Raw genomic sequence first — 71,909 nt, forward strand, 5'->3', positions numbered from 1 at the left:
ACTCAGTCCTCTTGAGTTTTCATGGAAGCTTCATGACGTCAGCATTCCTTCCCCCAGTGTGTAGGGCAGGACCCTCTCTGAAAAGTCTTAAGACCCACAGTTGGAAAGGTGGGAGAAGATGGAATCCTGCCTTGGGGCAGGTGAAAGGAGGGCAGGAGGGAGATTCTGTTTCTTGAGGCCTGCCCCTGCGGCCTAACACACCCCACATTTTAATAAAAGACTGTGACAAGGGCTATGGTAGTTCTGAACCAAAGTAAACCATCACACACGGGAACTGGCAAATGTTACAAATCAGGTCCTCTCTCCCTCTCTCCCTGTATGGACAGTGTACCAGCTTGCCACTTGGTAACAGTATTATAACAATGCTGTCTCCTGATTTAGGTAAGTGTACTGTGTGGAGTAATGGTCTTATTCTTAGGAAGACATGGTAAAGTGTTTAAGGGTAAGGGGATCTGATGTCTACAACTTAATCCCAAATAGTTCAAGATAGATAGGTCAATAGACTGAAAGAGAAATTGATCAACAGACAAAGTTAATATGGCAAAATTGTGACAACTGGTGTATCTGAATAAATAGGTCTTTGTAGTATTCTTGCCATTTTTCCTGTAAGTTTGAAGTTTTTTCAAAATAAAATTTGTTTAAAAAACCCTCCAACAGCTAACGTTACCTGGGTTATTAAGTCTAATAAACATGACTGACTTGCCCAAAGTCATATAGAACATTAATGTTTGGTCCAAAGCTATCATGACACCTTGAAGTAGCCTTTTCTGAAAATGTTTAAATTTCTTTAAAATTTCTTGTGATCAAATTAATGTGTGAATATTTTTTATATCTAAAAAATAATGTTACACATAAACTTTGAAATTAAAAACTAACTTGGTATTTTGTTTGGGCCTGATAATTCCTGGCTGTAGAGGCTGTTCTGGACAGTGTAGGGTGTTCAGTAGTATCTCCGGGCTCTGCCAACTAGATGCCTGTAGCAGAGTGTCCCTCCCCCTACCCACAATCAAAATGTCTCCAGACCTTGTCAGATGTCCCCGGGGGACGGCAAAATCGCCCCAATAAAGAACCACAGTTCTAGAGTCAGTGTGATATAACAAAGTCAAAAGGAAAAAGAAGGCTGGTCACAGTGGCTAAGGTGGGAAGGTCGCTTGAGCCCAGGAGTTCAAGGCTGCAGTGAGCCGTGTTTGCACTACTGTGCTCCAGCCTGGGTGACAGAGCAAGACTCCTTTTCAAAAAAAAAAAAAAAAAAAAAAAGGAAAAAGAGGTAAAGCGGTTGGCAATATGTGCAATATACATACATATGAAAAAAAATTTAAAGAGACCAAGGGTTTTTCCAATGGGTATATCCCAAACTTTGTGTTGTGTGTGTGTGTTTAATCCTTTTGTGCTCTTAGAGTTATCAATTAAATCAGTCCAATATTCTATTTCACACATATTTTAGAGAATGAATTTATAACCATTTTTGGAATTAAAATAGTACTGCCATCTAATGGTGTTAATCAATTAATTCCAGCCCTGATATACTGGCCAGATTCTGAGCCTGAATGTCAGATATTGAAGTAATGGGAGTTAAAACAGTGAGTCAAAACAGTGAGTTAACCACAAATTAAAGTAGTTCTTCAAGAAGGAGCAGTACAGAGCTTCCGACACATGGAGAACGTGCATTTCCGAGGTTTGAATGCACCATATATGGCTATGGTACCAGGCCTATGGCTTTTGAACCAATGAATTTTTTGTATACATGCACTTAGCAACACAATAATTACATTTATAAAGGGGGCTAGGCATCGTAAAGCTAAATAAATAACAAAATCCTCAGAGAATTAGTAGAAGAAAAACACTTCCATATTGTTCTCAGCATTTATTTTAAAACATCTAATTTGAAGGTATCAATTAACATAGCCAATTAACTATAATATTAGCTATCCATTTTCCTTCTAAAGCAGCCTCATTGTCTGGGATATCAGCTGAGGTTCTTTGTCTCATGGCCACAGAAATCAAGAATGCAGACACACAAAGGGTGAAGTTAGAGAAGTTTAACAGGCAAAAGGAAAAGGACAGCTCTCCCTCACAGAGAGAGGTCCCAAACGGGTTGCTGTGCTGCAGTAAAATGTAAGGGTTTTTATAAATGAGCTAGTAGGGAGTGGGTATCTTATCTACATAGGGCATGAAAACCTGGTTAGGACCAGGTGTGTCATCTGTATAGAGTGGAATCTCTGGCAGCCCCCACGCCATTCTTTTATCATGCAGGCAGGCTCTTAGCTTGGGCTACTCCACACTGCCTATCTCCTTCCACCTTGCATGTGCTAACAAGAAGGGGGGGGTTCCATGCCTTGTCCCGGGTACCTCCTTGCAGCTGCAGGCATTCCCCCCACCCCACCATACAAGCTTCTAGCTAACCTTAGTGTGTCCCTGTCCAAAAAAGGGGAAAGGAATGTGCTCATTAAAGCCGTTGTTTTTTTTTTGTTGTTGTTGAGACGGAGTCTCGCTCTGTCGCCCAGGCTGGAGTGCAGTGGTGCAATCTTGGCTCACTGCAAGCTCCGCCTCCCGGGTTCACGCCATTCTCCTGCCTCAGCCTCTCCGAGTAGCTGGGACTACAGGCGCCCGCCACCACGCCCGGCTAATTTTTTGTATTTTTAGTAGAGACGGGGTTTCTCCGTGGTCTCGATCTCCTGATCTTGTGATCCGCCCGCCTCGGCCTCCCAAAGTGCTGGGATTACAAGCGTGAGCCACCGCGCCCGGCCAAAGCCACTGTTTTTACTGGGACCCATTTATGTAAGTTTGGTGATTACCCAAGAAACTCTCCCTCTGTGCCGGAGATGCTTATCTACATTATACAGTCCAATCTTCCAGGCTGCTCTTTGTTAAAAGAGAAGTGATTTATTTGAACTGTCTGTGGTTAGAATGGAAGTAATTTCTGAGCTGTTTTTTGTCAGAAGGAAAGCTTTTGCCAGGGACTTTTTCACCCTATCTACCTACCTAAATTATTTCTATCTCCTGTATTGCCTCTATCCATCTTAGTTCTCTGGCTGAGGTCCTGTAAATTAGACTGGCCAAAGACAGGTTTGTAGCATGACAAGCTGGACAAAACCCCTCAGACACTGAGTTGTAGAAGGAAGGGCTTTATTCAGCTGGGAGCATCAGCAGACTCACGTCTCCAAAAACCGAGCTCCCCAAGTGAGCAATTCCTGTCCCTCTTAAGGGCTTACAACTCTAAGGGGGTCCACATGAGAGTGTCATGATCAATTGATCAAGCAGTGGGTATGTGACTGGGGGCTGCATGCACTGGTAATTAGAATGGAACAGAACGGGACAGGGATTTTCACAGTGTTTTTCTTTTTCTATAAAATGTCTGTAATCTATAGGTAACATAACCGATTAGGTCAGGAGTCGATCATTAACTACCATGTCCTGCCTTTAGGCAAAGAAGGGGAAGGCAGAGTTTTTCTTTTATTTGTTTCTTCTCAATCGTCTTCAGCTCAGAATAATCCTTATGCCAAAGAGGCATATGTTAGGGTGGCATATTCTGGTGTAACATCTTTGTCTCAGCAGACAGTGAAAAATAATTTTAAAAGCCACCTTCTCTGCCCGTTGTCCTGCTGCACACTGCCCCCTGGTGGCCATCATTTTGACTGTCCTTGGTAAGGTAGCTTTTCTTTTTTTTTGCTTTGAGACGGAGTTTCGCTCTTATGGCCCAGGCTGGAGTGCAATGGCGCATCTCGGCTCACTGCAACCTCCACCTCCCCAGTTCAAGCGATTCTCCTGCCTCAGCCTCCCGAGTAGCTGGGATTACAGGCGCCTGCCACCACACCCAGCTAATTTTTGTATTTTTAGCAGACGGGGTTTCACCATGTTGGCCAGGGTGGTCTTGAACTCCCGACCTCAAGTGATCCACCCACCTAGTCCTCCCAAAGTGCTGGGATTGCAGGTGTGAGCCACCATGCCCGGCCCAGAATGACCTTTGCTATCTCTTGCCTTCTGCATCTCTTCATTCAATCATTTTCTCCTAGTTTATTCAATTCTAGTCAATTAAATTAAATTCTATAAATATTGAGAGAAAGCAAAATATCATGAAAAGCGCATGAGTTGAAAACCAAATAGACTTGGGTGGTTCATCTCAGCTGCTAACTGTGCGTCTGTGGGCATACTACCTAGCTTATTGGAACACTGTCTCATCTGTTAAATGGAGTTGTTTAAAAACAACTCAACATGCTCAGATCATGGAGAAAATGAAATTAGGTTGTATATTCAAAACAACTAATAATAGTTAATATTTTTATTATGTTAAGATTGAGATTTTGAATACAATCTACTATCTAGCTATACATATTCACATCTACAGAGATTTTTATCCTAATTTACAAACAGAAAACTGAGGCAGAGAGACATTAGCTAACTTGCTATGGTTAACATAACTAGTAAGTGGATGTGAACCCATGTAATGTGGCTCTGAAGTCCATGCTTTTAACCACTACACACAACCTGGTAAATCCTTGTTGAAATAAGAAAGCAATTTCAGTAAGTTGTACTGTACCAAAAGAAATGTGGAATTCATCTCTTTTCCCAATATGCTACTGTCTTTTGAACATTTAAAAAAACTAATAGGCCATTGAGAACCTTATTTATTCACCACCACTTCCATAAACTATCTTGATCTTTATGGGAACAGGATAGACGACTTTAATGAGAAAGCATTAATATTACTGAGTGCAGACTGAAAGACTATCTCGATGATTAAAGACACATTTTCATTTTTTTTTTTTTTTTTTTTGAGATGGAGTCTCATTCTTGTTGCCCAGGCTGCGGTGCAGTGGCGTGATCTTGGCTCACTGCAACCTCCGTCTCCCAGGTTTCAAGTGATTCTCCTGCCTCAGCCTCCTGAGTAGTTGGGATTATAGGCACGCGCCACCACACCCAGCTATTTTTTTGTGTTTTTAGTAAAGACAGGGTTTCACCATGATGGTCAGGCTGGTCTGGAACTCCTGACCTCGTGATCCATCCGCCTCAGCTTCCCAAAGTGCTGGGATTACAGGCATGAGCCACCATGCCCGGCCTTCAATTTTTAACATTTAAGAAAAAGTGACATTCCAAGAATATGCAAGTGGAAAGCCAGAAAGCATTTCCCCTATCCTATCCTGAGTTTATTCTCATAAGAATCTAGTTATTTAAAAACTAAGTTACTGGAACATATTTGTGGTTAATTTTAGGTGTCAACTTGACTGGGCCATAGAGTGCCCAGATACTTGCTGAAACATTATCCTGGGTGTGTGTGTGAGGGTGTTTTGGGATGAGACTAACATTTAAATGGACAGCCTGAGTAAAGCAAATTGACCTCCCTAACATAGGAGTGAGTCTCATCCAATCAGTTGGAGGCCTGAATAAAACAAAAAAACTGATCCTCCCTGAGTAAGAAAGAATCTCTCCTGCCTTCTGGTCTTTTGACTGGGACATCAGTTTGTTTCTTGCCTTCAGACTCAGATTGAAACATTGACTCTTCCTGGATTTCAAGTCTGTTGGCCTTTGGACAGGAACTATGCCATCAGTTCTCCTGGGTCTCCAGCTTGCTGGCTCATCCTGTAGACCTGCCAGCCTCAGTGATCTTGTGAGTCAATTCCTTATATGAATCTCCTTATATGTATACCCATACACATACATATATCGTATTGGTTCTGTTTCTTTGGTAAACCCTAATACAATATTTATATTTCTTTGGTTTTTTTTTAGACAGAGTCTCACTCTATCTCCCAGGTGGGAGTGCAGTGGCGAGATCATGGCTCACTGCAGCCTCAACCTCCCAGGCTCAAGTGATCCTCCCACCTCAGCCTCCTGAGTAGCTGGGACTACAGGCCACGCCATCACGCTTGGCTAATTTTTGTATTTTTTGTAGAGAGGGTTTTTGCCATATTACCCAGGCTGGTTTCGAACTCCTGAGTTCAAGCAGTCTGCCCACCTCAGCCTCCCAAAGTGTTGGGATTACAGGTGTAAGCCACCACCCCTGGCCAATATTTGTTTTCTCAAATGCATCCTCTTTTTTCCATGTTCACTTATGCAATTTTAGTTGATGTCCTTCTTAATTCTTTCCTGGACTATTGGAATAATTTCCTTGTTCCAGTGTCAGTACATCCAATTCACCCGTCCCCTCCGTGCTTCCGGAGTGCTCTTTCTAAATACAAATAGGCTAATGACATACTGCTTTTAAACTTGTTTAGCATGCTATTTCACACCTTCAGGATGAAAGTCAAATTCATTAGATTGGTGGATAAAGTCCTTCCCAATCCAGTTATTTCTTCATCTCCAGCCACACCACACTACCTGCCACTTCTTGCACAGAGCAATCTGCCTTAGCCTCTTGGTCTTGCACTCTTTTATGTTCAGTTACTTCTGCTTGGAATGCCTCTTTCTTATTCAATCAGGAAACTCTCATAACAGGTGTGTGTGTCTGACATTAAGTGTCACCTCCTTAGCACATACCTTGGATTTACCTCCCTGAACTCCAGGGGGTGAAGGAGTTGGGTGTCTTTTTCTATTCATTGCCTTCAATTGAGCATACTCTCAGGGTGTGTTAATTCCTTGGCACTTTAGGTCTTCCCAAAATGCAGGCAGAGCAGGCTCTGGTGGACAAAGAAAGCTGATAATGCAAATAACTTCAGGTGCTGGCAGTTGGAAGTTGGCTCAATGTGCAGAACATTCTGTTCAGGGGCATATGGGCTTGGCCTAACAGATCTGTTATAGCTCTAATATTATGCTGTTGTTGGTTTTTCAATCAACATACAAAGTTGGAAAGATATAGAGCTGACCCTGAAAAACAGGGGTCTGAACCAGTGTGGGTCTACTTATATGCCAATTTTTTTCAATATATACAGTTGGCCCTCCATTATCAGTGGGTTCCACAACTGAAACCAAGAGTAGGTGGAAAATACAGTATTCTTGGGATGCCAATGGTCATATCCACAGGTTCCACAGGGCCAACTGTGGGACTTGAGTATGTGTGGATTTTGGTGTACACGAGAGGTCCTGGAACCAGTCTCCCATGGATACCAAGGGATGTCTGTAATTTTATTTACAAAAAGAATGCAAATTCTTGACAGATTAAAAATGAGAATGAAACTAACAAAATTAGGAGGGGGAGGAGAAAAGACAAGAGAAAGTAAGAATGTACCAATTCCTCACCTCTCCTAGTAGGGAGCCAATACACAGTGTGTAAAATTTATAAATAATGATTTAGGTAAACAACCTAAAGTCATGAAAGCTTCTAGCAAAACTAAAAGTAATACAATTTTTTAAATTAGGAGTTAAGAATAAGTTTTTGTCCCTTTGAAGGATTTTCAGCTGGTGAATCAAGATGTATATGTACAGTATTTAAGGTTATAATGAAAAGAACCAGAAGAACTAAAACCAGAAATTTTTAATTGCATTTGGGTCTAGGATATGGTAACAGATAAGGTAGGTGGGTAGGTAGGAAGAGTAGGGGGGAGACCCTTACTTTTCTTTTAATATGTTCTCCCCTTTTGTTTGGATTTTTAACCATTATTATGCATTATTTCCATAACAAACAAATGGAAATAAAGTGTAGCTTAACTACAAAAAGTAACTTTTAGAACACCCTTAACAAATATTTTGCAGGAGTCAAATGAGGTAGGATCTATACAGTATGCATGAACATCAAAAAATGATCAGGACTTCTTAAGTCAAGTTAGTAAACTAAAAGATAATAGGCATAGGATCCAAATTACGGAGGGGGAGGAAGTATGTGTGTGTATAGTTGACCCTTAAGCAACATGAGGTTAGGGGCACAGAACCTCACAGTCGAAATTCCACCCCCAAAACTGTACTAACAGCCTACTGTTGATCGCAAGTCTTACCAACAACATAAACAATTAACACTTTTTTTTTTTTTTTGAGATGGAGTCTTGCTCTGTCACCCAGGCAGGAGTGCAGTGGTGCAATCTCGGCTCACTGCACCGTCTCCTGGGTTCAAGAGATTTTCCTGCCTCAGCCTCCCAAGTAGCTGCGATTACAGGAACGCACCATCACGTCTGGCTAATTTTTATATTTTTAATAGAGACGAGGTTTCGCCATGTTGGCCAGGCTGGTCTCAAGTGATCCGCCTGCCTCAGTCTCCCAAAGTGCTGGGATTACAGATGTGAGCCACCGCACCCGGCAATTTTGTATGTTACATGTGTAATATACTGTATTCTTGTAATAAAGCTAAAGAAAACGTTTTTAAGGAAATCATGAGAAGAAAATATATTTACTATCCATTAAGTGTAAGTGAATCATCATAAATGTCTCCGTCCTCATAATTTTCACCTTGAATAGGCTGAGAAGGAGGGGTTGGCCTTGCTGTCTCAGGGGTGGCAGAAGTGGAAGAGGAGGCAGGAGAGGGAGGCACAATAAGTGTAACCTGATGGAGATACATCATAATTTGTCTGCCTTTTTTGCTTTTCCATTTCTCTAAACATGTTTCCATTTAGCACCAATCCTTCTTCCACCATTTGCTTTAGATTCAGTGCCTGTTTCATAGAAAAGTCCACGTTATAAGAGAAGTCAAAAGCCATACTGAATAAGTGGAACCCTTCTGCCAGATTGTCTAATGTCAATTTGTTTTCTGGCACTGCTTCGTCTTCTTCCTCATCGTCTGCCACTGGGTTCAGAAGGAGTCATTTCCATCAAGTGGTCTTCTGTTAATTCCTCTGGTGTGGTGTCTCTTAACTCTTGAATTTCTCCAAGATTCATATCTTGAAACCTTTTTTGCCATATCCGCAATCTCTTTCATGATTTCCTGGATTGGCTCTGACATAAATCCTGTGAAGTGATGCACAACATCTGGAGTTTCCTCCAGCAGGAATTTGTTTGGGCTTGATGCCTTTTCATGCTTTTTTCTGAAAAAACAATGGCATCATCAATGGTGTAATCCTTTCAGACGTTCATGATATTCTCTCAGTTGGGGTTCTCTTCCACAGAGTACTGTGTGTAATGATCTTTAAAGTCCTTATGACTCCCTTATCTAGGGGTTGAATTAGAGGTGTTGTGTTTAGGGGCATGTAGACCATTTCAATGTGTTTGTATTGAACTCATGCGGTTCTGGGTGGCCAGGGGCATTGTCCAATATCAAAAGAACATTAAAGGCAATCCCTTACTGGTAAGGTACTTCCCGACATTAGAAACAAAGTATTTATATAACTGATCCAGAAAAAGAGTTGCTGCTCAGCCATCTTGCTGTACAACCAAAAGAGTGGCAGGCGGTGTTTCTTTTCCCTTCAGGGCTCAATTTTATGGATAAAGGCAGTCCTGATCATAAATCTGGCTGCATTTGCACAAAACAGTAGTTAGCCCATCCCTTCCTGCCTTGGATCCTGATGTTCACTTTTCTTCCTAATAAATGTCCTCTGTGGCACTATTTTCCCCCAGAATAGAGCGCTTTTGTTTGCCTTAAAAACCTGTTCAGGCAGATATCTTTTCTCCTCAGTGATTTTCTCTATTTTTTTATTTTTATTATTTATTTATTTATTTTTGAGAGAGTCTCATTCTGTCTCCCAGGCTGGAGTGCAGTGGTGCAATCTCACTGTAACCTCTGCCTCCCAGGTTCAAGCGATTTTCATGCCTTAGCCTCCTCAGTAGCTGAGATTACAGACGTGCACCACCACATCCGGCTAAATTTTGTATTTTTAGAAGAGATAGGGTTTTGCCATGTTGGCCAGGCTGGTCTCGAACTCCTGGCTTCAAGCAATCCACCCACCTCAGCCTTCCAAAGTGCTGGGATTACAGGCGTGAGCCACCAAGCCTGGCCTTTTGTCCTCACTAATTTTCTTAATGGTGTCTGGGAACTCGTCGGCTGCATCTGGGTCAGCAGAAGCTGCTTCTCCTGTTATCTTGACATTTTTTGAAAGCGAAACCTCTTTTTAAAATTATCATACCATCCTTCATCTTCCTTTTGCTTTGTCAGATAATGACTTAACTTTTTCTTGAATATTCAATTATATAGGTTTGCCTTTCTCATAGCAATCCTGCACCCACAAAAAGCTGCATTTGCAATATGAGATAAAAAGGTATTTCCCAAAAAGTGCAAGGTTTTCAGAAGCTTGTTGGTGTAGCTGCAGTGATGGCTTCATAAACTTCCTTTTGTTTTTATACCACAGTCCTTATACTGGATTCATTTATCTTAAAACAGCAGGTGACCTTAGCTGCAGACCTCAATCTACAATACATAGCAAGCAATTCAACTTTTTCTGTAATGTCATTAACTTTTCTCTGATTCTTGAGAGCATTTCCAGCACCACTAGTGACACTTCGTAAGGGTCCCATGGTGTTATTCAAGGTTTACAGTACTGCACTAAACACAAGGAGAAATATGTGAGAACCTCAAGAGCTGACCTTTTACTGTGATATGCAATGTACTGGAGAGATAACTGCTCACTCAGAGATGATTATGTTACTTGGAATTTTTAGCCAATACCAGCAACACTGACGCTCACTGCACTAGCAACAGGAGGTGGCTACAAAATCATTACAGTAGTATACTATGTACTACAGTGAATTTGATGCAGTTATTACTTAATATTGTATCTTTACAACTGTTCACACTTCTCTTGAACCTAATGGGTGCAATGTCTGTTTGTATGTGTAAGTTTTGATAAATTTTAACTTTTTATAACAGGCTTGTATATATTTTATGATAGTAAATAATAAAATAGCCTAGTATCTACATATATTTTATGCATTCATGACATATCTAGCTTTTTCTTTTCTTTTTTTTTCCATATTTCTTGGCTAAGCGATTCATCTGTGAGGTTTCTCACAAAATTGTTGCCATCACCAAAAATATTCCATTTACTGAAAAAAATCCACATATAAGTGTACCCAAGCAGTTCAAACTAATGTTCAAGAGTCAACTGTATAAAAGGTATTAATATGTCTGGAAAGAGATATGTTTCCAATTTAACAGACACTATCAGTGAGGAGAAGAGTTGGGCTAGGCAGGAAACTTCAAATTTTCCTTTTTTACTTTATATATTCTATTTGTATCTCAAATTATAACCTGTGGACCACGTTTATTCGAAGAAAATGCAGATTCCTGAAACTTCCTGCAGACCCCATGAGTGACAATCTCAGGGGGATGGAGTTCCAGAATATGCTTTTTTTTCACAGATGTTTCCTTGTCATTCCTGTGTATATTTGAGTTTCAGTTGCACTGCTAATCAGTTGTTTGGGGTTCTCTCTCCCTCACCAACATGTTCTTGCAAAACTAACCAAACACATACAAAGTGCAAACAGTAAAATAGTGCACTGCACCTTCATGACCCTTACCTCTTCCAGCCTCTTCCTACCTCTTCCACATGTGATATGTGTGTACATACCCACAGACAGAAACACTGAGACATGTTTGGAAGCCAGTGTGGATGCCCTGTGATCTGTGTGTACACGTGACACGTGCATACACATGCACATACAGGAACACAGAGAAGTGTTTGGAAGCCAGTGTGGACACCCTGTGATCTGTGTGTACACATTTGACACCTCCGTACACACTCACAGACAGAAACACAGATGTGTTTGGAAGCCAGCGTGGATGCCCTGTGATCTGTGCATACACATGTGACACATGCATGCACACCCACATACAGGAGCACAGAGACACATTTGGAAGCCAATGTACACCCTGTGATCTGTGCGTACACGTGACACATGCGTACATACCCACTGACAAGAACACAGAGACGTGTTTGGAAGCCAGTGTGGACGCCCTGTAATCTGTGTGTACACACGTGACACATGCGTGCACACCCACCGACAAGAACAGAGACCCATTTGGAAGCCAGTGTGGGTGCCCTGTGATCTGTGTGTACACGTGACACGTGCGTACACACCCACATACAGGAACACAGCCACATTTGGAAGCCAGTGTGGACGCCCTGTGATCTGTGTGTACACATGTGACATGTGCGTGCACACCCACAGACAGGAACACAGAGACGCATCTGGAAGCCAGTGTGGACATCCTGTGGTCTGTGCGTACACATGTGACAGGTACGTGCACACCCACATACAGGAACACACAGAGGCGTTTGGAAGCCAGTATGGGCAGACAGGCCCTATCCCAAAGCGGCCGGCAGGCGTCTCCTAAGAATGGTTCTTGGACACACCCCTGAAAGGAAAACACAACTCGGCACCGCAATTGACTCGGCCAAAGGAAAAAAGCTGAAACTCAGTCCTGCCCAAAGGAGCCTTTCCTTTGGCGCCTGAGCCGAGGGCTTCAGAGAGGGGATCCGCATCGCAGCGCAGCCGCCCGTCTTCCCGTGGCTTCCCTAAGGCCGTGGCTCCCGCTGCTCCTTTCCGCCGGCCACGCAGGTCGCACGGCCTTCCCCTCCCGCCCACCCTGAGGCGCTGAAGCCCTCGACGCCGTCCTCGCCCGTTTCTGATTCCCGTTTCCTTCCTCCGGGCGCGTCCTTCACCGTGGCCAAATCAGCCTCCCAATTGCTGGAGCCCGGCCTCGGACACTTCTCGGCTTACGCCGCCATACGGTGGCGCACCCCGAAACCCCGGGACCGACAGCTCGGCTGGCCTTGCGCACCCACACTCTCCGAGGCAGGGCTCGGTCCGGGGAGCTAGTTTTGCCAAGGCGAGGGGCGCGGGGCAGCCCAGGCGGCCGGATGGATACCAGGAGGGCTCGTCAGCTCCGGCAGGACGGGGCTTCCAGGGCCCGGGAGGGGTCCAGGACTCTCCGCCGGCGCCTGGCTGTCGGCGGAGGGCCGCGGGGCAGGAGGGAGTGGAGACTGCGGCCCCAGCTCCGGCAGCGCGGAGCCGACCCAACGTCTCCTCGGCCCTCGGCATTTCCTGGGGCGTCCCGCCCCTGCACCCCGGCCTGGCACCTTTCCGGTTAGCCTCGGGGGCCCTGGCCGAGCAGGGTCCGTTTGCCTGGCTGGGGGGGCCTCAGAACGTTATTTCTGGGTGACAACCTGCAGGGCCTTCCGCCCCTCGCGACCTCTCGGGAGTCCCTTCCCCGACGCCCCCCCCGGGCTGCAGAGGCTGCAGGTTCGGTCTCGGGGCCTCCTTACCGCAGTCCGCCCGGCTTTAGGCCAGTGGGCTTTAATTACATCGATAATATGACTCCGGCGATCTTGTGCGGCGATGGGATGCGGCCGTGGGCGGTGGAGTCCAGGCGGAGTCGGCTCTCCACGCGCGAAGGCGTCTCCTCCTCACCGCTCGCCGGCTTCAAAGCTCGCGCCTCAGGCGACGGCAGCCAAGGAGTTCCCGCCTGACGGCCCCGCCGATGCCCCCGCCCCCCACGCCTCGACGCCCCGCCCCCTGCGTGCCTACCGGCGCCCCGCAGCCCCGCCCCCAGCGCCGACCCTAAGTTTCGGCGCTCAGTGGTCCGGCGCTCCCCAAGGCTGGGTGCCCAGCGTCAACCCCGAGGTCTCCATGCCCCGCCTCCCGACGCCAGGGGGCGGGGCCAGCGCGCTGGGCGCCGGGGCGGGGCTTTAGCTGCGTCGGCCGCGTAGCCCGCGCGCCGAGCGGACCCTGCTGCGGCCGTTGGCCGTTAGCGCGGCTTCGGCGGTTGTCTTGGAGAAGCAAGATGGCGGCGACGGCGGCCGCAGTGGTGGCCGAGGAGGACACGGAGCTGCGGGACCTGTTGGTACAGACGCTGGAGAACAGCGGGGTCCTGAACCGCATCAAGGTGAGGCCGGAGGCTGGGGCCGGGCCTGGCGGATCCGCAGGGCCTGCGTGGACAGCGGGCGTCACAACGGTCGCGGCGAGGAGGCCGCCTCCCTGGCGAGGGGCCGGGGCCGGCGGGCACTGGGGGCGCGCCCCGGCATGGCCTCCGTCCTGCCCGCCCCACAGAGGGGGTCGGCTTGTTCGCTTGTGTGGTCCCGGAGGGCACCGCGGACTGGGGGCGCCTGGCCCATCCTCTGCCGCATTCCGTGGGGGCGGGACCGCCGGGCCTGGGGGCCACACGGGCGGCCCGCAGCTCGGTCCTGGAGCGCGGCCCCAGAGTCTCTTCCTCAGGCTCTGGCATGACCCGCGGCGGGAAAGCAGCGCGTCCAGCCGAAGCCTGGGGGTCGGAGAGCTTGTGTGACTGAGAACGTTTCGGAAGGCGTTTCTGGCCTTTGCAGCTGCCCGCCCAGCTCGTTGGCTTGCTCTTGTTTGTTGCTGGCTAAATATGAGCTTGTTGTGAAAATTGTCTTGAAATGATAATTTCTTGTTTCTTAATTTTTTTCTAAGGCTGAACTCCGAGCAGCTGTGTTTTTAGCACTAGAGGAGCAAGAAAAAGTAGAGGTATGAAGTTTCCAGATTTTAACATGGCTGTATTCGTTAATACTTAATTTCTCATTCATTAAAAACCGTCTTAAAAATAGTTTATAGTAACGTATAGCTAGGGATAATTTTGAACTGTTAAGGATTATATTACTATTGAGAGAGAGCCAAAATTATTCTTTTTTCGTGTAGCTTTTGAATTTGGGGGTAATCTTAAAGTTAAGATACCACAGTAACTCTGATCCCAATGCTTAATCTGAAACAAAAGGTCATAGGAGTTTCTTGAAGAAATGGTTCCATTGTCAATGTGTTAAGTGCAGGTTCACTGAGATCCTTTAGTAAGCTAGTATGTTATTAATCCCAATGAAACGGGGTATATAGTATGCAACTTTTCCCAAAATTATCTGACCACTCAATTATTTTGACAATGAAAAAGACAATGATTATTTTAAAAGTGCAACCACTTCTCTATATTTAAGTGGGTAATTTAACTTTTTCCGAGTCCCACCAACCATCCTGAGTAAATATTCTGGAATTTGTCAACAAGAATAGAACCATCATCAAAGTCTTAAACTCTTGCTGTATGACAAATCAGTTTCCTGTCCTCTCACTTCTTTAGACCTGTGTACCTAATCTCTAATTTCATCAAAATCTTCAGTTCTTTGCCCTTTCCATGTCTATGCAGGCGTCAATCTTCTCTTGGCGGCATTTTGCTCTGGACCCTATGCGTCTGGACCCCGAATTACCTTGCCTTACAATCATACGTGGTCTGGAAGAAATCTCAGTGGTCATTTAACCCAGCAAACTAACTCTCTTCCCACTTTGCACATATGTGCTCCTGGAGAAGAGTCAGTCAATCATGTGGATTGCTGATGTTGCAAATTGGCAGGTACCAACCTGGTTAGGTCCTGAGCAGGCCCAGCAGCTCTCTTCTTCACCCTAGCTGTGCAGTAGCCTTCTATGTCACCCCTGCTTCCTTCTCTCTGAACACCTGGTCTTGTTGCTTCCTCCACAGGGAAGGTAGAAGCCGTTAGATCCTAACTTTATGTTCTCATCTCCTGTCGCTCAATCTATTGCTCACCTGTGAAAATGCTTACCTGTGTCTATATTTATCTGTACCTCTTTCCTTACTGCTTTAGAAGAAGAGGCTCTGTCATGTCCAAGAATAATCAATCTGTCTTGTGTATACTTTCAAGTCTTTAATTATTTACTGTATCTTTGACCTGTTCCTTTTCTGGTGGCTTTTCTTTTGAGCTTGAAAACATGTTTAAATAACTATTAGGAGTAAACTGTTTTCCTTTACTCACATTCTGCTTTTAATACCACTGTGGTTTTTTTCCTTCACAACCTGGTTTTGACCACTTCTTAGTTTCTTCAGCGTGATCTCTTTCCTGTACACCTGACTGAGACTTATCCACGGTTGTCATTCTGTACTCTCTCAGAGACAGACCTTATTCATCCAGTAACTCCAGCCCTGTAACTTTCATGCATATTTCTCTCCTGAGCTTCAGACCTGTATGTTAAACTGCCCACTATATTATGCCCTTAATGGGACCATCATTTATCTGGCAAGAAATCTAAGCGTTTCTTAGGCTTTGCTCTTCTTTCCACCTGCTCAGTCATCACCTGGCTCTGTGTCTGTCAGGTGTGTATCTGAAGTGTCCCCAAGGGAGTGCTCTGCTGCCTCCTTTGTGCTTGTTTTTTCTTTTCCAGATTGCTTTATCCCTTTCCTACTTGCCAGTCTCCTTTTCCGTGGTGTCCCTCACCATCTCCCTGAAGTCCTTTTTCCACGTTGCTCCTAGATTGGCTGTTTATAGTACACATCTGATCTTGTCCCTCCATTCTCTTTAAATATTTCAGTTGGCCGGGCGCGCTGGCTCACGCTTGTAATCCCAGCACTTTGGGAGGCCGAGGCGGGCGGATCACGAGGTCAGGAGATCGAGACCACGGTGAAACCCCGTCTGTACTAAAAATACAAAAAAATTAGCCGGGCGTGGTGGCGGGCGCCTGTAGTCCCAGCTACTTGGAGAGGCTGAGGCAGGAGAATGGGGTGAACCGGGGAGGCGGAGCTTGCAGTGAGCCGAGATCGCGCCACTGCACTCCAGCCTGGGCGACAGAGCGAGACTCCGTCTCAAAAAAAAAAAAAAAAAGTATTTCAGTTGACTCAATATCTTAGAATTCCCTGAACCAGCCTACCAGCTACCTTGAGGATCTCTCCTCTCCTTTTTATTTTAACAACTATACTGAGGTAAAATTGACCTACAGTAAAGCTAAAGTATTTAATATGTACAATTTGATTTTTTAATAGTTAATTTATGCAGCTGTGAAATGATCACCACAATCAAGGTACTGCACATATAATTCAAACTTTTGACCTTCAAAAGTTTTCCTTGTGCCCCTTTTGTAACCCTCTCCCCCACCCCAAACCTTTTTAAGAATTATATAAATGGAATCGAATAGTGGGTACTCTTTTTTTTGGTCTGTTTCTTCAACATAATGCATTTGAAATTCATTCATATTGTAGTATGTATTAATAAATCATTTCATTAGTACATTTTATAGATATGACAGTTTAGCCATTACCTGTTGACAGACATTTAGGCTGTTTCCAGTTTTTGAGTATTACAAATAAGGTTTCTGTGAACAGTCATGTACAAGTCTTTGCTTGGATCTGTGATTTCTCTTGAGAAAATATGTAGGGGTGAAGTGATTAGGTCACATGCTAGGAATATTTGTGACTTTTAAGAAACACTACCAAATTGCTGTCCAAACTCGTTATGCCATTTTGCATTCCCATCAGCAGTGTATGAGGCTGCCAGTGTAGCAGCAATTAATGTGGTCTTAAGGAAGTTTACCATGTGCTACCTACTGTAGCCTGTTCTCAGCAAGAGTCACAGGCTTGATGGTCTAGAAGTATTTTTTCCATACTTATTCAAATAAATGTATAATTACAAAAATAAGTTGGCCTATGGGCCACATAAGATTATCTCACATTTCATGGGTAAACTGGGAATTACAAGTGTATAATTAAATTCCTGTTCATAGTAAGTATGCTATAAATGGTAGATATCTGAGATGACAAAACTTTTATCAAACTTCATATATTTGAAATAATAAACAGTTGTTGACATTTAATTGTATTTCACACAGGTATTTGAAAATATCTAGCTTCAAAAGCAGTTTATAAAACATTTAAAAATGAAAAATAAATACAAATCTTCATATATGGTTTTGTTATATTAACTTTGAGAAATTACTGAATAGCACAAAGTAAGTCCTGTAGTAATGAACAGTTGTAGAATGGATTTTGTAAAACCATAATTTTATCGATGAAAACGTTAAACTTTATATTTTGTAGTTATTTTTAGGGTAAACACATGACACTTAAATTTTTTTTTTTTTTAACAGAACAAAACTCCTTTAGTCAATGAGAGCCTGAAAAAGTTTTTAAATACCAAAGACGGTAAGATGTTCAGCTTGTTCTTGTTTATCTGTCTCTGAATTTTTGAATCTTGATACCATTTGGGAGAAATCAGGAATTTCAGGGAATTTTTTTATGTCTTCAATTGTTATAGGTCCTCATTTTACAATAATATTTTATTGTACAACAATTGTGTTGCCATTACATATTTTTGGACTTGGGATGTTGTTGCTTAAAGCCAGTTTTACTACAGAAAGCCAATATTAACCATTAAAAAGCGAAACACTGAAATCTATGAGATGATTGTCTTACAGTTAGTTACAGACTGATGATCCCAGTGAAAAAATTAGGAGATTGAGATTTTCATTACTTAATCATATTATTCAAAGAAGAAATTTGTAACTTAAAAAATTTAGAAACCTTTCTTCCATTAATCTAGTGTATCTATTTCATAATGTTAATTTAAAAAATTCAGTTTTTAAAGATTTGCTTACTTACCTTTTTCTTGATCTTTATAGGTCGTTTAGTGGCTAGTCTTGTTGCAGAATTTCTTCAGTTTTTTAACCTTGACTTTACTTTGGCCGTTTTTCAACCTGAAACTAGCACAGTAAGAATAATGATTTTTACGTCTATCTTTTGAAACCTTCTTTGATACAAATGAGTTAATATTAAGCTGAAAGTTAATAGAATTTGACAACTGATAGTTTTTTACATTTAGATTATTTTTGGTAGTTGATTATCTCTTTCTCTTAAAAGCCATATGAGCTTTCAGATAGCTGGCACCAGTGTGGCTGCTTTGTGTTACTTGAAAGCTTGCTAATAAAAGTATTACTGTAGAGTTAATTTTGATACGATGTTAGATTGCACCTGTTAATGGAAACTTTGAAGGTAGAGTCTGTGTAAAAGAAATAGGCATAATTTTTTAAAATAGACATTTCATTGATTAGTAAGACAGTCTCTTTGAGTTTAAAGATGTCTTTAAACTGAAAATATTTTCTTTACTCCTTGAGAATAACTTCTGCTATTTTTTTGTGCACTTGTATTTTAACTTCTTTTCTAGCTGCAAGGTCTTGAAGGTCGAGAGAATTTAGCTCGAGATTTAGGTATAATTGAAGCAGAAGGTACTGTGGGTGGACCCTTATTATTAGAAGTGATCAGGCGCTGTCAACAGAAAGAAAAAGGGCCGACCACTGGGGAAGTAAGTAGAATTCTGTGTTATCTCTTTCTATTTTAATTATTGGCTACTTAGTTTAGCCATGCAGATTAGTGCATATATAGTAAATTAAGGTTTTCATACTAGAAGATATTTCTTAAAAACAAAATGAGATGCATTCAGATTGTATCAGTGCAAATTTTAATGAAAATTAGGAATGTGCTGACTCTGATTCTGTGGCATATCTGTTCTGGTTTTTGATCCTCAGGAGTGTTGGGTCATGAGCTAAACTGTCTGGAACAAATCCCAACTCCTCATTGCCTTGCTTGATCCTCCATTCATTCCATACTGTGTATGAAGTGGGGTCTACCAGGCCCTACCTTGGTGTTCTGAGGCTTCTCTGCATAAGCCAACAGAAGCGCTCAACTTGCTATTATTTTTATTAAAACATCTTAGTTAAATATAAAAGGGCTGATTTATAGAATAGTTAATAAATTTTTGGACTTAAAGGCCTCTTTAGGCTTAAAACTAAGCTGTTGATTTTGCTTTAAATTGTTTAGAAACAGTTCAAACTTATACTTTTTTGATTAGTAGTACTTTTCATACTCAACCTTTTTTCTAGAAATTGTGCTAATGAGATTAATTATATAATTTTATTTTCATACATTAATTTTACATAAAGATACTCTGTTTTATAGATATAGGTAACATCTGTAACTGTTCCAGATATTTGATTAAATGTGAGCTTTTAGTCAGAAATTTATAGGTAAGAATGTGGACGGCTGTATATGTTTCCTACTTATTTTCTTTGGTGAGTCTCAGAGGATATTTTCTATTAGAATTTTTGAAAATTGATAAAGCTTGCCCGAGTACTAATTATGTATAAGGCATGGTAAGTAGACTTTGTGGGTACTATAAAATATAAGAAACTTCTATGTCTCTGAATAGCACAAAGCTATTTAAGATAAAATGTACTCAAATAAGGAAATTAACATTTAAATAACAGTTTAAGGTTATGGAGGAATTGTCATTTAACACATTATTTCCAAACATGAGTAGTTTAGAGGAGGAAGCGATTGTCACATGCCAAAATTTTATTGAAGTCAATTTTAAATTGAGACTAGGATGTTAGTTGTGGGGCGAGGATTGGGAAGGATGTTCCGAGAAGTTGGAACAGTGCCAGCCAAGTGTGGGTGCAGGAGTGCGAAGCCAGATCCTGGGCTGGCTGAGAGTGAGGTGGCTCGCCCAGAGCACAGGTTGTCACTTCAGCTTGTGCATATAATTTCATTCCTTCATTTATCAATATTCAGCAAGCTTTTATTGTGTGCTTATTTGATAGATACTGTGCTGGGTAGTAGGCAATCAAAAACAAACTAAAGAACCCAGTCTCCTGGGGCCAGCAGTCTGTAGGTCGTGATGACCTCTCTTTATTGGCTCTCCTCTCTCAGCTTCTGTGGCCTTGAAGAACTCTCTTCTCTTTCTAACTGCCCTTTCATTTTCTTTTCTGTTTAGTAGTTGTGCTTTGGCTCACCTCATTGCAGTGGTGTTTATGCATATTTTTCTGTCTATATTGATCTTTCTTCCTTAACATACCACTAGCATGGACTCTGGAACCAGGTTACTTGGGTGAAACCCCAGCTCTGCTACATTTTAGCTCTGTGAGCCTGCAGTCACTCAGCCTCCATGTGCCCAGGTTCCTTATCTGCAACATGGAGATCACAGAAGTATCACACCTACAGGTCTGGAGGGGGTCTAAGGAAGCAAGATGTGTGAAGCTTTGAGCACAGTGCTTGGCACGGAGTACTCTGTGTGTTATTGTAGTAGGCATCAGTGGATTCAATTAACTGCAAATTGAAAATATTCGGATAGGCTGAGCGTGGTAGCTCATGCCTGTAATTCCAGCACTTTGGGAGGCCGAGGCGGGTGAATCTTGAAGTCAAGAGATGGAGACCATCCTGGCCAACATGGTGAAACCCCATCTCTACTAAAAATAGAAAAATTAGCTAGGTGTGGTGGTGTGCGCCTGTAGTCCCAGCTACTTGGGAGGCTGAGGCAGAATCGCTTGAACCCAGGAGGTGGAGGTTGCAGTGAGGCGAGGTTGTGCCACTGCACTGCAGCCTGGTGACAGAGCGAGACTCCATCTCAAAAAAAAGAGAATAAAAAGAAAATATTCGGATAAAATACAACAAAAGAATGCAAATATAGTGTAAAACTATATAGCATTTACATTGTATTAGATATAAGTTATATGCAAATATGTCATTTCACATAAGGGACTCGAGCATCCTTGGATTTTGGTGTCCACAGGGGAGTCCTACAACCAATCCCCTGTGGATACTGAGGGACGACTGTATTAGTATTACTGTTTCTTGTTATTGTATGGATGACTCTTTAAGTTCACTGTAGTCTGCCTAAGCCCAGCTCAGTCCTTTATCCTAGCTGCAGACTAGAATTTCTAGCTCTTCACAAAACATACCTCCCTGGATAACCCAATAGTACATTCGAATCCTGTGTGGAAAAACTTACTTTCTTCTCTTTACCTCTAAAAAGTAAAAACATAAAGACAAAAGCAAATCCCACCTTACTCCCCACAAATAACCCTCTTCCAGTTCTTCTTGCTCACTTCTCTGTTTTGATTGATTCTATTCCTGTGACTCCTTGGTTTCATCCCAAGGAGCCACCTCTTCACATGTGCTCTAGATTCAGTTCTTCTGTCAGGAAGGATTCACTCTCCACCTTGCACCCAGTAGCTTTGGTAACAGGCTGTGGAAGAAAGTAATTGCTGGAGGGCTTTCTGTTCTCTGCTAGATAGGATGTATACCTCAAAATGAGACCCAGTAGCATTCCTGTGTAGTGGGTGTGATGCGAAAATGGACACAGAATCACTGTTCTTCAGTACTTCATTCTGACTCGTGGATTTGAGGCCTCTCCTGAAGTTTGCCCTGACTTTTTCATAGCTGTGATTCTGTCAAATAGACCCAGGATAGGAATTCTGTATCCTCAAAAGGTAGTTGTTTCCCCCCCCCCCCCCAAGTTGCTGAACCAGTAAGTTGGGCATTTCATCTCCATTTTTTGCTAGTTTTCCCTTCCTAATATCTGGGTATTTAATTTTAACAGTTTGTGTGTATATATATAAAGAAATAGATAAAATATTTAAAATAGAGACTCAGAGATGGATGTTTTGGCCCTTCATTATTTGTGTTTTCTATTACTTTGGAAGAAAACCTGTTGTTTGTAATGAAATAAAAAATTAGAGCTTTTATTAGCTTTTGACTTTGACTGTAGAAAACTAGCTATAGGTTAAGCTCACTGAACTAAATTACTGATGCTTTTTACCAAAACTGCATTTTAACCACCTCAAGTATTAGGTTGCTGTACCCCACCCGCTTTAACCTGACTTCTGTTTGATTTTATTGGATGCTTCCCAGCCGTAGATAATTAAAGCCCTTTCTTGTTTTCTGAGCCCCCCAATGGGTCATTGTCATCTCCTTCAGCACCTCTACCGTGTAGGTCCTTATATTTGTCCAGGATCATTTCTTCCTAAAGGTTCTCATGCTTTCGGTCTGTCATTCACTGTTGAAGAATTATTTTTAAACTTCAGCCCTTCCTCTGCTCCTTTCTTCTGTACGATTGTAGTGACCGCACTGCCGACTCAGGAGTCCCAGATTCTTCAACCCGTATGAAATGTTCTGTGTGATGTGGCCTTTACCTGTCTTTCTAGCCTTATGCCTTTTTTTTTTTTTTTTTTTTTTTTTTTTTTTTTTTTTTTTTTTTTTTTTTTAATGTGGAGCCTTGTACTTCAGCCAGATTGAACTTTGGACTTACTACTTGAAAGTGGCTTGTGTTTTTTCGCCTTATTTTTTTATTCTATTCTCCACTTGGAATTATACTCTTTCCCCTTCCCCAGCTGTGGAATTTTGTCAGTCAGGTTTTCTCCTCAGCTGCAACTCTTGTTCTTCCTCTCTCCTTACTGGAAACTGCATGTAACTTAGTGCCTCCTTCTGTCAAGTTGTAGTAGTGATCTGCACTGGTTACACTTGGAAATTTATTGAGGACAAGGGCTTTATCTTCATATCTCTTACACAGTCTAAGGCATTATGATTTTTTTTTTTTTTTTTTTGAGATGGAGTCTCGCTCTGTTGCCCGGGCTGGAGTGCAGTGGCGCAATCTTGGCTCACTGCTGCAAGCTCCGCCCCCCAGGTTCACGACATTCTCCTGCCTCAGCCTCCTGAGTAGCTGGGACTACAGGTGGCCACCACCACACCTGGCTAATTTTTTTTTTTTTTTTTTTTTTTGTATTTTTAGTAGAGACGGGGTTTCACCGTGTTAGCCAGGATGGTCTCAATCTCTGACCTCGTGATCCGCCCGCCTTGGCCTCCCAAATTGCTGGGATTACAGGCGTGAGCCACTGCACCCAGCTGGCATAGTGATTTTTAACATACTGTTCACAGTCAATGGAAGCCTTTGAAAATTCGAAGAGGAATACCCATTTAGAAGATTCGTGGAGGTTAGATTGGTAAAATATGGAGAAGTTAGCAGACTAGAAGGAAGTGAAACACATAAGAAGGCAAATCTAGACAAGAATGGTAGCAGTAAGAATAGAAATAAGTGGACATACAGGCTAGGCATGGTGGCTCACACCTGTAATTCCAGCACTTTGGGAGGCCGAGGCAGGCAGATCACTTGAGGCCAGGAGTTTGAGACCAGCCTGGCCAACTTAGTGAAACCCCGTCTCTATTAAAAATGTAAAAATTAATGTTAGGCGCAGTGGCTCATGACTGTAATCCCAGTGCTTTGGGAGGCCAAGACGGGTGGATCACCTGAGGTCAGGAGTTCGAGACCAGCCTGGCCAACATGGTGGAACTCCATTTGTACTAAAATACAAAAAATTGGCCAGGTGCGGTGGCTCACACCTGTAATCCCACTTTGGGAGGCTGAGGCGGGCGGATGGATCATTTGAGACCAGCCTGGCCAACATAGTGAAACCCTGTCTCTACTAAAAATAAAAAAATTAGCTGGGCATGGTGGTGTGCATCTATAGTCCCAGCTACTCGGGAGGGCGAGGCAGGAGAATTGCTTGAACCTGGGAGGCGGAGGTTGTGGTGAGCCGAGATCACACCACTGCACTCCAGCCTGGTTGACAGAGTGAGACCCTGTTTCAAAAAAAAGAAAGGTAAATAAAAGAGAGAAAGAAATGAATAGATAAAGATGACCTTTTGAGAATCAACAAGACTTGGTAAACTAATATTTTGGCATGGGGCAAGGTCATAGAAGGCAATAAGAGAAAAGAAAAGCTCTCCAAGGCCAGTTTAAGGATTTTAGCCTAGAAGATAATATCACCACCAGAAATAGTGGGACTGAAGAGGGAGAACTGAAGTTATGAAGAGCAGCACATTTTCGTATTTAAAAAGTTACAGTCAGTCATAAAAGGATTTTTGTAACAAAACAGCCAGTATTTACTATGTACAGTGTCATAGAGCTTGTGCTGGTAGTGGATGAATTGTAGGAAGTGATTTTCATTTAAGAAACATTTTAAAAACCTCCTTTGCATTAACCACAGTGCTCAGAACCCTGTGGTGACAGGGCACTGGGCAGCAGACACAGATGACTCCTGTGGAAGTTGGGCTAGAGCAGATGCTTTCCATTTTGGAAAAAAAAATGTGTGGAAGTAGAAAACTGGAAGAGTGAACTACTATTTGAAGGGGTAAAGTATTTTTAATGAAAGTTGTTATTTGGTATTTTTTCTTGAGATAAAATGAAGTAGGGAAACAAGTTCAAGGAGGGCAAAAAGTAGATCTTAGAGAATTACAGGATATTATTTGTCTGAAGAGTAGGGAGAAGGGAAGTGAGGAAGTAAATGCTGGAATGGTAGACCTGGGACAGATTTCAGTGGAGACAGTATCCTGTTCAAATATTTTGCAGGTAATTAGAATCTAGGGATGTGTAGAAGGTTTTTGAGGGGGTAGAATTAGAGGGAAATCTTAAAAGGATGGTTACTTTAATAAGGAAGAAATAAAATAACCAACATTATATAGTGTTTTTAAATGCTAAAATTCGACTGGAGTGTAATTGGTATATTTGTGTTTTATTTTTAAATGTGTTTTAATTTTAAACTAAAATATTTTAGGGTGCACTAGATCTATCTGATGTACATTCTCCACCAAAGTCACCAGAGGGAAAAACAAGTGCACAGACAACACCAAGTAAGGTGAGTTAGCTGCGGAACACAGAGGTCACGTCTGGACTTAACTCCAGAGGACTCTGCTTTTCTCTCTGTAGTCTTTCTTGTTAGAAATTGTATTGTTTTATATAAACACATGGGCTCTTTAGTTTCTTGAAGGTGCTTTTTTTCCATTAAGTATACATTAAAAAAAAAATTTTGCTTTGTTGGTAGTTGTTTGACATTTGTGTCATAGAAAGGAATGTGCTGGTAAGTAACACAATCATAGAATATTTGGATTTATTTGGTACTTTGGACATTTTCTCCTATTAAGGAGATTTACTTACTTTTCATTTATAAATTCCTAGCTTGAGAATATTAAGCTAGGAATATGTATTACAGGATATAATAGTGAATGAATATTTTAGACTTCTAGATGAGTGATGAGATTCAGAATTGTAAATCATGATAGTTTTTAATATACATGGGCTGTTTTGATAGAATTTCTAAGAAAATGTATGTACTTTGGTTACATTTGTGTGTGTATGCATGCGTGCATCTGTTTGTGTGTTTATGAGTTGTTAAAGGTAAGACTTGATTTCAGAGATTAAGCATAATGGGAAAAAAAATGAGCCGTACGCTTTGAGTTTAAGATCCAGGATATGGATAGAAAGATGATTGTTAGGAAATTTGTTTTCTCAAGAGTATAGCATGAATTGGTAGTCCAAGGCGGTCTTATCAAAGGATAGGTTTGGGTCTGTCTTAGTCTGTTCAGGCTGCCAAGTACCATAGATTGGGCAACTTACAAACAACACATTTTTCCTCACAGTTCTGGTGGCTGGAAGTCCAAGATCATGGCATCACTGTGGTTAGGTCTGGTGAGGTCCCTCTTCTAGGTTGCAAAGAGCTGCCTTCTCATTGGGTCCTCACGTGGTGGAAAGAGGATGAGAGAGCTCTCTGGGGTCAGGGCCCTAATCCTGGTCACAAAGGCTTCACCCTCATGATCTGCTCACCCCCAAAGGCTCCACCTTCTGATACCATCACATTGAGGGTTAGGATTTCAGCATAGGAGCTGGGGGTTTGTGGACTGCACAAACCTGCAGTCCATGACAGGTCAGGTTTGTATTCTTTGACTGTCCCTTTGATTTTCATCCCATAGGAATAGAGTGATGCTGTGGAGTCCATTCCAAAAGATGAGGTCCCGTGTGGGTTTGTGGTGGTGGATCGACTCTCAGATACAGTTGCATCTTTTTAAATAGATGAACTTCCAGAATGTAGTGATTATACTACAAGATGCCTTTCTTTTTTAAATGTCTAGGCACAGAACATTGCTAAACGATTGCTCTTATTTTTTGCTTGTTCTTTGATGTTGTTGCTCCTTTTTATTGTTTAAGTTTGGAAAACTAAAGGAATTTTATACTTTATTTCTAACCAAGGAAACAACTATTATATTGTTTATAGTTGCTCCTTCTGAGCTTTCTAGTTGGTGTAGGGAAGGCCTTTTTTTAAAATATTTTTTTTCCTAAATACTCACAGGAGGCTATAACCCCAGTGATAGAATAAGGTCATGAGTAAATTTTAAAAATTTCTTTAAATTAATTGCAAATAAAACAGCCTATGTAAGTAAGCTTTACTTTTCATGAAAATACCTGGCTTTAGAAAAATTAAAATTAATGAATATTCCAAAATACCTATCAGTACCTATAGCGTTTGACTATTTGGAAGCTCTTTTTAGCAAATTATTACTGTTTTTAAAGCAAATTAGCAATCCTGACCTTCTATATATAATGTATGTCTTCAGGGTAAAATATTAAAGTCTATTTTACGTACTCTTATTCTCTGTACATACATTTTAAGATCTAAGAATTGTAATGAGAATCTCAGTGTTTTAAGTCAGTCAGGAAATGATGCTGTTTTTCCAGAGAAGGGGGGACTGTCCTGAGGCTGCCTTAGAGAGCAGTGTTTGTCCTAACAGCTGTCTCTGCCGCCGTCCCGTTATTCTAGTTTAGTCCCCATTTCTCATTTGGCCTCATAAACCCACTTCAGAAATACCCTAGTAGTCCTTGTGTAGGGTTGCATCTGTTCTAAGATAAACCCTTATTTTGGCACTTAAAATGCAATTTCTCTAGTACTAAAGGACCTGGATTTGGGATCTAGTACTTTCCCTACCTTCTTCTTGCTAGCTACCTCCTGCTGGCACCCAGTCAGCCTTGAGGGCCCACGGAGAATGCTAGAAACTCTCCAAGAGTAGCGTCCACCCAGCCTTTAGGAACCAGCTTTGTGTGCTCCTGAGAAAGGTCAGATGAGGTCAGGACAAGTCTTCAGAGAAGTTGCCTAGGAACTCAAGTGAGGCTTATTTAGAATGCTGCTAAAATGTAGCATGAAGGAGGTGATTCTCCACCCAGTAGAAGCTGAGCAGGTGAAGGCTGAGGTATCTGTGTTTGACCTAGTAACTACTGGAAACAGTAAACATGAGGTAGATCACTTTAGGAATAGAGTTAAGAAAGGACCAAAAAAAGCAGGCCTCACAGAGCGTATTAACTAGATGTTCCACTTCTGAGACATTTTTCAGTAGGCATCTTTGTTTGGTAATGAGTTAGTTTATTTTTAAAGATTTCTATTTTGTGGTAAAATCTCATTTTATTCTCATGCTCAGATACCAAGGTATAAAGGACAAGGTAAGAAGAAGACAAGCGGGCAGAAGGCTGGTGACAAGGTAACATGCATGAGGGCAGAGGAGAAAAGCAGCCTGTGGGCATCAGGTCTCGACTCTGGGGCTTCCTGGAGCGCTGGGCTTCTGTCAGGTTGGGTTCTCAGTTTTCTTATGAAATGTCATTTGAGGCTGGGCTAGGTGGCTCGCGCCTGTAATCCCAGCACTTTGGGAGGCCAAGGCGGGTGGATCACTTGAGGTCAGGAGTTCGAGACCATCCTGGCCAATGTAGTGAAACCCCACCTCTACTAAAATAAACAAAAATTAGCCGGCCATGGTGGCGCATGCCTATAATCCCAGCTACTTGGGAGGCTAAGGCAGGAGAATCACTTTAACCCAGGAAGCGGAGGTTGCAGTGAGCTGAAATTGTGCCATTGCACTCCAGCATGGGTGACAGAGTGAGACTCTGTCTAAAAAAAACAAAAAAGTAATGATGGCATGAAATAAAAAGTAAATTTCACTTGTCAGTTTTTATCCAGGTGAAAATCTTACTGTTGAATCTTAAAACCATGCTGTCAGTTTTACTTTGAAAATTCCTGTTTTGTTGGCAATTAGAGTTGAAAATACGTATTTTTCTTTTGAATGGATGATTATATACTTATTATTAACATTGTAATTTTTATTTGAGGAAAATAGAACATCAAACTTTTTTGAATACTTACCTATTGATAAATTAAAAATTAAACGTATTTCCTCCAAGACATTTTTGTGTTCTGTCATTTTTCAGACAATTGCACATTTGTGACCCTTTATTCAGGGCCCCTGGTCACAGTAGACTGCTGGGGGCCAATGCTGCATCTGCTCACAGTAGACTGCTGGGGGCCAATGCTGCATACTACCAAGGCCTTGGCTGCTTTTTCATCCTCCCCTAAAGATCACAAAAATTGACTAATCCAGTAGATTAGCTGCTTATAAAATTTGAATATTAGAAGTTTTAGAAACATTATCAGTACAGTTTTTACATCTACTTAGGATAAGACAAAATATTTAATTTTCAGTTCTGTGAGATTCATTAGTCCTATGTTGAACTTTGGTTATGTATAGATTTTTTCACTAGGTTGAAAATCTTCAAACTTAAAACTTTTTAAAAATTCCACCGTTGTGTTAGATGGCTTTAGTTCTAGTAGTTTCAAAGGTAAATTCCTATTACTGTATTCTCTTTCTGTTCACACTGTTCTTTATGCGTTATTAAACAAGAAGATGCTTTAAAATAATGATTTAGTAAGTTTTTTAACATTTACATAGTGAAAGTTATTGTGTGATAATGATTTGGGCAACACATTTAACACAGTTCTCACTTGAGTTTATAGTTTAATTGGAGAGATGAGACATACCTTAAGATATAAAACTTCTTAATAGATTTTAAAAATCAGTTTTGTGGACTTTCCTAAAATTTAAAAGCATATTTTATAGTATTAAGCTTTTAAAATCTTATTGCTGTTGTGGGTTTCAAACAACTTAAACATTTTCAAGAAGTTTATTCATAGAGCCAAGGCATCCTAAGAGATGTGGTTTTCACTTTGTGTGATGTGATATAACTGTGATGGGCCCAGACTTTAGCTTTCACTGCACTTTGGGCAGAGTGTAGTGTGTGTCCTGACTTGAGAGAGGATTGAAAAACCTAGGTGGGCCCATATCCCAGGATTTAGTCCGTAATTTGGGTCTCTTCTATTTCGTTGTTGTGTTCCTGAGGCCAGGATGCTTCCTCAGTCACTTGGAAACCTTTTTCCCTGTACATTTCTGATTTTGTTTCTGAACTGCCTTGTGAGAAGTCTGTATTGTACCCCATGTGGCCTATTGCCAGCCTTACTTACATGGGTAAGCCCTTAGCTCTTTGTTCCCCTGCCTTTCTGCTTTGCCTTGTGCATGCAGTGAGTTCCCAGTAGCCTTAACATTCTCAACGTCTTCATCATCCAGATGCTATGTTGCATGTGGTGGTTGAGGTTGTACACAGCAAGATTCCAGATGGAGCCATCCGCATGGTAGGTGAGTGGCATCTCCCAAGGTGTGCAAAGCCATCATAGGAGCCCTGCCTGTCCTACAGACGTGAACTGGGCATGTGATGCAGGAGGGCCCAGGGTACCGCTGCTCCCGGAGCTCTGGAGCACTGATCAGGAGTGTCGTGTGTGTCCGGTTGCTTTCGAATGCAGGAGGCTACAAGTACTAGTGGCTCATTCAGAGACCCTTGGCACTTTCTTCAGGGAAGCTATATTCGTATTATAAATAAACTTAAAAAAAAATTCATATGTATAATTAGAATTGATTTGTAGGGTTTTTGAACTGATGTAACTTGGGCAAAACTGAAGTTCTTATTTTTGTCGTTGCTGAGAGACAAAGATAAAAATAAAGATTAAAGATAAAAGATTTGGTATACAAGGAGTATAAATATGAAATGGGAGGGCATTTTAAAAATGAATTAATAATTTTGAAATATATATTAACACTTGCTGACTTCCAAAGTATCATCTGTGATAATTTATCTCATTGTATTCTATTTCGTTGTACCAAACATCCTAATTGTTTGAAAAAAAAGTATCAGAAAATGGTAACAGACTTTTGATAGGGCCTATTAGCTTAGGTTTTTACCATTTAGTTGGAAATGTTGAGTAAGATCTATATTTTTGTGTTTTTAATATTTAGAATTAGTTGCTCTTTATCATTATATTAAATGTAATATGAAAGATCATGCTTTCTTCTTACAAATAGTCTTCAGGTGTCTTTTTCTTTTTAGAGACAAGGTCTCACTCTGTCGCCTAGGCTGGAGTGCAGTGGTGCGATCATGGCTCACCACAGGCTTCTCCTCCTGGGGTCAAGTGCCCACTTCAGCCTCTTGAGTAGCTAGGACAACAGGTGCATGCCAGCACACCTGGCTAATTTTTAAAAAAATGTTTTTATGTAGAGGCAGCGGTCTCACTATGGTTGCCCATTCTGATTCTCAACTGTGGGGCTCAAGTGATCCTCCTGCCTTGGCCTCCCGAAGTGCTGGGATTACAGGCATGAGCCACCGTGCCTGGCCCAGTTTTAAGGTGTTTTAAAACTAACATGTATTGAGATGCTTTTTCACAGTACATGTAGGTTTTGGGCATATGTTTTTGTATCTTTGGCAGTCACCTCAGGATTTTCCAAACCAGGCATTCTCATTCCCTGTCACACTCTCATATCATCCTGAATGAATGGATACATGGATGCATGAATGTTCCTACACTTAGCCCTTCCGTTTCTGCCTGGTCAGCTCTGTAATCCTAACCATTCGAGATTCTAGACTTGACATCTTGGCACCACCTGTTAACTGAACTCCATGAGCTGCTGGTTGGGTAGGGTGAGAGGGCTGAGGGTATAGAAAGTAGAAACGCTATTTATAGGGTCCTGTTTAAGTCTTACTCCTAAAGCTAGAAAATCATGGTTCTATTGTGATCTGTAGGAATTACAGATTGTTTATAGATGGAAGGGAAGAGTTTCTCTAGAAGCAGTTGAGTTTTTAGAAAGGTTTGTTTTGTGGTCCTGGAATTTTACAGTATTTACTTTTCTAGGTGAGCAAATTAAACTTTCAAAATACATGTCTGTTAGAACTGTAGTAAAATTACTTCTCTAAATAATTCATTAATAAGTCATGGATCAGAAACTGTCATTGGCAGGGAGGGAGGTGGGGGGCAGAGGCATGGGTGGGGAAGACAGTTAAATACAGTCAGCCTCATATCTGCAGGTTTCATATGCATTGCTTTCATACCTGCAGATTCAACCGTATGTAAATGGAAAATGGTTATAAAAAATAATAATACAAATTTTATTTATTTTTTATTGTTTATTTATTTATTTATTTTTTTTTTGAGATGGAGTCTCTCTGTTGCCCAGGCTGGAGTGCAGTGGCACGATCTCGGCTCACTGCAAGCTCTGCCTCCCGGGTTCACTGCAAGCTCTGCCTCCTGGGTTCACACCATTCTCCGCCTCAGCCTCCTGAGTAGCTGGGACCACAGGCGCCCGCCACCATGCCCGGCTAATTTTTTGTATTTTAGTAGAGACGGGGTTTCACCGTGTTAGCCAGGATGGTCTCTATCTCCTGACCTCATGATCTGCCTGCCTTGGCCTCCCAAAGTGCTGGGATTACAGGTGTGAGCCACCACGCCTGGCCAATAATGATACAAATTTTAAAATAATGGTATACAACTGTCTACATAGCATTACGTTTATTAGGTATTACAAGTAATCTAGAGATGATTTAAAGTGTATGGGAGGATGTGTGTAGGCTATGTGCAAATACTACAGCATTGTATATGAGGGACTTGAGCATCCTCGGACTTTGGTGTCTGCAGGGGTCCTGGGTACTGAGGGACAGATGTATTGCATGAATTTTTTGAATACTTTTGCAAAACAATAGTATTTCTTTGACTGATGTTTCTCCTACGTGAACAGTTTGGAAAAAATTCTTTTTTTTTTTTTTCAGGTTCTTAAGACAGTCTAGTGATACAATTCAGTTTTTGACTACTGAAAAATTAAGGTTTTTCACTGTGAAACTTCTCTAGTGCTGACTTTTTGTTAATCTAGAAATGATTGGCTTCTTTATTATATGAGTGTACTATTGGATAATTTAAATACATACTAAAGCTTTCTTATGGCTGCACTATAATTTCCCATAGAGCTTATTATTAGTCTTGAGCTCCAGCCAAGAGAACTTAATGACCGTTACAGTGCTGTGCAATAGGTCCCTCACTTTTATGAAAAGACAAAACTTGTTTTAGTTTTTTGTTATAAATGACTCGATTTGTTTCCTAGGGCTGATGTAATATAAATACCAATATTGGGTGGCTTAAAACAACACATGTATTGTGTCACAGTTCTAGAGGCTTAAAAATGTGAAATCAAGGTGCCCAGAGGGCTGTGGCTCCTGTTGTAGCTTCTGGTGGCTGCTAGATCCAGATGATGTTTGCCTTGTAGATGGATTACTCCAGTCTTTGTCTCCATCTTCACATGGACTTCTCCCTGTGTTTCTCTGTGTCTCTTCTCCCCAGCAAGGATACCAGTCATTGGGTTAGGACCCAGGCCCACCCTACTCCTGAATGGGCTCATCTTAACTAAATACATCTGCAGTGGACACTGTTTCCAAATAAGGTCACACTCTGAAGTACTGGGAGTTAGGGGTTTTAACATATTTCATTTGTGGGATACAGTTTGACCCATAACTTCTGTGCTTGTCCAGAGAATGAATTCTAAGGCATTGCCCTGATATGTATGTGTGTATTTTTTTTTTTTTTGAGATGGATTCTCGCTGTGTCGCCAGGCTAGAGTGCAGTGGCGCGATTACAGCTCACTGCAACCTCCAACTTCCTGGTTCAAGCGATTCTCCTGCCTCAGCCTCCTGAGTAGCTGGGATTACAGGCACGTGCCACCATGCCCAGCTAATTTTTGTATTTTTAGTAGAGACGGGGTTTCACTATGTTGGCCAGGATGGTTTCGGATCTCCTGACCTCATGATCCACCTGCCTCGGCCTCCCAAAGTGCTGGGATTATAGGCATGAGCCACTGGGCCCGGCCAGTGTACATACTTTTTATTTATTTTTATTTATTTATTTTTTGAGACGGAGTCTCGCTGTGTCACCAGGCTGGAGTGCAGTGGCGTGATCTCGGCTCACTGCAGCCTCCGCCTCCTGGGTTCAAGTGATTCTCCTGCCTCAGCCTCCTGAGTAGCTGGGACTACAGGTGCGTGACACCACGCCCAGCTAACTTTTTTTTTTTTTTTGTATTTTTAGTAGAGACGGGGTTTCACTATGTTGGCCAGGATGGTCTCGATCTCTTGACCTCATGCCCGCCTCGTCCTGCCAAAGTGCTGGAATTACAGGTGTGAGCCACCGTGCCTGGCCTTATATTTTTTAAATCTTATTTGTTAGTTTTTAAACAATACTTAACCTTAGTTATTTAGCTTCATTTTGAATCTTCAACTTAGCCAAATCCAGGTGATACAAAACCCAAGTAACTGAAGTTTATGTACGTAACATAAGTTCGTCTTAACTCATGATAAGGGTTTTTAAAGCAGATTCCAGGGTATACATACGTATACAGATGGTCCCCAATGTTACAACAGTTTGATTTATGCTTTTTCGACTTTATGATGGTACAAAAGTGATATATGTTAAATAGATACCATACGTTGAGTTTTGATCTTTTCCCAGGACAGTAATCGGTGGTATGATTCTCTCTCGGGGTCAGGCAGTGACCTTGAGCCATGGCTTCCAGTCACCCATGTGGTCACGAGGCACTCTGATGCCGGGGGACTGAATAGCCAGCAGTTTTTGGATATTGTGTTTTTGCACTTCATGTCTATGAAGTGCCCATTTTCAACTTCATGAGATTTTCACTTGACGGTTTATCAGGTGAAGCGCTGTTGTGGGTTGAGCATCTGTGTACACGCATACATCTGCCATATACATGGAGGAACCATTGAAACTGCTTTCAACGTTTTCAGTACTTTGGTTTTAATCTGCAAAATGTGTTGATGACAAATCTTTCTCCTCTTCATGTAGATTTTTTTAAATAGTGAAGTTTATTTGGAATTAAGTTTAGTGAATTCATTAATAACCTAGTTGGTAATGGTCTTTTGGCAAAAATGAGCCATAGTTATAAAGTAGTAACATGTTACTGTGTGGTTTAGAACTTGATTTTGAGAGCAGTTCCAAAGCAGATTGTTTCAGAATGTATTTTTACTCCCTGGATTAAGAGAACTATATTTTTAAAATAATTCTGTTATGTTTACAAGTATGTGTTGTGTAATATAATAATGCCCTTCTCCGCAAAACTTGTCTTCCTAAAACTGGTCTTTCTGTCTATAGCAGGAATATTGGCCAAACCTGTCAAAAAATAATCATGGATACCTATTAGTTGCTCAGCTTTGATATTAGATAGTTCATTATGTGGATTTAAGTTATGTTGGCAGTGTGAATTCTTGGGGAAATTAGAATAATTATTGTTTCTCATAATGTTGCTTTACATTTACATTTTTCAGTTTCTTTAATGCCAGTTATTCTTTGGCACTTTCTCATGAGTGTTTAGAAGGAGAGAATCTCTCATGGCCACAGGCTCTGTCATTGTACATATGTTTAAATATCACATCAGGGTATTTATTTCCAAATGAATATTCTTTTAAAAAGATATAAATCCATTATTAAAACAATGTAAAAATCAGAAATTACAACTGGTGTGAACTACATAATACTTTTCTATATTTGATAATACCAGGAAAACGTCAAGAAAGTTGTTAGGAAATTTTTGAAAGTTTCTGTCTCTTTGAAGATATGTTGTCTAAAATTATAAGTTGGTATTTATTTTTTCAGTCATCTCTTTATAATCATTAATTTATATTAATAACATGGAATGTATAGCTCTCTAGAAGGCAGTAAGATTTGCACAGCATATATCTTGCCTACTGTCAACTAGTCAAGACCTCTACCTGGTGTAAAGGTGTAAACGTATATCACAAGACATGCATAATGCATTCTGTCTGTACCCATATGAAAAGTGAAACCATCCTTCAAGAGCATCTTGTTCAGTAATGTCTAACCCAGATTTTCGTCAACATGCTTCAGTAGTTACTACTCTTTAATTCTTTCTCAGCCATCCATCCTTTCCTAGATATAATTTGATCTGAAAAATACGAATCTAGTTCAATTCTTGAGGAAACTCATGCCTAGGAAATCAATTTACTTAAGATTATACGGGCCGTGCACAGTGGCTCACGACTCACGCCTGTAATCCAAGCACTTTGGGAGGCCTAGGCGGGTGGATCACTTGAGGTCAGGAGTTCGAGACCAGCCTGGCCAGCATGTCGAAACCCTGTTTCTACTAAAAATACAAAAATTAGCCGAGCATGGTGGCGCGTGCCTGAAATCCCAGCTACTCAGGAGGCTGAGGCAGGAGAATCACTTGAATCTGGAAGGTGGAGGTTGCAGTTAGCCCAGATCGCCCCACTGCACTCCAGCCTGGGTGACAGAGCGAGACTCTGTCTCAAAAAAAAAAAAGATTATACGACTGGGTGTAGTTTGTGCCTGCAATCCCATAAACCCAGCTACTTGGGAGACTGAGGCAGGAGGATTGCTTGAGCCCAGGAGTTTTAAGACCAGCCTGGGTGACATAGTGAGACCCTGTTTCTTAAAAAAAAAAAAAAAAAAAGAAAGAAAAAAAATGGAGTTAATAATTTTGGACTACATTCCAGAGTCCTTGTTTCAGGTGAGTGCTTTTTCTAGTACTTCACAGGTATTTTACACAATACTGCTCTCTTTAGTATGCAAGGCTGAATTTTGGGAAATTGCCATTTTTAACCCATAAAGCCTACAAATTCATTATAATTTAGCTTTATAGCATAAATATTGAGTTAACCTCTGGAATCAGGCTTTGACTTTGATATTGACCTTCTTAACTACCTGGAGACTTTGACAAGTGACATAAATGTCTGTCTCTGTGTTTCCTTATTTATATCCACAGAGATAAAGCTATCTCCAGATCATAGGGCCATTTTGAAGATTAAATGAGATAAGGTGAAGCATTTGAATGTTCTCCATAAATGTTAGCTGCTTTTATTATTACTAGCATTATTTTTTGTTTTCATTATTATTATTAACATAGAGCCGTCTAAGGGCAGAAAGAAATCTGACCAAGAATGGAGTGAAAGTTGGCTGTGAAGGTTAGGACTCCCTGAAAACAAAAAAGAAAAGTGGTAACATCACTCTATATCCAAGGGCATGGATAAGGATGATTCAGAATTTTTTTATAACACTGATGTTAATATACATAGAGAAATACACACACACACACGTCCATGGACATCAAAATGAGGTATAGGTTAGGAAGTTACCCTGGAAGTCAGAATTGAGATAATTATTTTGATTAGCAAATGTTTATGTTAGAAACACGAGTGGTTGAAAGCAGCATCTTTCACCTTGATGCCTGTTGTGTTTAGCACTGGATGGAAAATTGCTATTTTTACTGATGACTACTTTAATGCTTGGTTCATTCATATGAAGTAATCTTTCTTTTCTCCTTTAATAGTAACGGTCTCTCCTGTTTTCAAGTTGAAAATGTATTAAGATAATTTATGAAGCAATGACATATGGAAGAGGAGATGGGAAATTGTTTCTCAATGGGAAAGTGTTTATAAATGGGATAGGTATACTAAAGGTATTTCCATTTAGGGAAAGAGGAAAGGAATGGTATTAATATATTTCTCTAATATTTTTTCCCCCTTTGAAAGTTTGCCATGTTAGGAATCCTGGGGATGGAGTGATGAATCATGGCATTGCTCTGCAGTTCACGCTGCTGAGAGCTGCCCCCAACACACACACACACACACACACACACACACACACACAAAGGTTGCACACACACAAACACAGGTTTGCTTATGCTCATGAGACTTCTTTTATTAGTTAAAATATCTTAAAGTTTTATCTCACCAAGGAGGCCTTTTCTCTTTCCCTCTCTTTCTAGAAGGCAAATGATGAGGCCAATCAGAGTGATACAAGTGTCTCCTTGTCAGAACCCAAGAGCAAAAGCAGCCTTCATTTACTGTCCCATGAAACAAAAATTGGATCTTTTCTAAGCAACAGAACTTTAGATGGCAAAGACAAAGCCGGCCCTTGTCCAGATGAAGATGATATGGAAGGAGATTCTTTCTTTGATGATCCCATTCCTAAGCCAGAGAAAACTTATGGTTTGTGAGTAAATGGTTTTTGAGCTATGAGACTAGGGGTTTAAAAATAAGATAAATGTTTTCAATTTACAGTTAAAAAATAATGAACTATGGGATGGTTTATAATTATTAGATCCATAAATCTGACTATGCGTTGTTAATGCCTTTCATGTTGTAAAACAGTCCCAGGTTTTAGAAAAACCTAGACATGATTTATTCCAACAAGTAAGTGTAGATTGAGTGTCAGCCACTTGCCAGGGCTGTTCCAGGGTGGGGTGCAGCAATGATAGGAGAGGGAAGACTCCTGCCCTCAGGAAGCTCATGCTCTGGTGACAGAGTCAGGCAATGAGGGTTATGCTGCAGTGTGCTGGGTGACGAGAGCAGAGCAGTGATGGGAGCCCGAGTGTGTGGTCAGGGCAGGTGCATGTCAGCTGTCCAAATTGGAGGGGGCCTCACTTGGAGGTGCCCAGTGAGCAAAGAGCTAGAGGAGGTAAGGGAGTTGCTGTGGGTTGATGGAGCTTTGGGGAGAGGAAACAGACAGCAGGGAGGCGAGTTGGGGGTAGCAGAGAGAGCAAGATGGGGATCGGATGAGGTGGACTCGAGATGAGGGGCTGGACGGCTTTCCTTTGAGACTGGAAGCCCTGAGGATCTTGATCTGGCTTACATTACAGAAGGATCCCGAGGTTGTTGGGCAAGGTTGGACTTAGAGTTTCCGGGTAGGAGGCCGTTAATGATGGAAAAGGATTTGCCAGTAAGTGCTAGAGAAAAGTAATACACAGAGCGGCATCATGGTTTTTAGCCTGCAAAACTAGAAGGTTGGAAACACATTAGATGAAGAGTGGCAAGAGCAAGAGTGGATTACACAGACAGGTGGCATGACAGCCTGGAGGCCCCTGTCGCTGTGCTAAGTTAGAGAAGATTGCTAGTGGAAATCCAAAGTAGGCTATTGAGTATATGCTTTGGGATTGATGGAGACGTCTGGGCTGGAGATGTAAATTAGGAGTCATCAGTTTGTAGATAATGTGGGGTGTGGGAGACTACAGAGGATCACCAAGGAAGCAGCTCCTGTGCACCTTGAGGCCAGAGTGGGGAGCTAGAAGCAGCAGAGGAGATGGAACCAGAAGAGTGGTGTCTTTGGAGGCGGCGGTAGGGAGGAGCAGCTGTATGATGCCATTGGATTTAGCCATCTGGAGGTCAGTGATAACCTTGACACAGTTTTGTTGGAATGGGGGTGCGAGGCAGGTTAGAGAATTAGAGTGCATTCAAGACAGACAGGAAAGTATTGTAAATGACAAATAGTTTCTGATGAGTTGTAAAAGTGTGCAGAGGAGCAGGGTGGTGGCTGGAGGGGCAGGATTCAGGGCTGGAAAACGTGTTTAGGTGGGAGAAATAACAGCATGTATGCTGACGAGAGCTGTTCAGCTTTAAAGATGGAAGAATTAATGATGTAAGGGAGTAAGAGAACTCCTGGAGGGCTGCACCGCAATGGAATCCCATGCAGGGGCTTGTGTTTGCTGGAAAAGTGGAGAGCGTGTGGGTCTCATTGTAGGCAGGGGGTAGATATGATGGTGGCACCTGTGCAAGCTGTCACCTGAGTTCATAGTTGACTGAGGATGGAGGACGGAGGTTGGAGATATGAGGAGAGTGGAGAAAGCATGAAATCTTTCTATAAGAAAGTAAGGCGAGAAGGGACTGTGGAAACTCGGAGGGTTGTTGGGCGGTTTTAAGGGTCCCCTTGAGGTTAGTGGTCATGACTTTAAGGGGAGTTCATCAGCATGGCTGTTTGTGACTTCTGTAAACAATATTTAATCTGAGAGGTGGCACTTATTTGCTGGTAAACTCCTGTATTGTCCCTTGGCTGCATGTCTGGGTAATGGAAAAGGGCTTCTGAAAAAAATCACAGTGAAAAGGTCAATTTAGTTTATAAGATATCCAACAGAATTCTAAAGAGAGGTGAGCTGATTTCTTACACCTTGGCTGTGCTGATTGTGGTTGATCTGTAGTTTGCACTCCCTTGGTATACTTTATGGTTTTGAATCTTTAAAGTGTATATTCTTGGTTTCCAGCCACTGTGCATATAAAATATCTTTAAGTTGCTTTTGTTTCTGTGGCAGAATAAAAGTGTTTAGTGGCAGAACATAAGAGCACCGATTAACGGTCCTTGTTTCTTGTTAGGAGGAATGAACCTAGGAAGCAAGCAGGAAGCCTGGCCTCGCTCTCGGATGCACCCCCCTTAAAAAGTGGACTCAGCTCCCTGGCGGGAGCCCCTTCTTTAAAAGACTGTGAGAGTAAGTGCCCAAAGATGTAGGCTTGAATACTCGGGATATTTTTTCTCTAATTAAGCGCTATATGATTATTGTTGATTTTTTTTTTTCCAGGAGAATCACTAAAATAACCTATCATCTTATCACTCAGAGATATTTCCTGTTAATATTTTGTTGTGTTTTGTTACTTCTAATGTGGTCATATTTTATATGTTGTTTTGTATTCTGGCCCTTCCTATACCTATATACCTTCGGAATGCTTTTGGGAAGTTGACTTTTTAGCTGATTTTTATTATCTATAGAAATATAATTTTTAAATCATCTCTCCTTTTTTGGACATTTACAGTGACTTGAGTTGGATTTACTTTCAATTAATTTTTAAAAATTTGGTGATACCACAGTATCATAAAATGTTAAATAAAAAATTATTCTGCAGATCATTTTCAAGAAGAATGACCTGACATGTCATCGTAAATGCAGCAGAGCTAAAGAGCACTGGTTACACATGGAAGAGTCTAGCTCTGGCACCAGTTACTTTCCCACCTCTCCCCACACACAGTGATAGGAATTTAAAAAGCATAGCCCTGAACATGTAAGATGGGCAGAGGTCCTTTGGAAACCGTAACATAGTAAATGTTGTATTTAATTAGCGTAGTGTTTCAGAGCACGTGTACCTCTTTTGAGAAAGTTTCCTAAATTAGATTCACTAAGAATTTGCAGTATGCGTTTTGCATAATTGTCCAGTATTTCCGAATCTTTTTGTATTGCTTGATATACCGTGGGACTTCCTAGGGCACATAAGAGAGCTGGCCTGTTGCTTCTCTTAAACCAGCCATGTATTTATAATGTCCGCATCCCTTCCCATTTGCTTCTTTCCCGTGGTTACTGCCACCTTTAAGAAAGGAATCCAGGACATCATGAACATGTCATTCTGACACTGATTAGAGAATGATCATTTAGAGAGGACATTGAGAACAAAGGACTAAAAAACCAGTGAGGATGTCACTTTAGTAAGTGAAATAGCAGCTGCATTGAAGAAAAATTTAGAAGTTCAAAGGAAAAATAAGATTCATGAAAATAATTAACAGTAGTCTTTGAATTCATACCTAACAGGGCTGCTTATGGAAAATGATGTCTTATAATGAGGCAAAAAATGTTTTTTGGTGGTTGTGTTCCAATAAAGTAGTATTGTTTATGGTTTAAAAAGGGATGTAGCTGGGCGCAGTGGCTCATGCCTGTAATCCCAGCACTTTGGGAGGCTGAGGTGGGTGGATCACGAGGTCAGGAGTTCGAGATCAGCCTATCCAACATAGGGAAACCCTGTCTCTACTAAAAATACAAAAATTAGCCGGGTGTGGTAGCACACGCCTGTAGTCCCAGCTACTCGGGAGGCTGAGGTGGGAGAATCGCTTGAACCCGGGAGGCGGAGGTTGCAGTGAGCCGAGACTGCGCCATTGCACTCCAGCCTGAGTGACAGAGTGAGACTCCGTCTCAAAAGGTTGTGATACATAGCTTAAGCGTTCATTAATCACAGTTTATTTTTTCGTTAGTTTTAGGTTATTATGCTCCTGTCATAAAGAAGCCCCATATTGAACAACAACAAAAATTGATGTGGTTTAGAGACTGTTGTCTTCGAAGTCACTCTAATGCTAATATTTTCTCCTGTTCACAGGCAAAAGGGGAAATACAGTTTTGAAAGATCTGAAATTGATCAGTGATAAAATTGGATCACTTGGATTAGGTAACTAGATTTCTAGTTTTTGTGTTGATCGTTTTAAAGTGATTATTTTTAGGGGAAGGTTGTAAAGTAAGTGACTCCGTCTGCCTATGCTGAGCACCTTCCTGCCGCTGCTCATTCAGCAGGTGTTTGAATGGCTTTTACGTGTTCAGGATTACACGCTATGTGAGAGATGGCTACAGCAACAGCTATCATGTCCTCGTGAACCTCTGTCTTCATGGAGTTTAAATTCTGGTCAGGAATATGAACATTAAACGGTCACCTACAGATATTTTGAGTGTAAAAGGGTCAGTATATATGGATATAGAAATGGCTAGTAGGTTACCTTTGTCCAGTCTTGGCATTCAGGGAAGACCTCTTATAAGAAATGACTTCTGTGCAGAAGCTTCATGGTAAAGTAGATGTGTAAGAGAGAAGGGGAGATATTTCAGTTCAGACTGAGAAAAATTTGTGCAGAGGCAGAGCCATTTGCTAGATGCTGGTAGTACATGGTCCAGGCCTCAGAGAATTCAGTCTAATGGGGAAACAGACTTATTGAAAGAAAAATTGTGAGATGTGTTCAGTTCTGTTCTATGGAGCAGAAGTTGGTAAGCCTGCCATGTAAGTACATTCATTCCTATGGAAGTAAGAGTATCAATGTGAACATTACCCAGCCCTGGGCCATATGTTGAGAGCACAGTTCTCATTCAGTGTTCTGTTCTGTGCAAGACTGTAGCAGGGTGACAGGCATACTTTAGGCAAACTCATTTATGTAAAGGCAAACTTGCTGACCTGAAGGAAACGGTGTAGCCAGGTTCTCAATGGCCACTTCCTGTGCTCTCTGTGGATGTGATGGGATGGGATCGCTTCCTGGTCTGTAATCACTCACACATGGAAGCATTGGAAGACAGCTTCACAGGCAGGTTGGGGAGAAAGAAAGCTGTGTCCCCATGTGCTTTTAAAACCCAGCCCTGTCCGAGGGGCAGCTCCCAGAATGCCCTTCCCTCTTCTGGAGAGACATTCTGGATAGTGCAAAGAACCTGGGCTTGGAGTTGGATAGAAGTGACATCTCAGATGTGGCACTGATTGATGGGTAGCATAGGGAGATAAACTAAACTGCTATTTCCTCATCTGTTAAGTGGAACTAATAGCATCTGCCTCGTTTTAAAGAGTAAATAGGATTTAAATATCTCTTCATATGTAAATTAAAGTACAGTGCCTGGCATGGTAGGTGCCTAGTAAATGTTAGTTTTTATGTTACTTTGTTCCCCCATTTGCAGAAGAATAAATGTTCCCTGAGCTGCCCGGATTCTTGTTCCACACAGTGCCCTGGAGTCCCGGTAACTGAGTTGCTGGTTGTGCCGCCCTCTGCTCTTTGTGCGTCCTGGTTGCCGGCTGGCCAGCTAGGTGGGCCTGCCCCCTTTCCCACCCTTGTGCTTTTCCTGTCAGCTGTGGTTGTGGTTGCCATTAGATGTTCTTTTCCACTCAACCTCAATGGCTAACTGCCACCAGAGACTTTACTCCTGACCTCTGCACCGTGATGGCTGCCCTGTCCCCTTTGTGTTCTGTTTTTTTTCACTTTTATGGTGTTTCACTCTGTTGCCAAACCTTTTAGCTTTTTTATCTGACTGCTCTATTCTCTTACCAAAGTGAAGGTTTTCCCGCCTGTTTCTGAGTGGGGAGCTGCTGAGAATTCTCATCCTCAGGAGGGAATGTGGTTGCTGGGGCTGCAGAGTTGCTGGGTACAGGCAGGAGGGCGGTGTGCTCCTTCACTTTCTCTTGGGACTTAGGCATACCTCGGGTTGGAGTTGGGGTAGTTACGCAGGTGAGAACTACCATTTCACTAGCTGGATGTTTGTCATTTAGCTAGGCTTTAGGATTCAGTAGAAATAAAGTTTTATTTCGTTTTGCAACAATGTTGTTTTCTGTTTGGGCTTTTTACATCTTAAATATACAGTACTCTAGGTATTTTGAGTAATATATAGACAGATGTTAGTGGACCAGCCTAGGAGAATAATGATGTTAGTGATAAGTGCCTGGCACTGTACCAAGGAATTATTTTATTTAATTCATATCCTATGAGGTAGGTTTTATTACTATCTCCATTTTTACAGATGAAGAATCTAGGTTAAGTAACTTGCCCAAGGTCATGCTGCTTTTAGAGTCCTGATGCATCACACAGAGCCCTCACCACTGTGTTTTACTGCCTGTATGTTATTTAGACATATTGAAATAGTCATTTCAATGGGAACATAAATTCTGAGTTCCAAAGAAATAATCTACAAATAAAGCTTTAGAGCACAATCTATTTTAGTTTGGCAGACAAATATTAATTAAAGGTGCCCAAATGGAGTGTTTATAGATAGGTACTTTGCATATTTAAAGCAAGAGTTGCTAAGCTTTTTCTGTAAAGGGCCAAATAGTCTATATTTTAGGCTTTGTGGACGGCGTGTACTGTCTCTCACATAGTCTTTGTGTGTGTGTGTGTGTGTGTGTGTGTGTGTGTGTGGTTTTTTTTTTAAACAATCTTTAAAAATGTGAAAGCCATTCTTAGTTCACAGGCTGAACAAAAGCAGGTCATCAGCCAGAGGCAAGAATGAAAGTAAGGAAAGCAGAAGGCTGTCAGGAAGTCCGGGCCAAAGATGACTGGGGTAAGGGCAGATAAGACAGGGTATGGGATGGGGAGGAGAGACTGTCAAAAAATGAAGAAAAGAATCCTTGGCCTGAGGGCCAAAATTTGCTGACCCTTAAAGTAATGTAGTACAGGTTGAGTATCCCTTAATGCAAATGCTTGGGACCAGAAGTGTTTCAGAATCTGGATTTTTTTGGATTTTGAAATGTTTGCATTTTTCTTACCACATGAGCATCCCAAATCTGAAAATCTGAAAGTCCGAAATGCTCCAATGAGCAGTTTCTCTGAGCATCACGTCAGCACTCAGAAAGTTTTGGATTTCATTCAAGTTTGGATTTCAAATTTTTGAATTTGGGATGCTTAACCTATATGTATTCTGTTAATCATTTTGACACTGGCTTAAATTATTGTAATACTAAACAATACATAACCAAGAAGTCAGAATCTAATGAATTATAGCACATTATTCAGTAAATATCTTTGTCTCATGTGTCTGTCTGAAGAGACCACCAAACAGTCTTTGTGTGAGCAACACGGCTGTTTATTTCACGTGGGTGCAGGTGGGCTGAGTCCAAAAAGAGAGTCAGCAAAGGGTGGTGGATTATCTTTAGTTCTTACAGGTTTTGGGATACGCAGTGGAGTTAAGAGCAATGTTTTGGGGGAAGGGGTTGGATCTCACAAAGTACATTCTCAAGGATGGGGAGAATTACAGAGAACCTTCTTAAGGGTGGGAGAGATTATAAAGAACCTTCTTAAGGGTGGGGGAGATTGTACATTGGAGAGATGTACATTGGAGGAGAGAAAGTACATCGATCAGTTAGGGTGGGACAGAAACAAATCACAATGGTGGAATGTCATCATTTAAGGCTATTTTCACTACTTTTGTGGATCTTCAGTTGCTTCAGACCATCTGGATGTACACGTGCAGGTCACTGGGGATATGATGGCTTAGCTTGGGCTCAGAGGCCTGACAGTCGTGTTTTAAATTGGCTACAAATGCTGGCAGGTGGGGAATCCAGTTAGCTTCCTTTATCCACACTGCAGCCACAGCTGCCCTCGCTGTCTCAGCTCAGTGTCCACCTCTGCTCTCCTCACTGGCCTTCACACATAGGAACACTACGATGGGTCCTTGGAGGCTGACATTTAAGTAGCTGCCACTGCTGGTTTTACTTAGTACTTGCAAAGCAGCCACATACGTAGTTTGTTTAGTCAGATTTCCACTTCTCCTTCTCGGCCCTGACAGTGCCTGGTTTCTGTCAAGCACTTGCAGCCCTTTAACCTTTGAGGCTACAGTGGAGACGAGCTCTTGATTCTCAAGAGGAGAGGAAGCTCCTGACATGTCCCTCCTGACTGCTTATGATCAGGGATTTCCAGTTCATTACTGGGCAAGGTTTGGGTGTAGCAGTAACAAGGATTCATGTTTTCTTCGTTTGCTGATATTCTTCCCACCCCATATCATCTACCCATCTGTCTTATCTGTGGGACACCTGCCTTGACCCAAGCCTTTACCCCTGTTATCTTTGGCCTGGACTTTCTGACAGCCTTCTGCTTTCCTTAGTTTCATTGTTGCCTCCTGTACACACATTTCTTCTGGCAGTGGTACGATTATCTCTGGGAAAACAGAAGTGAGATAGTGCTTCCCTGCACTTTTTGACTCCTGTCTTCCCCCACCCCACCCCACCCCAGACAGCTTCCCTTTGTATTCAGGCTAAGATCCTTATTGCAACCAACCAAGCCCTAATGATCCGACTTCTGCCAACCCCTCTGATCGCCACTCCTTTTTTCTTCCTCCACCCATTCTGTCCCCCAAATTCATTGTTTTATGGTTGTATGGCTTCCTTACTGGTGGTTTTTATTTTTATTTTTTTGAGATGGTATTTTAAAAATTAAAATTTTAAAAATAGAATTTTTAATTTTTGAGGGGGTCTTGCAATGTTGCCCAGGCTGGTCTCAAACTCCTGGGTGCAAGTGATCCTCCTGCCTCGGCCTCCCAAATAGCTGGATTACAGACGTGCGTCACTGCTCTGGGCTGCACTGGTGGTTTTTCAGACCACCGCACCCTCCCCCACCTCAGGGCCTTTCACATGTTCCTCTTCTTGGAACACACTGTCCCCAATAATTTGTACCTCTGCAACCTAGGTTTCTACTCAGTTGCTACCTTGGAGTTCTTTCCAATTGCACTAGCAGTATTTGGTTTGTTCCACTGTTTCTCTTCACTAGAGTGTTTGCTCCTTGAGATCAGAGATACCATCTTAGTCATTGCTATACCTCTAGGGGGCCTACTCATCACTCACCTGCTTGATAAATTAATCATAGGATTTGGCTGTAAGAGAATTACCTTGTCTAACTGTCTGGACAGAGCTTGAATCCCCTCAGCAGTCTGACTGATTTAGAGCCAGTTCAGCCTTATCTGAGGGAAGATCGAGGACAAGGCCCGCAGGGTCTTTGAATGGCTCTCTGTCACGCCAGGTCTTTTTGTGATCTGCATCTTCTGCATGTGGCTGGCTGTACATGCTTCCTGGGTCTTTCATAGGCCGTCCATTCACATTTTAAGTTGGCTCTCATGTGCCTCCAAGTCTGCTTTGAGGCTGACAACCTTTTTCCTTATCTAGCCCTCAGAAGTCCTGGGAGGGAAGGGCTGCTGATTTGCAAATTTGTCCTTTATAGCCTTAAGTTGATCTGAAGGTGCCTGCTTTGTCAGAGGCTTGTGGTGCACTTTGAGAAACTGGTAACACTGCCTCACTATTCACCATCCCACCTTCATTCAGTTGCCTTTTATTAAGATCTTACTGTGGACCAAGGTCTCTGTTCAGCACATCATGTACCTGAATCCTTATGTTAACTCTTATTGGTGTGGCTTTGGCTGTACGTCAGAGCTGAGGACATGGCCAAGAAAGGGCACCTCACATTCCCAGGTCGCAGAGCTGTTGAGTGGCAGGTCTGAGGCCTGAGCCCGGCTCTGTCTGACTGAAGGTGCCCTTATTTGCTGTGCTCCATGGCCTCTTCACACCTCATGAGTGTTTTTTAACTTTTATAACAAAACAATTAGCGTATTGAAAACGCTCAGTAGTTCCTCTAGTACCTAGAGGGGATTGATGATGACTTGCTATTGCTATATGCAAGTAAGTCAAGGGACCTTATTAATGGTGAGTGTGCCCCATGTTAATTGCCTTAGAGTACCTGGAGTAAAGATGAGGTGTTAACCACATTTTATAGTCACTTGTAACTGTTTATTATTTCTGAGGTATTTCATGTGTCATTTGTCTTCATATTATATATGCTTAAAATGTTATTTCTAGTCTGGGACTTTTTAAATGATGCAATATAATTAATTTTTTTTAAGGAAATGTGTGTTTAATGGCAGGTAAGTTGTGACGCACGTTAGATGTAACATATCTTTTCTTAAACTTATCAGGAACTGGAGAAGACGATGACTATGTTGATGATTTTAACAGGTAAGAAAAACTATTGGGCAAATATATAAATATATACATATTTGTAAACAATTTCCGAGCACAGACAAGACAAAATTACATTTGGTGCTTATTTTAGTGTATTTGATTCTGTTGTTCATATTGATTGAAGGTGAAGAAAAGATATTTAATCCAAAATTAAATATTTGATTTTAGAGCATGTTTTTGATTTTACATTAGAATATAGACAGTCACATTATGTTCAGGAAACTTGGTAAGAAGAAGAGAAACACTGAAGAATTAACTGAGAAGTCATTTAGAAGCAGTTCAGTTGCCGTGTCATAAGTGCTGATTTTCTCTTCCTTCCATACCTTTTTGTGGCAGGAATTGTCTCCATTTGACTTAAAATAATTATGCTCTCAAATTAGTTTTTTGATTCAGATCACATTTCCTAATGTGTGATCTGCCCTAGTAAGATTGCCATTCTTTTTTTTTTTTTTTTTGAGACAGAGTCTAACTCTGTTGCCCACGCTGGAGTGCAGTGGCGCAATCTGGACTCACTGCAACTACCTTCTGCCGGGTTCAAGCCATTCTCCTGCCTCAGCTTCCCATGTAGCTGGGATTATAGGCACGTGCCACTACGCCTGGCTAATTTTTGTATTTTTAGTAGAGACAGGGTTTTGCCGTGTTGGCCAGGCTGGTCTTGAACTCCTGACCTCAAGTGACGCACCCACCTGGGCCTCCGAAAGTGCTGGGATTACAGATGAGAACCACCGCGCCCTGTCGATTCCTTTCTTATACACAGAAAGATAATATGTAATGTAGAAGTAATATTTGTTATGGATACGATTCGAAATTTTAAATTAGATGCCTGAGAATTTTATTTAATTGACAGGTTATCTTTCCAATTGGAAGTCTGTATTTATTTTTTATAATTTATTATACAGTTTTTGAGAAAGTGCATGATGTAGTAGATGAAATTGTAAAAATCTGGGTTTGTTTCTTTCTTGCTATTGTGACCAAAGTCACTGCTTTGAACCTTTGTCTCATCTGTTACATTGACTTGACTGCTGCTGCCCTTGCTACATTATTTTAAGGGTCAAGCAAGACAATATGTATGAAATTAATTATAGTTAATATTATATTTTACTTAAAGGATTAAAAGAAATATCTGAATGTTTAAAGAATGGTAGTTAATCTCTTTAAATGTTTATTTTCAGAGTTCTTATTTTTTTTTCCCTCCTGAAATTAGTACCAGCCATCGCTCAGAGAAAAGTGGGATAAGTATTGGTGAAGAGATAGAAGAAGACCTTTCTGTGGAAATAGATGACATCAATACCAGTGATAAGGTATGGTGTTCTGCATTTCCCATAGAGTGCTTTTTTTTTTTTTTTTTAACCTATTTGTTGATTTACTGTAAAGCTTCCAAATTCATACTAATTAGTAGGAAAACAGTTGAAAATTATGAAAAGTCATGACAGAGACCTGGCTTGAGTTTATAAAGAATGTCTTTGATGAATGGGTAAGATTGGTTTTGGTTGTCACTTCCTTTGGTACTCAAGTCTCGCTGCTGAAATGCCTGAGGATTATTCCTGGGGCACTGGGATTGCTGTGGATTAAGAGGGATCAGGGTGGGTCAGGCCTAGTGAGAATTGACTACCTGGTGTCATTGGTGGAAGTCAGTATAGGGCACTGTGATCACAGGAGGAAGCTGAGCCTGGAGTGCAGAGAGAGTGGTCATCTTGGCCATTTGTGACATCTGAACATGCAAGCCAGGCTGGGCTAAAATCCACAGGAGACAAGACAGTAGGCCATAAAGTTAGAGTCCGTATTTGAGATCCAAACTTGACCTTTTTATGTGGGCAGAGAACAGAAGATCCTTCGATGGTGAGCTGTAGCATTGCAGGGTCACCTGTCAGTACCCACATCAAGCTGTCCCCAGCTCAGACGAGCCTACCAGTTAGGTTGGAGGTTGCCATGGCTGGGTGGGTACTTGCTTTCCAGAACGAGGTGGGATATTTCAAGCACTGTGATCGTCACACAGGGAGAAGGCCCTTGAGAGAGGTAGCGTTTACAATGCAACCACACAATCTAAGTCAGCAACATCCGTGTTTGCATTCTTATTCTTTCATATATTTTCTTAGTTAAGCTTTAACCTTTGACCCTCAGTTTCTTTACTTGTAAGATGGAAGTATTAATACCTATGTGATAGGATTATTTTGAAGGTTAAATGATAATATATAAGGCACTTCTCTAATTCCTGATGTATTATACCCTTATAATTCTAAATTTAGCTTTCTCTTTTCACCCTGCATCATCCTAAAGAGGCCTGAAAAATGTTGCTTTAAAGTTGTACCAAAGAAACTATAGAAGGATTCTTTAAATATGAGGTAGAGGACTCGAATAAATGACTGTTAAGCTAGGATTTGTGAAATGATGTGGGTTGAAGAGGAGGTGTGGTATCCCTTTGCCATTGGGGGCCCTGGATGGCATCCAGGAGTCTGGGCTTTGTTAGACTGCTTCTCACTGGGTCCTACTCACTGGGTTTGGCACATCAGTGTTCCTAGAAATTTTCACTTAAAAGCTTAAATTTAGATAATTTTGCCATTTACGTAGAATGGACTTTGACAGTCAATGTACTTCATCAGGAAGCATTTTCTAAAGCCTTCTGTGCAGAGAATTGATACTGGGCACCTGGGGAACACAAAAGCATTTGTATTCTTTGCAGTAAGAAGACAGCAGACAATTTGGTCATCTTTCAGCCAAGGTGACCAAAACCAGTGTCCATTAAGCACCTACTATTTAGAAAGCACAGGGCTGGGGATGTGGGGGTGTGAGGAAGGAGATAGCTCAGTGGAATGGGCAAGTTCTGTAAGTTCATCACATCTGGGTTTGAGTCCTGGAGCTGCTACTTACTACTCACAAATATGGCCAAGTTATTTAACTTTTTTTTTTTTTTTTTGAGACGGAGTCTTGCTTTGTCGCCCAGGCTGGAGTGCAGTGGCGCGAGACTCTCGGCTCACTGCAAGCTCCGCCTCCTGGGTTCACGCCATTCTCCTGCCTCAGCCTCCTGCGTAGCTGGGACTACAGGCACCCGCCACCAGGCCCAGCTAATTTTTTGTATTTTTTAGAGAGGTGGGGTTTCACCATGTTAGCCAGGATGGTCTCGATCTCCTGACCTCGTGATCTGCCCGCCTTGGCCTCCCGAAGTGCTGGGATTACAAGCGTGAGCCACCGCGCCTGGCAAGTTATTTAACTTTTGGGGCCTTGGGTCTCACATCTATTTTGCAACAGAGATGGTGATAGTGAAAATTTTAGAGATAAGCGTGTAAAGCATATAGCTCAGTGCTTAGCAGAATAGGCATTCATAAATGGTATCTAACACTATTATTGATTGTAGTCACAATAGACATTTCTGTCGTAGGCACAGATATAGACTTCTTCCCTCAAATTTATGCAGGATCAGAGAGAGAAAAGCCATGTACACAAACATAGGAAAATCAAGATAAAAAGTGGCATATGGCACTTGTTATGGGCCATGAAAATTCAGAAGCAGGAACTAATATTTGACCGGGATTTTGAAAGATGACTGACTTGGTTCTGCGAGGGCGGAGGAGGAACGTGGTAAGCGCCATGAGAACAGAAGGGAGATCCCGGGACGTGTCAGTGCTGCCCTGATTCCAGAGCTTCACTGGAGGGTGCTGTGTGAAGAGACAGAATGTTGGGAGGAGCAGGGTTGTTAGGAGGTGACTTTGAACCAGAAATGACAGAGGATGAACTAGGAGCAGAGGCCTTGGGGAGGGTAGTCTCTGCACGGGAGCCAGCACGAGCAAAGACATAGGTAGATGTTGGAGGAAGAGGGCCACACGTTCCTAAGGGACAGAACATAAGTGTGCATCCCAGGTTTCTGTGAATGCACAGCAATCTAATTCAGCAAACGTGATCATTTACACTTCATAAAACTTCTCAAAATCTTACAAAAAGTTCCTGTTGATTTGTATGAAGCTTGCTATCACAGGGATCCTTTGTTTCCCTTTCAAGACTCAAAGTGTACATTTTAGATATTTTTATTTTGTGATGTAAAATCTATGTAGTTTTGAACTAAGTTGGTCACTTTGAGTTCTTATTCTAAAACTAATGAGGCATGAAAGCTGCCTTTATTTGTTTTTTTTTGAGACAGAGTCTCACTGTTGCCTGGGCTGGAGTGCAATGGCTGGATCTTGGCTCCCTGCAGCCTCTGCCTCCTGGGATCAAGCAGTTCTACCTTAGCCTTCTGAGTAGCTAGGACCACAGGCATGTACCACCATGCCCGGCTAATTTTTGTAATTTTAGTAGAGACGGGGTTTCACCTATGTTAGCCAGGCTGGTCTCAAACTCCTGGCCTCACGTGATTGCCCTGCCTTGGCCTTTCAAAGTGCTGAGATTACAGGCGTGAGTCACCATACCTGGTGGAAAGGCTTTATTAAATAGCCATTTATTTCTAGTTATCTTTTGTTCATTCAGTTTTCTTTCTTGGTAACTACTTTAAATGAAGCTGTTCTTCTTGGAAGTTTCTGGTTGTTACTGTGGTCTTTTATTTGCCTTAAAGCAAAACTAAATTAATGACCTCCAATAACTGAATTATCTAGATTAAGATCCTTTTCAATCCACGGTTTTTCCTGTATTCACTCTTGTCTGTAGTTTAGCATTTGTATTAATACAACACTCAATTACTTTGTAAACGAAATGGAATACCTTACTGATTTCACTCTGTAATAATGATGGGAGGAGAAAATTACAGTTCCAAGGTATCACAGTCTGTTTTACAATCTGTCTGCAAGCTTTTCTGACTTTTCAGTTTTCGTGTAAATTGGATATGAATTGAATGCATAAGAACTGTAATTAAGATTCCTAGTAATTTTCTTTGTGAGATAGTTTTACAGCAAGACTGTGTTTGGACCGAGAGGAAGGGCAAGGACTTATTTGTTGAAAAGGATTTTACTTGTAACTTAAATTTTTGAATATCCGAAGAATAACAAAATGAGAGGATATGTGGGGGGCAGATGAACAAACAAATAAAAGCATCTCACAGTATCTCAGGATGGAACTGTTGGATCTCTACGAGATGTTCCTATTCTTGTGTGTTATTATCTGGCCCAGGTGTTGGCACATTTTTTCTCTAAAAGGCCACGTAGTGAATATTTTAGGCTTTGCAGGCCATAACTACTCCACTTTGCCATTGTATGGAGAAGACAGCCATAGATGATGCCTAAGAGTGTGTGTGTGGGTGTGGCTGTGGCTGTTCCCTGGTCTGTCGCCACCACGATGAGTCTAGGTGGGACCGGGAAGGTTGGGTTCTGTCCTTGTTCAGCTGTCAGTGGGACCTGCCCAGCTGTATGTTCTATATTCTGGAGCCTGTATCTTCACCCATGGTTTTTTCCTTACTTAAGAAATGATGTTTTCCCAGCCTGCATTATGCTTACATATCTATTAATATTTCCTTTCTCCATCATCATATTTATACAAATGAATAGGTACAAGTTGGCTAATAGGTTAACTTTCTAGTTTACAAGTAGTTTAAACGGAAGTAAAAATCAGTCATTTCTTACAACACTTTGTGAATCCGGGGCCGGGAGTCTGAGACTCCATGGGCCGTCCTGTCTGCCCTTCTGTTTTCACTTCAGCCTCCAAAAGGACTCATGATCTGGCTTCAGGTGGCACAGTGTTAAAGTGTGTCACACCATGTCGAGTTTGATGTTAGAAACTTAATGTTCTATACCATCATTTGAAAACATAAGAAGGGATAGCTGCCAAATTATACATTTTAATGAATTTTTATGAAATTTAACGTGGATAAATTATGGTTTTAGAGTTAGCAATTCATAGAGGGATACTTCCTGTGAAAAGAATCATACATTGGGACTATGCTCAGGTAAAGAAGTTTAATACAATTTTTCACTAATTTGTTTCTTAGAGTAAATTGGAATAATGTCTAAGATGTGTTTTATTTTAAATTTTCACTTGAAATATTTGAGAGTAATCGTAAAACATTGGACTCAAAAGATTGGGCAAATTGCGTCTCAACACAGGTTTAAATATGAGTTGGTTTATGAAGTATAAAGTAATGCTTTAATGACAGCAACAGTTTTTTTAATTTTTAGTTTTCTATTTCCTTTTTTTATTTTGAGACGGAATCTCGCTCTTTTGCCCAGGCCAGAGTGCAGTGGCGCCATCTCGGCTCACTGCAAGCTCCGCCTCCCGGGTTCACGCCATTTTCCTGCCTCAGCCTCCTGAGTAGCTTTGACTACAGGCGCCCGCCACTGTGCCCGGCTAATTTTTTGTATTTTTAGTAGAGACGGGGTTTCACCATGTTAGCCAGGATGTTCTCGATCTCCTGACCTCGTGATCCGCCTGCCTCGGCCTCCCAAAGTGCTGGGATTACAGGCGTGAGCCACCGCGCCTGCCTTAGTTTTTTATTTCTAATTTCCATAGGTTTTGGGGGAACAGGTGGTGTTTGGTTGCATGAATAAGTTCTTTAGTGGTGATTTGTGAGATTTTGGTGCACCCATCACCCTAGCAGTACACACTGGGCCCAATTTGAGCCTTTTATCCCTCACCCTCCTCCCACTCTTTCCCTGGAGTCCCCAAAGTCCATTGTATCATTCTTATGCCATTGCATCCTCATAACTTAGTTCCTGCTTATAAATGAGAAGATATGATGTTTGGTTTTCCATTCCTGAGTTACTTCACTTAGAATAATGGTCTCCAATTCCATCCAGGTTGCTGCAAATTCCATTATTTTGTTACTTTTTTTTTTGAGTTAGAGTCTCGCTCTGTCACCCAAGCTGGAGTGCAGTGGTGCAATTTCGGCTCACTCCGACCTCTGCCTCCCGGGTTCAAGCAATTCTCCCACATTCAAGTGATTGTCCCGCCTCAGCCTCCCACGTAGCTAGGACTACAAGCACCTGCTATATTGTCTGGCTAATTTTTGTATTTTTGTAGAGACAGGGTTTCACCATGTTGGCCAGGCTGGTCTTGAACTCCTGACCTCAGGTGATCTGCCTGCTTCAGCTTCCCAAAGTGTCGGGATTGCAGGCGTGAGCCACTGTGCCTGGCCTGTTTGTTCCTTTTTATGGCTGAGTAGTATTCCATGGTATGTATATACCACAATGTCTTTATCCACTTGTTGATTGATGGGCATTTGGGCTGGTTTCATGTTTTTGCAATTCTGAATTGTGCTGCTGTAAACATGCGTGTACAAGTATCTTTTTCATATAATGATTTCTTTTCCTCTGGGTAGATACCCAGTAGTGGGATTGGAGGATCAAACGGTAGTTCTACTTCTAGTTCTTTAAGAAATCTCCACACTGTTTTCCATAGTGGTTGTACTAGTTTACATTCCTACCAACAGTGTAAAAGTGTTCCCTTTTCACCACATCCTCACCGACATTTATATTATTTTTTGATTTTCTGATTATGGCCATTCTTGGAGGAGTAGGGTGGTATCTCATTGTGGTTTCGATTTTTTAAAATAAGACTACTCACATTCTGACACTTAATTATTTTCTTTCTTTTGAACAACAAAGCTTGATGACCTCACACAAGACCTGACTGTATCCCAGCTCAGTGATGTTGCGGATTATCTGGAAGATGTTGCATAGACACGAAGGAAGTATTCTAATTAACAAGGACAGAGGACTGACCAGTTCCATTTTCTTTTTTTCCAGACAATCACTCAGCTGGAATGTCTGCTCTCTATTGGTGCCTTGCATTTCAAAAACACTGCAGATATTTTTTAAAAGTAATTTTCATTTTACTAAACAAAATACTTCCTATTTGAGCCCATGTGTGGAAGATTTAATATTCTTAATTTAGCTGTACATTTCTTTATGGAAATTGATTATCTATACTCAGTTTCATTACAGGGAAGGAACCCATGAAAACATCAGTGTTAAGAGCATGACGAAAGGTGTCAATAAAGCCGTAGGATCGCACAACCCTTTGTGTGTGTGGCTGCTGGTACGTGTGATCTTTGAAAACCTTGTCTTTAGCCCTCTGGAATCAGAGCTTACCCACCATAGTATGTTTCGATATTAGGTGGTTCTACACATAGTTGGCAAAATGACTTGGTAAATTTGTAATACTGAAGTATATTAGTATAAGTTAAATTTGATGTGTCAACTTTATTTTGTATTTCCTTCCATTTGGAAGGTTTGTTAGACCATTAAGGTTATATTAAAGTATTCTTGTGTGTGCTATTTAGTTTTACTTGTTTTAAAGAAATCTAGAAGTGGTTATGAGTTTTAATTCATAGAATTGTCAATAACATAACATTTGCAATCGTCATTCCTCCTGTTGTCCATGTAAGCAGCTTTAGTCGTAGGTTCTCTTCATTGTAATTTATTATTTGTAAAGATTCCTTGAAACATATTCAGTACCAAAATGCATCTGAAACCATTAAGCAGTGCTTTTATTTCAGATCTGTAAGTTAATTGTATTAAAATCCAAATTGGAATGAAATAGTAGTAATGGCCTAAGACCATGTTCAGTTTGACAAGCTTTATATACTGTACATAATTTCATTGTAACCCTTAAAAATAGAGCCAATAATAGAATTTCTGCAGTCTCATTTATACAGTTAAAGCATTATTGCTATTATGTAGGTCACGGATGTTTATAATACTAAAGTATTTTAAAATGTGCAAGTAGAAAAAACAAAGTGATGCATGCATATTTATATATAAGTAAAGCTAGGATTGTGCTGTTTTTGCACTTTATAATTTCAATGAAGTTGCGGCTTTTTACTACAAGTTACCTTTATTAGTAAAAGGAGCAAATTAGACTTAATTCATTGATCTCGGTTAAGTGAGCAGACTGCATGACTTGTATAGTGCCAGTTTCTCATTTCATATTAGCCTAAATATTACAGAAATTACTCCTTGGGCCCTAAAATGTAGAGGAAATGAAAATGTAAGGATTAAGGCTGTGTAACAGAATCTGGCTTTTTAAAATTTAAGTGAAACTGAGCTGTAAACATCAAGAGGAAGTAGGACATAAACTGGGCTGGTACAGCCTGGAAGCCCTGTGTATTTCTGCCCTCCGTCTGTGAGCTGCTATCTCAGTCTCCTTCAGCTCTTCATGTCTTAGTAAACAGCACCATGTGCAGATGTAATCTTGTTGCAGTCCCCCAGTGTGGTTATTATAAAATGCATTTCTTTGTAAGTCATCTCTGTAAACAGTCACTTTCTAAAAGCACTATAGTTCTGGTCCCCTGAAATCTGGATCACATGTATGATTATTTTTAATATTTGATAGGAACTAGGTTTCAGTGAAATGATTTGAAAGCATAGCAGGATGTGGCTTTTTAAATTTATGAAACTTGCGAAAAGTAGCAACTGAAATTTGTCACTTTTCTGTTACACAGAGAAGCAGACCTTTTGATAACATTTGGGAGGGTAAGAGAAATATGCCAAATATGAAACTTTTTTGTCAGCACTACATACATCTTTTTTTTGCGGGGGGCGGGTAGGGGGGAAGGAGTCTCACTCTGTCACTCAGACTGGAGTGCAGTGATGCAATCTCGGCTCACTGCAACCTCCGCCTCCCGGGTTCAAGCGATTCTCCTGCCTCAGCCTCCTGCGTAGCTGGGATTACAGGTGTACACCACCATGCCCGGCTAATTTTTGTATTTTTAGTAGAGATGGGGTTTCACCATGTTGGTCAGGCTGGTCTTGATCCTCCCGTCTTGGCCTCCCAAAGCGCCAGGATTACAGGCGTGAGCCACTGCACCTGGCCAGTACTATATTCATTTTATTGAATAATTTTGAATGACTTAAAGTTCAACTATGAAAAAGCTTTCTTTTCACATGTACTTTTTGATTAGGTATTATCAACTTATTAAACTTGAAGATATGAAGTGACAGGTTTTGCATGTGATGAGTGTTTTCTGTTAAAAAATAAATATTGAAATATTAATCCATGAAATACATTTTTATGGTAACCTATGTTTTACAGTGGAGTTTTAAAAATGCTAGGTCTTTCATTTTATTGATAACTACAAATGAATAAAAAGCATTTATTCTCTTTGTTGATATTCAGTTGTGCTTTTATACTTTACGTTGGATAATAACCTGTGGGCAGTTGTGTAGATGCCGCCATTAGTCCCTGCCTCATGCTTGCCCACAGCTCTTCCTCCCCTCCTTACTTCCCTCTCCTGCCCATGCACCAGAGCTGGGCCAGCCCACTGCCACACAGCCTCTGCACCTGAGCTTGCCAAAGCCCTTCCTGTCTCAAGGTGTGATATTTGCCCCTCCTTGTCTGGAATATGCTTCCCCTAGAACTGCATGAAGCTGGTTTGTTTCAGTCTCATGTTCAAAGACGCTTCCAGACCTAAGGGAGATGTCCATTCTCCTCCCTGTCCCTGCCCCACCACTTGCATTTACCCCTTTTATTTTATTCATCTCAGCATACTCTGAAATAGTCTTGCTTATTGTGTGTTTTTTTTTTTTTTTTTTTTTTTTAATTAACTATGAGCTTGTGAGAACAGGGATTTTCTTTTAAACCGCTGTGTACCTGGCACAACATTTGTCCCCTAGTGTGAGCTCGGTATCTTTGGGGCTGTAAACAGGCTTGAGCACTGATATAGGGCCTGGAGAATGTGGTTTCTGGCTAGGCAGCTGGGACAATCTACAAACTCTGGGGGGAAAGCTGTCCTTACGCTAAACCTGGAGAGGCCGCTAGGTTCAAGTCTGCAGGAAGGGGATCTGGTTCAGGAGAAGGCCGTCCTGTGAATTTGCCCCACCCAGCAAGCTCAGCTGGAGCAGGGCCTCTGAAGGAGGTGCCCTCTGTGTGGCTCTGCTGTGGTGTTGGTTCATGAAGGACATGGGAGGGGGGCAGGACAGGAGAGGCAGCTCTTCCTGGAGAAAAATACACCCAGCCCAAGTTGGAGCCCTCCTATGGCATAGGGTAGGGAGGGATTCCCGCCATCAGTTCTCTGTCCATGGGTGCTAATCTCACCCCTGCCCTCCGAGCAGTCCGTGCTCCCAGTGTCCCTGTTCTTTTTTTTTTTTTTTTTTTTTTTTTGAGGTGGAGTTTTGTTCTTGTTGCCCAGGCTGGAGTGCCATGGCACGATCTCGGCTCGCTGCAACCTTCGCCTCCTGGGTTCAAGTGATTCTCCTGCCTCAGCCTCCCAAGTAGCTGGGATTACAGGTGCCTGCCACCATGTCCAGCTCATTTTTGTAATTTTTTTGTAGAGACAGGATTTCACCATGTTGGCCAGGCTGGTCTCAAACTCCTGACCTCAGGTGATCCACCCGCCTCAGCCTCCCAAAGTGCTGGGAATACAGGTGTGAGTCAAGGCGCCCGGCCTAGTCTCCCTACTCTAGGAAGGGACGTGTTCGGGGAGGAAATCCAGGGCAGCTACCTTTGTGAGTTGTCTTAATGCTGCGTTCAGAGTTCCACACGTTCAACAAGCATATCTGACATTTAAGGAAAGTGAATAGCATGTCATGAAAGACAGATGAGCAAAGAACTGATCTTGAAGAAAATGTAATCAGGGAACAAGATAATTAAAGAACAAAAACCTGTGAAGGACTGAATGTGTCCCCCAAAATGTATATGTCGAAACCTAATCCCACATAGGATGGAATTAGGTGGGGCCTCTGGAAGTTGATGAGATCATTAGCGCCCTTATAGGAGGCCCCGGAGAGCTGCTTTGCCCCTTCCAGCGTGTGAAGACACAGTGAGGAGGTGTTGCCTATGAGGAAGCAGGCCCTCCCAGATGGTGAACCTGCCGGTGCCTTCACCTTGGACTTCCAGCCATCTGAGCTGTGAGCACTACACTTCCTTTTTTTTTTCAAGTTGGCTTCGCTGAAATTTTTTTTATTTTTTATTTTTTATTATACTTTAGGTTTTAGGGTACATGTGCACAATGTGCAGGTTTGTTACATATGTATCCATGTGCCATGTTGATTTCCTGCACCCATTAACTCGTCATTTAGCATTAGGTATATCTCCTAATGCTGTCCCTCCCCCCTTCCCCCACCCCACAACAGTCCCCGGAGTGTGATGTTCCCCTTCCTGTGTCCATGAGTTCTCATTGTTCAATTCCCACCTACGAGTGAGAACATGCGGTGTTTGGTTTTTTGTCCTTGCGATAGTTTACTGAGAATGATGTTTTCCAGTTTCATCCATGTCCCTACAAAGGACACGAACTCATCATTTTTTATGGCTGCATAGTATTCCATGGTGTATATGTGCCACATTTTCTTAATCCAGTCTATCGTTGTTGGACATTTGGGTTGGTTCCAAGTCTTTGCTATTGTGAATAGTGCCGCAATAAACATATGTGTGCATGTGTCTTTATAGCAGCATGATTTATAGTCCTTTGGGTATATACCCAGTAATGGGATGGCTGGGTCAAATGGTATTTGTAGTTCTAGATCCCTGAGGAATCGCCACACTGACTTCCACAATGGTTGAACTAGTTTACAGTCCCACCAACAGTGTAAAAGTGTTCCTATTTCTCCACATCCTCTCCAGCACCTGTTGTTTCCTGCTTTTTTAATGATGGCCATTCTAACTGGTGTGAGATGGTATCTCACTGTGGTTTTGATTTGCATTTCTCTGATGGCCAGTGATGATGAGCATTTCTTCATGTGTTTTTTGGCTGCATAAATGTCTTCTTTTGAGAAGTGTCTGTTCATGTCCTTTGCCCACTTTTTGATGGGGTTGTTTGTTTTTTTCTTGTAAATTTGTTTGAGTTCATTGTAGATTCTGGATATTAGCCCTTTGTCAGATGAGTAGGTTGCAAAAATTTTCTCCCATTCTGTAGGTTGCCTGTTCACTTTGATGGTAGTTTCTTTTGCTGTGCAGAAGCTCTTTAGTTTAATTAGATCCCATTTGTCAATTTTGGCTTTTGTTGCCATTGCTTTTGGTGTTTTAGACATGAAGTCCTTGCCCACGCCTATATCCTGAATGGTATTGCCTAGGTTTTCTTGTAGGATTTTAATGGTTTTAGGTCTAACATTTAAGTCTTTAATCCATCTTGAATTAATTTTTGTATAAGGTGTAAGGAAGGGATCCAGTTTCAGCTTTCTATGTATGGCTAGCCAGTTTTCCCAACACCATTTATTAAATAGGGAATCCTTTCCCCATTTCTTGTTTTTGTCAGGTTTGTCAAAGATCAGATAGTTGTAGATATGTGGCATCATTTCTGAGGGCTCTGTTCTGTTCCATTGATCTATGTCTCTGTTGTGGTACCAGTACCATGCTGTTTTGGTTACTGTAGCCTTGTAGTATAGTTTAAAGTCAGGTAGCGTGATGCCTCCAGCTTTGTTCTTTTGGCTTAGGATTGACTTGGCGATACGGGCTCTTTTTTGGTTCCATATGAACTTTAAAGTAGTTTTTTCCAATTCTTTGAAGAAAGTCATTGGTAGCTTGATGGGGATGGCATTGAATCTATAAATTACCTTGGGCAGTATGACCATTTTCACGATATTGATTCTTACAACCCATGAGCATGGAATGTTCTTCCATTTGTTTGTATCCTCTTTTATTTCATTGAGCAGTGGTTTGTAGTTCTCCTTGAAGAGGTCCTTCACATCCCTTGTAAGTTGGATTCCCAATAAATGTAATCCAGCATATAAACAGAACCAAAGACAAAAACCACATAATTATCTCAATAGATGCAGAAAAGGCCTTTGACAAAATTCAACAACCCTTCATGCTAAAAACTCTCAATAAATTAGGTATTGATGGGACGTATCTCAAAATAATAAGAGCTATCTACGATAAACCCAGAGCCAGTATCATACTGAATGGGCAAAAACTGGAAGCATTCCCTCTGAAAACTGGCACAAGACAGGGATGCCCCCTCTCACCGCTCCTATTCAACATAGTGCTGGAAGTTCTGGCCAGAGCAATCAGGCAGGAGAAGGAAATAAAGGGTATTCAATTAGGAAAAGAGGAAGTCAAATTGTCCCTGTTTGCAGATGACATGATTGTATATCTAGAAAACCCCGTTGTCTCAGCCCAAAATCTCCTTAAGCTGATTAGCAACTTCAGCAAAGTCTCAGGATACAAAATCAATGTACAAAAATCACAAGCATTCTTGTACACCAATAACAGACAAACAGAGAGCCAAATCATGAGTGAACTCCCATTCACAGTTGCTTCAAAGAGAATAAAATACCTAGGAATCCAACTTACAAGGGATGTGAAGCACTTCCATTCTTTATTAATTATCCAGTCCAAGGTACTTTAGGAACCTGAATGGATTAAGACAAACCTGATTATGCCACTCCAAGATTTGAGGTAACATTTGAACCTAAAAGAGGCTGTATGAAAGAGGTTATAATCAAAATGATTTTTGACTAAAAAATTGTTGGCCTAAGATAATTCAGTAGCAGGGCTGAATAATGGGATGACTCAAAATCAGTAACCTCAAAGGCAATTTCAAAGAAATCTGTTTAGCAAGAAGACCAAGATGACAAGATGAGCCAAGAGACTTGGCCAGAGGACCTCCAGGCTGACAAAGTTTCCCCAAGGAAGTCAGATTGGAAAAGTGTCCTCAGGTTCAAGGAAACCTGGGTGTGCACTGGGTGAATGAGAGTGGCAGACAGAAGGAAAACAGCAAGGCCTCTGAGGTAGGAGGGACAGCGTTTTCGAATGTGAAATTTATGCCCTGATACATGTTTTTAAAAATGAACCTTGCTGCCCGTAGAAAATGAACCCCCGAACAAGGTTAAGGTCGAGCTGGCCCCTCGTGTCATCGGACTTTGCGTTGTGGCCCTGCCTGCGGAAACGTGTGCTCTGCTACAGCCCTGGGAGCAGGGGCGAGCTCCCAACTCCTGCCCCACTTCTAGCACATGCTGTGCTTGGCCACTTCTCTGCCTGCTAGTTTAACAGCTGCACTGGGCAAGGTTTGCCCTCTGCACACCAGACCTGCTTCCCAAGAACCAGGGAGGAGGAGAGGGCATGGCTTGGGCCTGAGCTTAGTGGGCTGGGTGGAGGCAGGAGGTACTGCATGGAGGAGCGTGGACGGTGGCATGCAGAAGGCCAGTCATTCTGCAGTTTTAGCTGGAGGTTTGTTTTTGGTTGTTTATAGAATCATCAGATTTGATGATGAAACTTTTTTCCATAAATGTTTAGTTTCAGACACTTGTATTTTTTTTTTTCCTTTTTTTTTTGAGACCGAGTCACTCTTGCTCAGGCTGGAGTGCAGTGGTACTAGCTCGGCTCACTGCAACCTCTGCCTCCCAGGTTCAAGCGATTCTCCTGCCTCAGCCTCCCGAGTAGCTGGGATTGCAGGTGTGTTTCACCATGCCCGGCGAATTTTTTTGTATTTTTAGTAGACACGGGATCTCACCATGTTGGCCAGGCTGGTCTTGAACTCCTAACCTATGGTGATCCGCCCCCCCCCCCCCCCCCAGCCTCCCAAAGTGCTGGGATTACAGGCATGAGCCACCGTACCCAGCCCTGTATTGTCTTTAAAAACCCATTTTGGGCCTGGCATGGTGGCTCACGCCTGTAATCCCAGCACTTTGGGAGGCCGAGGCAGGCAGATCACGAGGTCAGGAGATCAAGACCATCCTGGCTAACACTGTGAAACCCCATCTCTACTAAAAATACAAAAAAAAAAAAAAAAAAAAAAAATTAGCCGGGCATGGTGGTGGGTGCCTGTAGTCCCAGCTACTTGGGAGGCTGAGGCAGGAGAATGGCGTGAACCCAGGAGGCGGAGCTTGCAGTGAGCCCAGATCACACCCCTGCACTCCAGCCTGGGCAACAGAGCGAGACTCCGACTCAAAAACAAAAACAAAAAATACGATTTTGGCATGTTTTATAAGTTGCCAGACTATTGGATATATATCTTAATCATACTTTGTTTGAAATCCTTTGTGGTTTCTAAAGCACTAGTAGCTTTCTGAAAGGAAGATTTTTAATGAATGAAGCACGCTTCGTCCTGCCCATCCCCTCCTGCCCTAGCACCCCTACTGCCCCAGCGCCAGGCCTTCTCTAGCAGCTCCCATGGGTTCACCTCTGCAGCAGGCATTGCTCCACCAAGGGGCAGTGCTCCCCCTGCAGGTAAGTGGTGGAACTTCACGTTTCCCTCTAGTTTTAACATTTTAACATACACTATTATGTGTAAATATATTAATTATATGTTAATTACACTTATAGAGGTTAGGTATATATGGAAGATCATATCTGAGCGTGCATTACATTCTCCAATATTTTTATTTGTCATGATTTATTGCAGGGCTCATTTATTTGATCTACCCCAACTTATTTAACACACATTTCCAAGAAAATATCCATCACACTAGAAAGAAAGAGAGAGGAAGGAAGGAAGGGAGGGAGGGAGAGAAGGAGAAAGGAAGAAAGGGAAGGAAAAAGGAATGGAGGAAGGGAAAAATGGAAGGAGGAAGGAAGGAAGGGAAAGAAAGAAGAAAGCCATTTGTTCCTGCAAACCTAAACCTCTTTGTAGTAAGTTCTGGCAGAAGATGTGTTTCTGGAATTAAACTACAGGCTTGGAAATGGAATTTCTTAGCCTAATTTCTAAATTAGAACTGCTTATGCAAATTAATACTCCGTACATTTCAATAAGCACTCCGCCTGCAGATGCAGAGGTGGCCCCATCCTGTGATGTGCCACCACATCCCTTTTCAGTGAAGGGCTTTGTTGGCTGCTGTGGGCATTCTCGTGGCCTCTCCAGGGATGGCCTCCACTGTAGAGACCTATGTCACCAAGGCCAGGCCCTCCCAGGGGGCTCCATCCAACGACCATTCTGCCTCAGGGTAAGAGGCCCGGCCCTCTCAGCCTGAGTCCATTCTGGCTCCAGAGCTCCCTGAGAGCTTGCCTGGCAAGTTCCTCTTGCTATTCTAGCTTCCAGCAGGTGTTGATTTCTGGGGCACTTTTGATAAACTCCTGGCAGGAAACTCAATCTCGGGTGGTCAGAGTCTACTTCCTGGGGAGCCCAATCTGTGACCCCTAGGAGTGGGGACCATGGAAGCACTTGGCTCTCCAGCATGTGCTGAATAGGGGGTGCTGCCTGCAGTGTCCGCGTGGAAACCTGGCTAGGAGAATGCCTGTGTGCTCCGCGTGGGGATGCAAAGGTGTGAGCAAACCTTCTTCAGGGAGGGGATGTTCAATGCAATACTTGAACGTTGGGACCTGAAAAACTGATGGGCTGATGGGGTCTGCCTGTGATTGGCAGCCCTCGCAGAATCACGAGGGATGAGCACAGGCCACCCTAGACGGGAGGGGGTCCCTACTGGCAGGGAGGTGCTGTGGGGGCAGCAGGCAGGTGCAGGAAAACGGAAAAGCAGAGTAATTGAATGTAAATCATGCGACTCCACTACAGTGGTGAAGCCTGGATGGGCAACTCGGCTGAGTGATGCTGGTCAAGTTATTTAGTATCAGTATTCTCAGTTTTCTCATCTGTAAAGGGGATTAAATACTTCTTTCCCTTACAGGGCTGCCCTGGTCTTAAATTAAGTAATGCCTGCAGAGAGCTTAGCATTGTTCTTGGCAAGTCACTAGTACTCAGTAAATACTATTTTTATTAAGAAGATAAGATTCACAGGACTTAGTGTCTTAACTAGATGTTGAGAGTAAGGAGAAGAGAGAATACTTCTCGGATGGTTCTTCAGTTTCTGATGAATATCTGTTCCCCTTTCAAAACCTAATTCAGATGTCACTTCCTCCTCAAAGTTCTCGCCCCGCCCCGAGCTACTGTGATGTATTTTAATGACCTGGTAGCTTTTTTCTCATATCCCTGTTAGTGGTATTGTGGTAAGAACATGAGACACAGAATCAGAAACCATGGATTTCTGGTCTTGACTCCACTACCACTCAGAGGAGCCTCATGGTGGATGCCATAAGAGTTTACACTGAAAAGGATTTTCATGAAAACCTGCATTTTCATTTCGTTCACAAGAGAATTATGAGACTAGAAAAACAACAATTCTTAGTATACCACAGACTATGGTGCCCAGGAATAACAGACAAGCTTTAACTCACACGATGAGCATCTTTGTTTAGCTCTGCTTTTAGGTATCTGCATGATAAAGATGAGTGATCCAACATTAGAAATCATCTGGACATTAAAACTGAATTGTAGGCAGGCATGGTGGCTCACACCTGTAATCCCAGCACTGAGGGAGGCCAAGGTGGGCAGACTGCTCAAGCTCAGGAGTTTGAGACCAACCTGGGCAACATGGTAAGACCCCTATCTCTACAAAAAATATAAAAATTAGCTAGGCATCGTGGCCTGTGCCTGTAGTCCTAGCTATTGAGGAGACTGATGCAGGAGGATCATTTGAGCTCAGGAGTTTGAGACCATTCTGGGCAATACAGTGAAACCCTCTCTCTACAAAAAAATGTGAAGATTAGCCGGGCATGGTGGCACATGCCTGTGGTCCCAGCTACTCGGGAGGCTGAGGCAGGAGGATTGCAGGAGGTTTGCTTGAACCAGGGAGGTCAAGGCTGCAGTGAACTGAGATTGCATCACTGCACTCCAGCCTGGGTGACAGAGTAAGACCCTATCTCCAAAAAAAGAACTAATTGTAACGAACTATCTTTCAAATTATATCAAAACGTAATTCATAAATTCCATGTTGCCCAGAGATCGTGAGGAGCTCTTCTATGATTTGGCAGTGCAGTTACTGAAGGGGAAGACACCATGCAAATACATGGTAAAAATATTCAAATTATTACTGATTTGACACAAAATATTGATGTAAATAACATAAAACTGTAATATGCCATTATGATGACATTAATGAAAAATTGGTTAATGAATGTCATTGAAAGCATGTACATCACTAAATGTTCTTAGTCACTGAAAATGTGAAATATCCTCTAAACTCATATGTGAAAAAAGAACTTGAAAAAGGTTTCCAGAAATGTGACAATTCTAGCACTTTCATGACATTTTAAAAAAGGGATTGTAAAGATTGATGAAACCCTTAAAACCTCTCCATAATTAAAAATCATTTTTGATCAACAGAGTAAACTGATTTTTTATCTCTGTTGAAAGATATTTTTAAAATCATTGTCCTAGGGAAAGGTCATATCAGAACGTTTGCTATTTAATGTAGCACAGATGTATCAAAAAGGCATGCCAGGCAGTTACAGATATCTTAGTTTTCTGGATTTTGTGACGTTTGTGGTATTTGTCAGATTTTTAAAATTTGTGATTTGTTGGGATTTGTTCCTCATTCACAGGTAATTTTATATACTTTTGTATTCACTTTGAAAAAGAAGGCAACTGTAAATTTTATGAACTTCAAGTGCTATAAAACAATTACCACAGTAAATTTTGAAAAATTCACCCCAGAAAGAAACCTTGTACCCATCGGCAGTAATTCCCTATGCTCCGCCATTTCCTCTCAGCTCCCTGTCTGGCAACCACTTCCTGTCTCTTTAGAGTTGCCTCTTCTGGACATTACATATAAACGGAATTATACACTATGTGGACTTTTATGACTGGCTTCTTTCACTTAGCATAATGTTTTCAAGATTCATCCGTGTTGTAGCATTTGTGAGTACTTCATTTATTTTTGTTTCCTAACAATACTCCATTGTAGGGATTGACCACACTTTATCCATTCATTGGTTGATGGACATCTGGATTGTTTCCACTTTTTGCTGTTGTGAATAACAGTGCTAAGGACATTCATATGCAATGTTTGTGTAGATATATAATATGCTTTATTTTCTCTTGGGTACTTAAAAGTGGAGCTTCTGGGTAATATAATAACTCTATGTTTAGTATTTTGAAGAATTGCTAAATTGTTTTCCAAAGCAGCTGTACCATTTTATATCCCTACCAGCAGTGCATGAAGCTTCCAGTTTCTCCGCATCACCACAAATACTCCTTATTATCTCTCCTTTTAGGTATAGACATTCTGGCAGATGTGACATTGTATCTCCTTGTGGTTTAGATTTGCATTTGGAGCATGTCTTATGTGCACTTAAAAATATTAATATCTATTCTGCTGTTGTTGGGTAAACTGTTCTATAAATGTTGATATGGTTTGGCTGTGTCCCCACTCAAAATCTCATCTGGAATTGTAATCTCCATAATCCCCATGTGTCAAGGGTGGGACCAGGTGGAGGTAATTGAATCATTAGGGTCCAACATTATGGTCCATTATGATCATTGGATCCATAATGATCATTGGATCATGAGGGTGGTTTTCCCTACGCTGTTTTCATGGTAGTGAGTCTCACAAGGTCTGATGGTTTTATAAGCATCTGGCATTTCCCCTGCTTGCACTCAGGCTGTCCTGCCACACTATGAAGAAGGTGCCTTGCTTCTTCTTTGCCTTCTGCCATGAGTGTAAGTTTCATGAGGCCTCCCTAGCCATGCTGAACTATGAGTCAATTAAACCTCTTTCCTTTATAAATTACCCAGCTGCAGCTATTTCTTCATAGCAGTGTGAGAACAGACTAATACAGGTGTTTTTTAGGTCTCGTTATTGTGTCGTTCAAGTCTTTTATTTCCTTGTTGATCTTACTCTTAGTTGTTCTATCCATTATTGAAAATGGGGCATTGGCTGGGTGTGGTGGCTCACGCCTGTAATCCCAGCACTTTGGGAGGCCAAGACCAGCAGATCACTGGAGGTCAGGGGTTCGAGACCAGCCTGGCTAACATGGAGAAATCCTGTCTCTACTAAAAATACAAAAATTAGTCAAGTGTGGCAGCGCGTGCCCGCCTGTAGTCCCATCTACATGGGAGGCTGAGGCAGGAGAATTGCTTGAACCCTGGAGTAGGAGTTTGCAGTGAGCTGAGATCATGCCACTGCACTCCAGTCTGGGTGACAGAGTGAGACTCAAAAAAGAAAAAAAAAAAGGAAAGAAAATGGGACATTGGATTTGTAAGTTTCTGACAGGTTCATTTTGCCTGCTGCCCAGATACAGCTGATTTATGAGGACAGGGAAATTTCAATAGAGAAAGAGTTTAATACACATAGAACTGGCTAACAAGAGACTAGAGTTTTATTATTACTCAAATCAGCCTCCACAAAAATTTGGAGGCTAGGGCTTTTCAAAGATAGTTTGGTAGGCAGGGGTTTGTGTACTAAGAAACTAAACGTTTCTTGTGTACTAAGTCAGCCTCTGGGTTGGGGCCAGAGGACCAGTTGAGCCAAGAATTCAAGAGGTACAGGTTCAAGTAGGGCCATCTGGTTGTCAGAAATGCAGAAGCCTGGAAAGTCATCTCAAATGTTAGGTTCTACAATAGTCAAGTTATTTATAGTAATTGGGAAAGTTGCAAATCTTGTGACCTCTGTAGAAAATAGGTGGTAATCTTTACACCTATGTCTTAGCAGAATTCAGGCCCTTCACTTCCTCCTAAGGTGGTAGCCTTTCATTAGTTTTACAAAGGCAGTTTAATTTTGGGGGCAGGACTATTATCATCTAAACTATAAACTATAATCATTTGTCCCAAAGTTAGCTTGGCCCATGCCCAGGAATGACCAAGGGCAATTTGGAGATTAAAGTCAAGATGGAGTTTGTTAGATCAAATCTCTTTCACTGTTACAATTTTCTCACTGTTAAAATTTACAAAGGCAGTTTCAAAATCTGAAACTTTCATTGTTAAATTATTTATTTATTCCTTTAGTTCTGTCATTTTCTGCTTCTTGTATTTTGGAACTCTGTTGTTAGGTGCATACATATTGTAATTGTTATATCTTCCTGATGGATTAGTATTGTAATCACTGTAAAATACACCATTATCATTGTAAAATATTCTTTATCTCTAGTATTTTTTGTCTGTTTGACTTAAAGTCTATTTTGTTTGATATTAGCATAGCTATTCTTGCTCTTACTGTGGCAATTTGTATGATACCTTTTTCTTTTAGCCTATTTATATCTTTGAATCTCAAGTTTGTCTCCTGTAGATAGCATATAGTTGGATAATTTTTAGTTCTTTTGATTGGATTGTTTAATCCATTCATTTTTAGTGTTACTATTGATATGGCTGGATTTGTGTCTGCAATTTTAATTTTTGTTTTCTATATGTCTCGTGTTTTTGTGGCTTTGCTTCTTCTTTGCTTTCTTTTGTATTAAGTATTTTCTAGTTTAGCAACTTAATTTCTTAAATTATTTTTAAGTATATTTCTACGTATTTCCTTAATGAATGCTTGATGGCTCACAATCTCCTTCTCAGTTTATCAGAATCTACTTAAGTTTATATTAACTTATGTCCAGTGAGATATAAACACATTTCTTCTTTATAGCTCTATGTCCTCTTCACTTGTTTTTGTGCTGTTATTGTTATACTTACTACCTCTGTATATGTTACAAGCCCAAGAATACGATTATACTTATTTATATAATTTTATGTTTTTTAAAGAACCTGAGACTGGAAGTGAGGGAAGTAGGGCATGCAGGAAGGAAGGAAGAGGAAGGAAAAGTATGTGAAAGGGGGCTGCACCTCCTTCAGTGGATACCCTGAGCTTATTTCCGGGGGCCTTTGTAAATTCCCACTGATAAATCTTTGGAAGATAAAATCCCCCTCTTCCCTGCATCTTATTAGAACAATGTATCCTGGAGGACATCCCTTGCCTTTCACCAGGTGACCCTATACCGGAGGCAGAACTTCTCGATTGTGCGGATTTCAAAATGGCTCCATGTACTCATAGTTTTCATGACAGACTTCATTGCCATAGTCAAATACTGTTCCACTTACTGCAGTTTCCTACAATCTGGGTTTTGTTCAGTTGAAATTAAATAAATTTTATGCACAAACCTTTCATGGCTGTCTGTGATCTTTTAAAAAATGTGAACATGTACAGGATGATGAGTTCTAAGGATGTATGTTCTGCAAAGCCTCAGAGCAGGAAGGAGAAGTACACTTGTACATTAGAAGATGAATATGCTTTTGGAGTTTGGACTCCATTTCTTTTTTTGTTCTTTCTTTTTTTTTTTTTGGCAGAATGTTGCCCTGTCCCTCAGTAGCGCGATCTTGGCTCACTCCAACCCCGCTTTCCGGGTTCAAGCGACTCTCATGCCTCAGCTTCCCAAATAGCTGGGCTTACTGGTGCCCACCACCACGCCTGGCTAAGTTTTGTATTTTTAGTAGAGATGGCTTTTGCCATGTTGGCCAGGCTGGTCTTGAACTCCTGACCTCAGGTGATCCACCCACCTCAACCTCCCGAAGTGCTGGGATTACAGGCATGAACCACCACGCCCGGCCTGGACCCTGTTTTCTACATTTTAGTACACATATTCCTATAGAGAGATGTACATAACCCACTGACATACTAGGGAACTTTTGAAATGTAACCTTTCAAAAATTGAAGCTTGAGAAACTGTTTTGTTGTACTCTATATCAATGGAGGAGGCATATGTTCTATAATTGATAATAGTTAATGAATGTCTGCAGGGCTTCATTGACCCATACATTACCTTAAAATCAAATGATGATTTCTTAAAGTCTAGACATTCCCTAGAAATGGGAACATTCTGAGTTTTAAGTGCTAAATCAGAATAGGTGTTAAAATGAGCCTTTGGAAAAACAGTTTGTCAATTTGCACACATCTGTGTTTTAGGTGCAATAGCAAATAAACGCAGTACATGAACGAATGAGTGCTCATGGGAAATTAGAGGTGGTCTTGTCTAAAGGGAAGTACTGTGGGCCATGGTCGGAATCCTAGGGTTCCGGATCCTGCCATGCCACTCCCTGGCAGCCTGGCTGGCTTCCCCGGGCTCTATCTTTCACCAGCGGGAGCGGAACTGTTTCTCAGTGTTTCCACTCCGGGCTGTTGGAGCCCCAGGGCTCTCAGGGTGTTTCAGGGGGCTGTGGACAGGGAAAGGAACAGCACTTTTTTCCTAAGATTTACAAAGAGCAATTCTCCTTAAACAACTGGTTTAGGGAAAGCTACTGGACTAAGTTCTCCCAGCCCCAACTTTCTGGCACTTTAGGAACTGTCCATTTCCACCGAGTGGCTGGCCTCAGAATTGCAGTGAGCAAGCTGCCTGGATGGTGCGATCACCTGGGAAGGAAAGCAAAGCTTTCTAGAGAAGACCAGTGGGACCTCTGTGTTGCCAGCTGAACGTATTCTGAGGCAACATCAAATCCTGATGCTCTGGCAGACTGTTCAGGCCTCTGTTAGAAGATAAGCGTGCCTGCTCGTGTCTAGGGAAGCTGTGTTCAAAGTCAGTGAAAGTGATGACTAAAATTATTTAATATCTTAAAAGCACCTCCTCTCCCAAAATGCTAAAACTACTTTGTTTTTCTACTTGTATGTAGGTATTTAAATAAGATCATCTACATAAAATAACTACTTGTAGCAAAAAGAAAAAATAGGTCATTTATCCAGCTCATATTTTCAAGTCAACCCACTTGAGTTGTGGGAGTGGTTTATCAGCAGCTATTTCCACCTCTTTGAAAAAGAGAAACAAAAAACATTGCCATGGGCTTAGAAAAATATTTGGCAATGCATCTCCTAAGAAACAGTGGAAAGCCTTTCATTTACTTTTCTTTCTTTTCTTTTATTTTTTAGAAACGTAGTCTCACTC

General features: G+C 41.7%; 1 protein-coding gene across 3 annotated transcripts; it reads left to right on the top strand.

The window, feature by feature from the left end:
- Window positions 1-13,474: 13,474 nt before the first annotated feature.
- On the top strand, window positions 13,475-55,636 carry FGFR1OP (FGFR1 oncogene partner). 3 transcript variants are annotated; one of them, XM_003271786.4, is made up of 13 exons: window positions 13,475-13,678; window positions 14,224-14,277; window positions 17,665-17,719; window positions 18,196-18,284; window positions 18,738-18,875; window positions 24,958-25,038; window positions 27,647-27,706; window positions 37,172-37,398; window positions 39,549-39,661; window positions 41,310-41,378; window positions 47,402-47,441; window positions 48,652-48,748; window positions 54,965-55,636. In XM_003271786.4, exons 1-13 carry the CDS (start codon window positions 13,577-13,579, stop codon window positions 55,037-55,039), a joined length of 1,200 nt encoding a protein of 399 aa, XP_003271834.1. In that variant the 5' UTR covers window positions 13,475-13,576; the 3' UTR covers window positions 55,040-55,636. The 3 variants fall into 3 exon arrangements, with proteins under 3 accessions (XP_003271834.1, XP_003271833.1, XP_030665825.1); XM_003271785.4 differs by lacking the exon at window positions 27,647-27,706; XM_030809965.1 differs by lacking the exons at window positions 47,402-47,441; window positions 48,652-48,748; window positions 54,965-55,636 and adding an exon at window positions 42,635-43,105.
- Window positions 55,637-71,909: the final 16,273 nt, after the last annotated feature.

The sequence above is a fragment of the Nomascus leucogenys genome, chromosome 3 (assembly GCF_006542625.1).
Source record: "Nomascus leucogenys isolate Asia chromosome 3, Asia_NLE_v1, whole genome shotgun sequence".
In the NCBI taxonomy this organism is placed as follows: domain Eukaryota; kingdom Metazoa; phylum Chordata; class Mammalia; order Primates; family Hylobatidae; genus Nomascus; species Nomascus leucogenys.

What these genes read in the sequence shown, in the direction of transcription:
- FGFR1OP (XM_003271786.4), top strand. Translation starts at nt 13,577, where the DNA reads ATGGCGGCGACGGCGGCCGCAGTGGTGGCCGAGGAGGACACGGAGCTG. An exon ending in GTTTTTAAATACCAAAGACG is followed by an intron (nt 17,720 to 18,195) that starts GTAAGATGTTCA and finishes TGATCTTTATAG; the next exon opens with GTCGTTTAGTGGCTAGTCTT. An exon ending in AAGGGCCGACCACTGGGGAA is followed by an intron (nt 18,876 to 24,957) that starts GTAAGTAGAATT and finishes AAAATATTTTAG; the next exon opens with GGTGCACTAGATCTATCTGA.